This window comes from Lytechinus pictus, chromosome 2, assembly GCF_037042905.1.
Source record: "Lytechinus pictus isolate F3 Inbred chromosome 2, Lp3.0, whole genome shotgun sequence".
NCBI lineage: Eukaryota > Metazoa > Echinodermata > Echinoidea > Temnopleuroida > Toxopneustidae > Lytechinus > Lytechinus pictus.
This window is the reverse complement of record NC_087246.1, coordinates 37,358,726-37,430,814: the sequence shown is the minus strand read 5'-3', so window position 1 is coordinate 37,430,814 and position 72,089 is coordinate 37,358,726. Positions and strand designations below refer to the sequence as shown.

Below are 72,089 nucleotides of genomic sequence, written 5' to 3'. Positions count from 1 at the left end.
TTAATTTGCTTCTACCAAGATCAAAACCAATTATTGCTGGCGTCATTATAGGCCTCCCAAAAGCAGTCAATTTATTGAAAAGATGTCAAGTATTCTCGATACATTAAAGAAAGATGATGACATTATACTTTTAGGTGATATGAATGTTTGTCTTTTTCAGAAATCTCAACTGGCTAAAGCGTATACTGACTTATTGAGTCTTCATGGATTTAGCCAACTCATCAAAGATGCAACCCGTGTCACACACACATGTTCTTCTTTATTGGACCATGTTATTTGTAATAACGAACAAAAAATAAGTCAAAGTGGTGTTATTGATCTTGGTATAAGTGACCATTCTTTTACTTTCTGTACACGAACGAAAATTAGGCTGGCTATAGGTGTTCACAGAACCACTGATATTAGATCGTTGAAAAAATATAGCGAAGAATCTTTCAATCTTAAACTGTCTGCCGTTGATTGGTCACATTTAACCCAATGCACTGACCATGCTGACGTAAATAAGGCTTGGTCAGTTTTTCAAAATACTTTTATTTCAACGTTAAATATGATAGCGCCTCAAAAACGGATTAGAATTAAACAGAGATCAGAAAACTGGATGACTAAAGATATTATTCTCTTATTCGAGAAAGAAATGTGGCGTATAAAAAATGAAGAAAAATCTAAGCGATGAGGATTATGACACGCTTTCCAAAAGATACAAGAAATTAAGAAATATGGTTCAAAGAGAGGTGCAAATTAGAATACCTACAAAATATGTAATAGAAGAAAATAAAAATGATTCTAAAAGACTTTGGCAGAATCTAAAAAGTTTGGGATTAAAAAAGAAAAATGGAAAGGACCAAGAATTAGTCGTTTCAATTGACGGAGAATTATGTCATGATAATATAACTATTTCCAATGAATTCAATTCCTATTTTACAAATGTCGCAGCTACGTTGGTAGATAAACTTCCATCTTGCAAAGACATTTTCAGTGCAGACAGTGAGAACATTAGTGAATTTTATGGAAAAAAAGGTATAAGCCAAGATAAATTTGAATTATTACCTGTTAGTGATCAATTCATTTTTAATGAGTTGCGTAAATTAAATGTATCAAAAAGCACTGGATTAGATTTGATACCTGCTAAATTTCTAAAAGAAGGAGCAAAGAGTTTGTACAAACCATTAAATTTCTTGATAAATCTATCTATCTTTACTAGCACTTTCCCAGAGGATATGAAAATTGCAAAAGTAACTCCTATTCATAAGAAGAAAGATAAAACTGCTGTTGAAAACTATAGACCTATCAGTGTTTTAAGCATAGTATCCAAAATTCTAGAAAAGGTGGTATGTGTTCAGATCGAAAAATATTTTAAAGAAAATGATATGATTTACGAATATCAGTCTGGTTTTTGACATGACTATTCGACTGAGACATGCCTTATTCACTTGACTGATTATCTGAGAACTAATATTTCTAAGGGACAATTCGTTGGGATGGTACTCCTAGATCTTCAAAAAGCATTTGATACAGTTAATTATGGCATCTTATTGAAAAATTACAAATAATGGGTTTTAACCAGGCTACTGTAGCATGGTTCAAATCCTACTTGTCAAATCGACATCAAGTAGTGGCTATTCGCGATATTCGTTCCAAAATTATGCCTATAACGTGTGGAGTTCCACAGGGAAGTATTTTAGGCCCAATTCTATTTTCAACTTATATCAATGACATGTCTATTTGTATAAAAGCTGACTGTAAATTATTATTGTATGCAGATGATAGCGTACTACTTTGTTCCAATTCCAACCCAAAATTTGTTGAGGAAAAACTTAGCGAACAGCTGTCTACATATGTCGATTGGATGACTGATAATAGATTATCGTTACACTTAGGCAAAACCGAGAGCATTCTGTTTTGTTCTAAAAGTAATTATAAAACTTCATTTGAATTTGAAGTATCATACAATAATAATATAATTCAGAGGAAAGAATCTGTAATTATTTAGGCATTGAGTTGACTAGCTCCCTTTCATTTTCATCTTTAGTAGAATCAACCGTAAAAAAAGCCGATTGCCCGTTTGAAATTTCTGTACAGGTATCAAAGTTGTATGGATCAAAGAACAAGGCGTATTCTCTGTTTTGCTCTTATTCAGAGTTTATTTGACTATGCTAACCCTGCTTGGTTTAGTGGCATAAGCGAACTTGATAAAAAGAAGGTGAAAATTATACAGAATAAAATGGTTAGATTCATTAACTGTTCTGGTCCCAGAACCCATGTTGGCTACGCCGAACTCTCTGGAGCAGGTTTTCTTGAAGTCAACAAAAGATCAAAACAGCTTATTTTGCACCACGTGCATAAAATCTATCACAATAGATCGAATCATTACATTGGATCAAACTTTAATCTAGTTACCGAATTACATAACTATAATACAAGAAACAGCCATTTCAACTTTTGCTTACCAGAAAGGGTAGGTAGTATTGGTAACTCCTTTTATTACAATGCTATTAAACATAGGAATTCCCTTCCCAATGATATAAAGGAAATAGGAAACTTTTTGCATTTTAAGAGGAAATTGAAAGAATATCTTTCACTTGAGAGTCAAAGAGAAGATGCAAATGATATGTTGTACGGTTGATTTAGCCTGAATAGTGACCACGTTCTTTTCTCTTCTCTACCAGGTATTATTATGTATTTTACATAGTTTGATTGAAGCTTCGATATGTCCTTTCTTCTATTATTTCTATTTCTTTTATCTCTTCCTTCTATTCTCCTCTTCGTGCTGTTATTGTTGTCGCCGTTTTTGCTGTTGTTCTTGTCATTATTTTTCTTCCTCATCCTTTTCTCCCGTCTCCTTCTCCTCCTCCTCCCCTTTCTTCTTCTATTCTTCCTCCTTCTTTTCTTCTTCTTCTTCGTTATATTCTTGTATATATTATCTATATATCTTATTTATTGGTAATAGTAAATTCTGATCTTTTTTCTTCATTTTTAATATGTAAATAGTATAATTTTACCATGTTATTATCTTAATTCTGTATGTCGAGGACCCCACTGAAAATAAGCTTTCGAGCTTTCGTGGGTCATCCTGTGCAAGCCTGTTGTTTCAATGCTATATACTGTATATATGTTATGGTGACTTGCCAAATAAAATCAATCAATCAATCAATCAATCCGAACCTGTCATAACTTCTTTCTTAATGACGTAGTGGCATCACGTGGGTAGACTATATGACATGCAAGAGTGCCTAGAAATTTTAAAATTATAATCTTACGTAATCAATCATAGAGGTTAAAAGTACATTACAAAACAAGTGGGATAATGCATTCAATGATAATTGTAAAACAAATAAACTATAAAACTGTTGGTAAAACGCCATAAAACCATTAATTTTGAAATAGTAAAATGATTTAATCGATAAAGATTCTACACGTCAGGCCATCCATAACTGAACTCGTATTATTTTGTTGTTTTCAGACCCCTATTAACAGTTGGATAAATTCTATCTCTAATTTATGCATATAATTTGTCTAATATCATATGTTTCGGTATCAAAAAAAAATTGTTAAACTATATTTTGATGACGTTTGGAATCGTAAAAGACCGTAATTATCACCATTTTACAAAAAAAAACCGTTATGGTTTACTTTCGTAAACTATTAAAATTGGATATCCCGTGGGTACCCATCTCAACGTCCACAAGTGATTTTTTAGTCATGAAATTAATTATTCATAATTAAAATTTTCTCCGCAATTGAATGCTTCAGTCTTCATATTCTAAGTATATATGATGCATAATTCACCTGTGCTATTATTTTGAAAATATTTATTTCCCAATTCATCACAATATTTGCAATTTTGTCATAATTGTTCTTTTTGAAAATTATGCTATTTTGTCTCAATCTGCACTACGTCTCAATCTGCACTTTTTACCGATAGTATCGATATCAAGGTATTCTAGTTAGGAAGCCTTTCGAGAAACAGGTTTAGTAAGATTGGAACTAACTCCGTGGTTGATGGATAAAGATATGACTAACTTGTCCATGTGTTGAGAAACGGGCCCCAGGGATGCTGAATAAAGGAGATGTATTGATGGTATATGGTAGGCCGGGGGGGGGGGAGGCCCGGTTGAAATGCTGGGGTCAGTATATACACAAATTCCAGCTCGCGCTTCGCGCTCGCATTGATTGTTTAGTGAAAGAAGTATATGATTTAAAAAAATGCTTATAATGTCCCCATAATATCAAAAAATGTCAGCTCGCGCTCACATTACTTGATCTGTGAGATAGTGTCTCCGTCTATTACTTCAGTATTTCTGGCAATTAATTGAGCGAGCTTTGCTAGCCCACTTAGTGACTCGAATTTGTTGTTGTCCCCCCATGCCTTGACCCACGCCATTGTATGTGTATCAAAATACACTAAATTTGTTTTTACAGATATTGAGGGACATTAACCATAAAGTCAATTTTGGTAACTCGTTATTGAGTGTATTTACTTATGTGAGTAAATAATAGTGTCATCCACTACAAATCAGTCAAATTGGCTAGACCAGTAGTCAGCTGGGTGTAACTGACCCGGGGGGGGGGGGGGGCACTTCCATTGACGAGTGGATACCATGCGCGACCATGGGGTCTCGAAAAGCACCCTAAACAAGTATTTTCCATATTCTGAAAATGCAAGTATTGGCGTGTGAAACCCTACCCTTAACAATTAAGTATTGGAAACAAAACGATACCCTTGGCAAGTATTCCCTGAAATGAACCCCTAAACAAGTAAAGCGATATTTTAATTGAAATATGTCACAGACGTCGGTTTTACCTTTACATCATTGGGTTTAGTACTACCCCAGTCCCACACCTCGCGCATGTCGGACTCGAAGCACGTATAGTGGGCTATAGTGTTGACTGCATGTTGGGGCAAAAAGTTCATCCTTTATTTTTTAGTCTTTTTACCCTCACAAATTTTATCCTAAACACGTAGCTTTCCTAACGAAATAGATACCTTTTTTTCATTATTTTAGTGTTTTTGACACCCTTATTACGTTACGTACGTAACGTGCCCTATCTTGAAAAAGACACCCTTTTTACGTGTTTTTGGGGTCGCGCATGGTATCCACTCGTCGATGTAAGTGCCCCCGGGGTAACTGATAATGTCTAGTCACATTTCTGACATATATTTTAGTCATAAATATCTGTTCTAGTAAAATACGCTAGAAAATAGTTAAGTACGACTAGAATAACAGTTGCACCCATTCAGCTGACCCTATAGTCATTTTATTTATTTATTTATTTATTTTTTTTTTTTATTTTTTTTTAAACAAACAAGTGCACACCTAGTTACCAATAATGCATATAGCATTTCCATTTATTTGAAAGCAGGATAAAAGAGCATTGTAGATTAAATGCCTTGCTCACGGGCATAGGTGCCGCGGCCGGGGATCGAACCCCGGACTTTCCATGTATAGCCAGGCGCCTTAGACCACTCGGCCACGGCACCTCCACTGATATGCCTAACATAATCGATCCTAATTGTGGAACACGTCCCGCATCAGATTGGTAAAAAGTTGAAGAAACGTCATTATACACCACATTTGCTGTCTATTGACTAAATAATTGAAAGAGCAACACCAAGGATTCCATTAAAAATTAAGTGGCGTAACAGGCAGGGGGCAAGCTGCCCCCTGGCGGATTTCACTGGGAAAATAAAAGAAAAACGGGAAAAAGAAAAAAAGGAGGGAGAAAGAAAGGGAAAGGGGAAGGAAAGGGGAAAAGGAAAGGAGGGAAAGGAAAGGGAAAGGGAAAAGAAAACGAAGAAAAAATTTTTTTTTAATGAATAAGGAAAGAAAGAGGGAAAATGTACGAAAGAAGAACATTTGAGAAAGAACAGATCACTCCGAAATAGGCCTATGTAATGCAATAGCACGGTGGAAAATAAATTAAAAGATGACAAAATGGCAAACAATAGCGGAAAACGAAGGTAGAATTTATGTAACTAATCAAAAGCTAAATTGGAAAACAAAGAAAAGGGACAAAAAAAAAAACACGACCGGGCTGCCGATGATTGAAATTAAAGAGCGGGAAGAAAGTTGGACTGCATGCAACATTGTGCTATAAGCTTGCTAAATTTTGTGCAAATAAGCTACCGGGGCTTTGACCCAGACCCTACGCAGTAGGGGCTCTTCATTTATAACCTTCAAATGGCTCTATAACGACCCCCCCCCCCCGTTCAATCACTGGCATACAGGCGCGCGGGGAGGAGGGGGTGGTCTTGGTTCCACACCCAAGAGGAAATAAAAGAAATTATAGGAGACAATGTATAATGAAATGAATGGAAACAATGAAATGTGTTATTTGCTGAATATAAAGAAAAAATCTATCACATAATTATAATTTAATTTCAATAGGCAATTTCTTTTTTCCAGATCGTTTTGCACGCTGGCGACTTTTTACAAATTGTTCCCACATTGCTATGTTTTGCCCCCTCAAAATATTTGGTTCATTAGGCAACTGGGATGAATGAATGTGTTGTGTAAAAGCTATATTCTGTATATGCCCGCGATTTGATTAAAATAGCGGCAATCTGCGAGGTTTAAATGGCTTTGATATCAAGAAGTTCCGGGGGCTCCGCCCCGGACCCCAACCGCACAGCACTGCGTATGGAAGGGTTGGGCCATGGCTCCAAAAAGTTCTACAAACAAGAACAAAATAAGGAGGAAAGAAAAGCAAAGGAAAAGTGTAGAATACGATTTTATTTACTGAATATAATGTCAAAAAATAGCTCAAAGTTAGATTCTCATGAAAAGGTGATTTTTTCTCGCACGCTTCGCTCGCTCGGGACTTATATAAAGCAGCTTTTTAGCACATGTGTTATACTGCGCCCCTCGTTTTTTTCTTTTTATTATACTCTTCACGCTACTGCTGCAAAGAATCCTGTTCACAGTGGCGTACAGACCACAAAAAAGGGAATCTAAAGAGAGAAGAGTGAAATATGTTATTCTCTGCATATCATGTCAAAATCTATCACAAAATTTGATTTTTGTATTAAAAAGGTCAAAATTTTTGCTTGCTCGCTCGCAACTTTTTTTAAAGATAAATTTTGCACGCTTCGTAATAATGGCCTTCTCAAAATAGTCGCCTCATTACACCATTACGCCTGTTCATACCATAATATGACCGGGAAATTTTTGGCTCTTGCCCCCCCCCCCCCCCCGGTCACCGACCCCTGTTACGCCGCTGAAATTTAAAATTTAGTAGTCTGTATCAAACAAGGCTCTTTTTTTTCTTTTATCATTGTTACTAAAGCAATCAAGGTCGGTTGAATGAATTTGTCTAAAACCATTATATTGATTTGAATGTAAGAAATCCAAAGTTTCCAGAAATTTGTACAGTCTCTTGTAAGTAATCTTTTCGAGGATTTTTGGATATACTAGCCGGAGAATTGATATAGGAATACACGTACATGATTATTAATTTCATGAGGATTCTCTTTTTTTGAAAAATAAAAAGGATTTATTTTTGCAACAATTTAGGGATTCTGGATAAATCCCAGTAATAACTGATAGATTGAAAAAGTGAGTCAGAGGGGACACAATAAATCTATAATTTGTGTAAGGAGTAAATTACTAGTCATCTAGACCCTGCAATTTTCTTTGTTATTTCTTTTATTTATAGGACTTGTGAGATTCAAAAGCAGTAAAGAAATTGCAGGTTCCGGGTTCCGGGTGAAACTTAGTAAAGTCATTAAATGATAATGACTTATTTATATGATAAGTCATTGAAGTATTATGTAAATGATGCTTGGTGATGGTTAATACAACTTTTTAAAGTGAAACGAGATGTAATCATGTATAGGCCTTATATATTGGAAAATAATGAGGGTCAATATACATTTTGGAATAGGGCACCGACAGCAATGTTCATTTCAGTTCCCGTTAATTCCAAGATGGTGATCGAAATCAATGAAATATCTTCAGAAAAAAATAATCAATTAATCCGATACTATTTATACTGGGAGTCAGCTATTCAAGACCGTGTAATGCTAACAGAGCAATAATGATTATATGGATTTAGGAAATAAGAAATAAATTGCGTGATCTGGGGAGGGTTTCATCAACATTTTTGTCCGACAAGTTGTCAGATCTGACAACTTTCCTTGATTCTGATTGGCTGAGAGGTACTGTTATTATGGTAATTGTCAGATAAAACAGGACTTGTCGGATAAAATCCTTTCACGAAACACTTTACAGGATTACCCTTCTTTAGCCAAGGGCCTCGACATAATCTGCTTGAAATGTAGAGAATACAAGAATCACGATTGGTGTCATAGATCTATATAAACAAGTCCAACCTTTTTTAAAAGTTGAATCAATATGAATGTCACATACGTAACAATTTGAGGACATTTGTTAATTATTTCACAGAAGACAACACTAATCTTGTTGCATCTATATAAGTTCTAATTATTTTATTGAGTATGAAAATGGCCACAAAAAGTTTAAAATGTAGTGCACAGATGGTAGCCTCGGGGCGTACCGGAGGTCGGTGGCCAGGGGGGGGGGGGGAGCCAACAATTTCCCGGTCAGTGTGTACATAAGTTGCCAGCTAGCGAGCAAACGTTTTGACATTTTCATTACAAAAATCAAATTTTGTGATAAATTCTGACATAATATTCAGAATAAGATATAATATTTCATCCCTCTCTCCATTCTTTTTCTTCTTCTTTTTTTTGGAGATATTTGTTGACATTATATTTAGTAAATAATGCATCTTACACTTTTTCTTTGCTTTTCTTTCCTCCTAAGTTTCTCTTTTGTTCTTGATTGTAGAAATGTTGGGGCCATGCATGGCCCAACATTTCCATCTGTACGCAAGTGCTATGCGGGTGGGGTCCGAGGTGGAGCCCCCGGAAACTTTTGATATCAAAGCCATTTTAAACCTTACAGATTGCCGATATTTTAAATCAAATCGCGGGTATATACAATATAAGCTTTTACACAACACACCAATTCAATGCAGTTGCGTGAACAAAATAATTTGAGGGGGCACAACTTAGCAAAGTGGGAAAATTTGTAAAAAGCCGCCAGCGAGCGAAGCGAGCCCGAAATATTTGGCCTTTTGAAAATGAAATTCTAGTTATGTCTTTCCATTATATTCAGCAAATAACATATTTCATTGTTTTCCATTCATGTCATTACTTTGCTTCCTATATTTTCTTTTATTTCGTCTTGGATGTGGAACCAAGACACCCTAGGGTACTTGATTTGCACACATCTAAGATCGCATGATCATGGTCAAAGGTTATTTTTGGTCAATGGACATTTATTTTATCATCATAAATTATGAATCTTTTCTTTTGTGAATAACTATTCAATAGCTGTTTTCAAAGTCAGCACTGCTGCTATATCGAATCGCGTAACGCAGGCGAGACTGCCAGAGGCGTTCCACTTGTGTACTAATCATGCTATTGTATTATAGGCCTATTTCAGAATGATTTGTTCTTTCTCATATGTTCTTCTTTCGTTCCTTTGCCCGTTTTAATTCCTTCCGTTTTTCCATTTTCTATGGGTTTTTTTTTATAGTTTTCTTTTCACTTTTTCCCTTTCCCTTTCCTTTTTACTCCTTCCTCTCCCCCCCCCCCCCCATTTCCCTTTCCCTTTCTTTTTTTCTCCCTCCCTTTTCTCCTTTTCCTGTTTTTTTTTATTTTCCCGGTGAAATCCGCCAGGGGGGGCAGTCTGCCCCCACCCCCCCGCCTAGTTACGCCACTGCAGTTCCTCCGATGCGATCATGAGTATGTACCATAATTATGGTAAACTTTGGTAAACCCTTTCATTCTCCTGTTCTTCTAAGTTTTCTGGCAAAGGATATTTTTTAATTGTTCAAACAATATGTGATCATGTTTAAAAAACAAATGAAAAACTGAAAGTGGCTCACCTATTTTAAGTTAAAAATACCGGTAGGCGTATATAGGTCTATATATGCATTCTGTAGCTAGCGCGCGATCGAACTTGCTCTGCGCGTACTAAAATAATTACTTTTCATAAGTTATGACCAACGAACGTAGAGGGCAGCAACACACAAGCGTGTTGCTATTATATTAGGAAGGTCCACTCGATACGCGCATACAAATGAAGTGCGCAAACAATTTGGTAGTCATGCCAACGAAACCATGATCCGATACAATACACTCACGGAGTGACAGCAAAATAGAGGTAAACTGATAGATTATGACAAAAGTAGATTAAAATAATAAAAACAAAAAATATACAAAACATTCATTAATAATATACTACATTTAAAAAATAATATATCACTAAATTATTGTCACAATTTTGTGTACATCTTCAGTAAAACAGGATTAAATTCTGTCATAAATAAACCAGTCTGCTAATTTCATCCGGATTTAGTCAAGCTCATTTTGTGACCACCAAAATCCTCTCAGAGCACTTTTTTAGTAAATTGTAGAGTTGATTTATTTTCATTTCCTCTTTATCATTATTTTTGCTTGAAAAGTTTTTACATCACATATCATGCTTAAAAATATGAAATACTTTTTACTGTATTTTTTATAAAATATTACATGGTGGTGACAACGGTTTTAAGACTTTGCATATCAATATGATATCAAGTATACGTGAGGTTGGTACGTCTTCATCTAAATTTCGCTGCACCATATAATGCCCTACACAATCCAGCACCGCCTGAGTATACGAGCGCCATCGCTGGCTTGACTGCGCCGGCGCCCCGGGCCGGTCGGTGCTGAGGTAGGATACGGTTGGCTGCATGCAAATGCTGACACAAATTTTTGTAAAATTATGGTATGAAAATAGTAAATGTGACATAGACCTTCGCCCATTGATAGTTCTCAAGTCAAGACCCGTCGGAATATACATAGCTCGATACTGAACCAGATAATTTCTGTCTAATATTAGGTCTAACGTTAGACTAGGACTTGGCTTTGCTAGTTTAGTGGCCGCGTATTCAGTGGCGTAGCTACGGGGGGGGGGGGCCTGGGGGGGGCACGTGCCCCCCCTGAGATTTAGTGTGCCCCCCCAGGAGCCCCCCCTGAAAAAAATTGGCAGAGCAAAAAAAGAAAAAAGGGAGAAAGAAGAAAAGAAAAGAGGAAAAGAAGAGGAAAGACAGAAGAAAAAAAAGAAGAGGAAAATAAGAGGAAGAAGAGAGAATGAAATAATGTGAAGGGAAGACTTGCAAAAAAAAAATCTTTCATATTACTATATAAAACTTTTGCTTGCGCTTCGCGCCAGAATTGCATGTTCGATGAGATTCATATCTTGCTCAATAGGCTAATATGGAGCAAGTTTTGAAGTCAATATACAAAATATATTTTAGCTCGGACATCGAGCTTTCATCAATTTTTTAAATGTCCCTTTTATAGTCTACATATCAGAATTTTTAAGCTCACGCTGCGTGGTCAAATTGTTTGATTTGCCAAGTTCCTATTGTCTACGTGTATTCCATAATGTTCCATTAAACAAATGTATTCAGACTGCCCAGATTCTAGGTCTAAATCTAAAACATGCGCGATAGCCTGCATGTTCTTTATATCAAATGTACTTAAATTATCCAGTTTCACATCAGAATATCAATATTGTCTGCTCACGCTTCACGATCGCATTATTAATGATACCCAATTAACTATATCCTATTTATGATTGACAAAATATAAATAGAGTGTCCCGCTTTTAGGTCTAAAATCTCAATTTTCTCCCTCTTGCGCTTCGCGCTCGCATCAATTGTTTAGTTACATACCTATCCCATTTATTAATACAAAAAGTGCTTAGAATGACAATTTTTTAGGTCGGAATGTCAAAAACATTTGCTCGCGCTTCGCGCTCGCATTATTGAAATATATACCGTCTTCGTGGGTAACTGTAAGCAGTCCTTAACAGGTCCCTTTTCGATAATGCTAGAACAGTTAATACAAATTTCTGTTCGCGCTTGGCGTTCGCAGTAACCATCTAGTTACATACGAATCTTGTTCAGGATCACACATAACATTGCCCAGAATATTAAATTTTCAGGACAAAATACATGAAAGTAACAACACAAAAAAATCGCTCGCGCTTCGCGCTCGCACTTTTTATAAGGCTTATGAGATTATTTCAAGTTATGTTGTTACGGGGGAAATATAGGTGAAGATAATTTCGGGCCCCGTCCCCTATTGGCGAAAGTCGGATCTGCCCTTGTGACACATACAAACACAATGGAAAAAATGGTGCCCCCCCTGAAAAAGCAAGGACCCCCCAGTGCCCCCCCCGGGAAAAAAATCCTAGCTACGCCACTGCGCGTATTCGATCCTGCCTGATGGATTGCAAAATGAGGGGTTGGATTTGTAGATATAGCATGATTATTTTAGATTTTCAGACTACAATCTACACAGTAAGTGAAAATTAAAATTCTAACCTTGAATATTTATCGTTCCTCATCCTCCATAGTGCCACATCAATGACAGACCAAGTCTATATCCTTCAAGTCCATATCTAGCTAAAGTCGAGTCGCGTCGAGATTATCCTACCAGTGCAGTGCGGCCAGCATATCATTCGCGTAGCACAGTACGCGTACCGAGGTACAGGTGACCGGGGAAGTTTCGGCGCGGCCAGATCAGAACATCACGCTCTTGGCTCTGGCATTAGCTTGTGTAGATTTGGTAGGGGCAGCGAAATTAAGCAGAAGAACGGTAACACAAATGTCATCAGTTTATGTATTTTTATTGCTATGTAAACTACAAGAATCATGCTTACCTTTGCCTTACAATTCATTAAAAATGCCATTATACAAAAATTATATTATTTAACATATTTTTTTGGAGGTTTCATTATCAATAAAAAATAGTAAAATTGAACAAACGAAAAAAAATCAACTCTACAATCTTCCAAAAAAGTGCTCTGGGAGAAAATGGTCACAAAATCTGAGCGAAGTGGACCTTCCTAAAAGCAATACTGCAAAGTGTTGCTGCCCTCTACGTTCGTTGGTTATGACTATAGTCCTTCGTAGTGGATTTTATTTATGTTATATGTTAAAGGACAAGTCCACCCCAACAAAAAATTGATTTGAATAAAAAGAAAAAAATTAAATCCAACAAGCATAACACTGAAAATTTCATCAAAATCGGATGTAAAATAAGAAAGTTATGACATTTAAAAGTTTCGCTTAATTTCACAAAACAGTTATATGCACATCCTGGCTGGTACGCAAATGAGGAGACTATAACGTCATCCACTCACCATTTCTTTTGTATTTATTATATAAATTTTCTAATTTTCTCCTCATTGTCAAGTGATACAACGATTAATTCCTCCCTGAACATGTGGAATTAGCATAATTGTTTAAATTCTATATATGGTTCAGTCAATTTGGTCCTTGTTGTCACATCTATAAAAAATGAAATAGTGTATTATTCAAACAATAAAAAACAAAAGAAATAGTGAGTGATGGACATCATCGACTGACTCACCTAGTTGTGCATATCACTGTTTTGTGAAAAATAAGCGAAACTTAAAAATGTCATAACTTTCTTATTTTACATCCGATTTTGATGAAATTTTCAGCACTATGCTAGTTTGATTTTTCTCTATTTATTCAGGTCAGCATTTTTCTGGGGTGGACTTGACCTTTAAATTCCCGAGAAAATGTTTTTTTTTCTAAAACATGCTCTTCCGACGCCCTTGCCTGAAAGCTGATCCCTAACCTCTATGTCGTCGCTGTTATTGCGCAATACCATCCGCCGGAAAGTCTAACTTCAGCTGTGGGAATCCCACAGATAATGTCATGCTATCACGTGACTGTAAATTTGGCAACATCGAAACAAATTGCGAGAAATTGGAATTCATAAGAGCATAAAATGGAAAAGGGCAATATCAATATGAATTGCAAATTCATTTCTGTTTATTAATGTGATGCTAGATTATTTTGAAGCTGATGTTGATTAAAAGAAAAAAACAAATAGACCTGAAGCTGATCCCTTGCTCTCCAGAATTTACATTTCCACGTACCCGTCCAAAAATGGTTTAATCCTATTTCGGGTCCTTTAGATTTGCAACATGAATCAATATTTAAGTGTGGTCATAGAGATACTAATAACGCAAACTAGTAACATATCTTTATGGGTGTGGTTGATTTATCGCCATTTTCTTCTGCATTTCTCATCGACTGAGGATCGTCATCAGTATTCTGTCTAGAGTCTAACGAAGATAGGCATAGCCTGCTACATTGAGTAAGTTCCAATAAATTGTGTTAACATGTTTTACGTTATCTTGCTATTCTATGCATGGAAAGGCCGAATACTAACTAAGTTTTTCTGAAGGAAAAATCCAAATTATACTAGGCATGATGTTAAGGGGGTTAGTGTCATGTTGGGAATAAACCGGGATCTCTCTTAACTTAAGAATTTTTATACGGCAATTTGAAGTTCGCTGTGAAGCCGAAGGCCATGCTCGGATACCCTAAAAAAATGAAGGAAAACTTCTGTAGAAAACGGACAACAAAATATTCAAATTTTAGGCCTAAATGTATGCAGTTCATAGGAACTTATTGATAGAAGAACGTACTTATCGTAGATCTAACTTATTATAATTCATATAGTTAAGAATTTATCATACTAGGATCAGCATTTTGGGGGGTTTGTTCATATCTACAATCCTTGAGTTAAGGGGGAATAAAACGGACAATTCATCAATTTTCCTAAGTATAACCTCATGATACGTGAGAGTTATTTTCAGCACTCATCCAATTGTTCCTGCTCATTGATATAGGCCTACAAGGTAGTAGATCATCTTGAAAAACTTTAAAACTTGAGGTGACGGTTTAAATCTTGAAAAACATTTTTTGCCACAGAACTCTTACAGTTGCCCCCCACCCCGTGCTCACGCTTAACCAATCACGCTCTGCTATCATTTGTGAGTATAAAAAAACTTTGACACCTCATAGATCCATGGACCTGGGAAGCGGGGGTGCAGAAGCACCCCCAGAAATTTTCCTGGGGGTGCTGCGTGTATTATTTTCCATAGGCAGCACCCCACGAAATTACGTACGTTCCCCCCGTATGTTTTAAAATATGTTATACTGTACTTAAGTATCACATCCGACAATCACAAATCATTCACTACTGTCTTTCACATATTCCAATAACATATATCCCTCCTAACGCGACTCAATCAAGCTCCGGCACTCCACAGACGTGGTCGCGCGCGATACGTGGTGATAACCATACACACTACTCGATAGCAGGGAGGGACATGGGTGTGGTTTAGGTATCACAGGCCCAAATCATTCCCCATAGACTCGTGTGTTAAATTGGCACTTTAAAAAATTCATAAAAAATAAGGGTGAAATTCGGGGGTCGAATGTTTACTACCAGTGGATAGGATATATATCTGGCAATCCATATCTGACCAGAAAAGGGTCCCTCGACCGGCTCATTTTAAAAATAAATTGGCGTGTTTGAAGACACCGTCGGGGGGAGCAGATTCATCACCTCAAACAGCAAAATAGCCCTAATCCTTCCGCCAGTCAAAATATAGTCCAAAATTGGTGATATTTCTTCCCAATTTAGGAAAAGGAAGTTCAATAATTACCAAAAATAGAATCAGTGTTAGATGGACAATCATATGCATACACTTTGTTAATCAGCCATATCAAAATAAAAAAAATAGCAATGGGTTGGCTCTAATGAATATCTATGGCCTGCCTCTAGTGATTAGGCCCGTGAAGCCTGTATTGTATGGCACATGAAGGTTTCTTTTTAATTTACCTTCTTGGCTTTTCTTTAACATCTGTACACTCACTTTATCACAAAGAAATGCATGAAATATACAGATGTGTTATGTAATGACCAATTTTAATGTTACTCCTAATGTCTAGTGCCCTATGGATTTACACACATCCTACCTGCCTATATTATGTAGCTCAACAATGGATGCAATGTAGGGCCCAAATCCTATAATGCAAATTGTAGATATGAATAGTGTGCATATCTGGATTCAAGATCTGCCCACAATATAAATACCAGATTCACATGAGTTAAATTAGATAACAATAAAAAGAAATGAGAATCCACATACAAGCATACTATACATTCACATCTTCCTATGACAAGGGCCCAAGCCAAGGGATGTAAGAGAGAGAGAGACAGGGATAGAGGGGGGTTAGATGGCTTGTATTCTAAATGGATGGGGGCTATAGTCTGGCTAGAAGTCAGTAAAAGTTGAACAAGATAGCAGTAGCACTCATTCTCAGCCCCCCCCCCAACATACTAACTATGCTTTTCTCTACCCCCCCTCCCTATTGAATCCACCCACCACTCTTCAGCCAAATTATAAAGTTTTCTCTTCTCCTTCCCTTCCCCATGAACCAATTTCACAAGTGCAATTGATGCAAGGCCTATCTAATGTGTACTATATCTTGTGATGGGTGCTATACACGATTTACATCAGCGCTCGTCGGTATACGAAAACACACGACAACACGAATCACAGAGACAAACACACAGCCTACACGGCCTAGCCTAGGTACACAAACACAGAGTTACTAATCACAATTTGTTACCTGTTATACCCCCTATGTAGCCTTGTATATAGCCATGAAGTTCATTTTTTGGACCTCTTGATGATTGAAACATGTATACTAGTGAAAGCAATCTGCTACTGAAGAGTTTGGGCAGGTATTTCATCCACTAGGGAATTCCCCTTGTAATAGGCTATGGTCAAGGTGTAGAGGTATCACAGGCCTAAATCATTCCCCATAGACTCGTGTGTTAAATTGGCACTTTAAAAAATTCATAAAAAATAAGGGTGAAATTCGGGGGTCGAATGTTTACTACCAGTGGATAGGATATATATCTGGCAATCCATATCTGACCAGAAAAGGGTCCCTCGACCGGCTCATTTTAAAAATAAATTAGCGTGTTTGAAGACACCGTCGGGGGGAGCAGATTCATCACCTCAAACAGCAAAATAGCCCTAATCCTTCCGCCAGTCAAAATATAGTCCAAAATTGGTGATATTTCTTCCCAATTTGGGAAAAGGAAGTTCAATAATTACCAAAAATAGAATCAGTGTTAGATGGACAATCATATGCATACACTTTGTTAATCAGCCATATCAAAATAAAAAAAATAGCAATGGGTTGGCTCTAATGAATATCTATGGCCTGCCTTTAGTGATTAGGCCCGTGAAGCCTGTATTTCAGTTCAGTGGGCCCGACTGCCCGTGTTTTGTAAAAGTCAGACAATAGAAATTTAAATTTCACAGTCTTTTTCACCCTGCCCCATGGCCCTGGAAAGCGGGGGTGCTGGTAGGTTTGATAAATGACAGAAATGTAATGAAAATGAATGATGTTTTGTAGACCCCTCCCCCATTTCAGAATTTTCCGACACAGTACATGAAATAGTGTTTAAATTCACCCTTTAATTTTCAGATCGGAATATCAAATATTTTAGCGCTCGCATTATTGATTGTTATAATAAAAATAGAATGCCCAGATACTAGGTCTAACTCTAAACACGCGCACGCATGTTTATCCAGATACGCAGCTTGTTTTGGGGGTACTCCTGGCTGAAAATATTTATATCAAATACATTTTATCAAAATAAATAAAATTTCATCAAAATCTGATAACAAATAGTTAAGTTAGTTAATTTTAAAGTTTAGCCATATTTTGTGAAAACGGTGATATGCATGTCGTCATGAATATTTAATAGGTGGTTTGATGTCATATCCCCACTATCCTTTTTCTTATTTTATTACATGGAATCAAAATTGTTTCATTTTTTCATACCAGTATGAATGATATGTCTCCCTTATAATGAAATAAGTTGCAGCAAAGAATATCTAATGGACTAAATCAGTTGTCAATTCAATTGTTTTGGTTCTTGAAGGGAAAATATTGAATAAACCTAATTTTATATAATAAAATACAAAAGAACAAGTGGGGATATATGACATCTGATTGATTGATTGATTGAATTTATTCTTCTTCATTTCACACAAATTTACAAAGTTAGTAAGAACAAATCAGAATATGAATAAAAAATTAAAAAACAGAAACATCATCAGTTTGATCATTGAATATTAATGAAGACATGCCTAAAACTGTTTCATCAGAATAATATTCCTTGTCTGATTTTGATCAAATCTTTATTCTTTTGTTCGTCTGATTTTTTTTTATCTGTTCAAACCATATTACATTCAGTCTAGAGTACCCCTTTAAATTATAAATTTTCAGATCAGAATATCAAAAATTTTCTGCTCGCGCTTCGCGTTCACATTATTAATGTAGGAAGATACATGTATCCAATTACCCATCATTTTCTTGATTTACAAAACACGAATAGAATGTCCCCTTTTTAGGTCTAAAATATCAATATTGTTTCCGCTCGCGCTTTGCGCTTGCATCAATTGTATAGTTATATACCTATCCTCTTCATGATTAGAAAAGTACGTAGAATGTCTCGTTTTTTGTCTGAAATCTCATTTTTTATTTCCGCTTCGCGCTCGCATCAATTGTATAGTTATATACCTATCCTGTTCATGATTACAAAAAGTGTTTAGAATGTCCAGTATTTAAGTCGGAATGTCAATTTTTCAGCTCGCGCTTCGCGCTCGCATTTTTTGATTGTTGATATATGTATCGTCTTCATGGGTAACTGTAAACAGTCCTTATAACAGGTCCCTTTCGATCAGGCCAGAGCGTATATTAAAAAATATCTGATCGCGCTTATAGCGCTCGCAATTATTTGTTATATACGCATCTTGTTCAGGACCACAAACATTGCTCAAAATGTTCAATTTTCAGGACAAAATACATAAAATTTCCACAAAAAATTAGCTCGTGCTTCGCGCTCGAATTATCGAATTTATCTAAATAGTATGTTCTTTTGTAATAAGAGAAGCGACTGTCATATATATATGTATATATATTTATATATATATACATAAATATATATATTGAATATATATGTATATTGAATGCATTGAATAAACATACAGTAGTATCATAAGTAATAATCAGTATTACAGAGCACAAATATAAATGATACAATGCAATAGTCACATCATTTATCACCTGATATTTCGTTAATTATAATTGTGAAGTTAGGTTAATTGTCTATGCACTTGATTGAATGGTAAATAACTACTAATCCGTAAATCATCAAATTTAGAATACACGTAGTAGTAAAAAGATGATAGGAGAAATAAGATATTTTAGATAAAGTGGCGATAAGAGTCAAATATGATTAATCATCACTCAAATACTCTGTTCTACCAACATGTAAGCTAAGCCTATTATCTGTCATCCATGATCCATTTAACACTATGTTTCCCCAATCAGCTTAGGACTTGCATCTGAATATTCATGTATTAATACACTATCATCTGCATATAAAAGTAATTTGCTATCATTAACACAATTGATAAAGCATATAAAAAAGAATAGGGCGTAATATGCTCCACTGTGGAACCCCACAATTTATAGGCATAGAATCTGAAAGCACGCTTGATGACGAAGAGTTGAACCATTTCATGCATGTTGAATTCAAACCCATCACTTCTATTTTTAATGGTATATCATGATTTACCATGAAGAACCATCGCAACAAAACGACCTCCAGAAAATGCTTTCACGATATAATCTAAAGAAGTGAATTAACATGTATCAGAAGAATGACCATTCCTAAAATTAAATTGGTATTCATAAATGTAATATGTTTTCTATTTTACGCTATTCTATGTATAGGCCCAGCCGTTGTGGAAAAACTCTCGACAGAATTTTTCATTTCTTTTAGGTGATCCTCAGTCATTGGCTGGTGTTCAATTTCATATTTCTCTTGTAATGTTTCTATTGTATCTGTCATGTTTGTTGTTATCTTGCCTGGAAATAAATAAACAAGTAAAAGGTAAATAAATAACTCTTTAATACTGTAAGTATTGCTCTATTTCAGAATACACGCATTTCTCCAAAACTAAAGTTTTGTCTTTCTTTTTGTAAAGTGGTGTGACTTTAGCAATTTTCATTTCATCAGGTAATGTAGAAGTTGAAATAGATTGCTTAATAATGTGGGTTAACCCTTATAAGACTGGGGGTCTAATCCCCCTCGATATTTTTCGTGATAAATCTGCCGCGCAACATTTTTTGACCGCGTTGCTTTTTACTCGCGCAAAAGATACGCTGTTCCGAAATTACGCAACATTTCGTAAGTGCATGCAGACCCCAAATTGCTCGAAAACATGAATTCGTGTACAAATCCAAAGCAAATAGTGTTTTAGCTACAATTCATAAATGCATCATCATTTTTTTTTTTTTTACTGATTAAAATCAATTAATTTTATCTTGTATATGGTCAAAATAAAGTCCCTGACAATTTGCATTGAAAAAAAAACAATAAAAACAAAAAGTCGAAAAACAAAGAAATACATAAGAAATTTAGAAAACCATTAAATACATTTATAAAAAAATAAATGTGATGTTTATTTTATTAACGTTGATTTTGATCAGATTCCTATAAAGAGTCTGTGAATCAAAAATGAGCATTTTAGGGGTTTTATTTATTTAATTAGAGCAAATTTACGATTTTTGCGCATAAATTAATAAATTAGCATAATTAATTAGAAATGAGATTTTTCACAGAATTTGATCTTAAACTTTGTAAATTATGCCATGGGTAACGCGCGTGCCAATTTTCGTCGCAATCGCGCTATCGACGGTCGAGAGCATGGGGGGGGGGGCTCAGTCCATTTGCACCATCTTTGAAAACCCTGACAGGAACCATGCCAAGTCCGATACTTTTTTATATTTTTTCAACTTTTAAACTTCTTCTAAAACAATTTTTTTCTTTGACAGGAAAGAAATGAAATGATCTCTTGATATATATGTCATATAGTCTTGATATACTGTCATAAAACGGCGCACAGTGGGCCAGGAGAGAGCAAAAGTGCGCCAAAACTAATTTTTGGTCATGGAACAAATTTTGTTTTTTTCATGTTCTAAGCAAAGATAAGAACCTGTAGAATGCCTCCATACAATATTTCTCCATTAAATTGATTTTTAGTTGCCCATTTTTATTCAATATTACCGGGAAATGACTCTTTACGGCTACCGCATGTGTAAATGACACGTTTTAGATATTTCACTGTTTTAACAAAACGGATTGCTTAATTTATTTCTAATTCACGGTGCTCTTTGATGAATGATTGTTTTAAGTGATCAAAGATTTTCAAGATAAAATGATAATCCCTTCAGAGGCAATTTTGGACGAAACCATTTCACAATGGGGGGTTTTAGCAACTTTTTTTTTCAGGAGCATTTCTTTTACAAATTGCTGCCGATTGCTGCGCTGTAAATACCATGACGGTCTCTGTTATAGTTTATGCTTTACACTGATACCAAATTTAGCTGCATATACGTGCATTTTCTGGAGATATAACCAATTTTTCAACCACATGTTCGCCGTATTTATCACAAAAATCGTTCCAAGTTAGTGTCCCATTATGCGCGTGCCGAACGTTGCGGGTGACTAAACAAACTCCCCGTCGCGTGCTGGGAGAGAGAGATAGGGGGGGGGGTGTCTGGCTCAAGTGTCTGGCTCTTGTGACTGGTGTCTGCCTTTGAAATATTTTCGTTAAACATCCGTAAAGGCAAGCTTTCATTTCCAATTCAACTAACTGTATGATAATACATGTAACACAACTTCATTTTTATGCCAAACTGTTCCATCCCGTGTTCCATATCTGATATGCTGTCATCCTGAGAAGATTAATTCTTAAGGTAAGATTCCCGGGTATATTATATATATTTGTTTTGTTGTTCATAAACCAAGTAGGGGCTACTCTATATCGCTATAACACACATGACTAGGGATGTGATAGGTCTCACGCAGTTTTCTGACAAAATATGAAATGTGTATAGGACAGAGATGGGATATACGTGGGCTCTATTACATGTATAAGTTGCATTATCATTATTAGTATTTATCCCCCCAAAAGGGTTTGTAACTTCACATACACGTATGAATTCGTTTATCGCTTGGCTCATTCTAAATTTGCTATAATCGTTAGTATCGATCAGGAAGGAAGTGTATATTATCATTTCAAGGATTGTTTGGTTTATGACTCTCATTGACTTTATATGTTTTCCACAGACTAATGGTAACAGGTGACATTGTGATTAGTAGCAAGTTTTTAAGAGTACAACAATCACAGCCTCTTCCCCCTGATGTTCAAAGTATGCTAAAAGATCCTCTCACCAAATACATAATAGTTGGTGATATAGAGAGAGAGATTCTGATTCGGAATAACTTTGTATACGCCGTTCTTGGTGAAATAGGTAGGCCTTGTAGGGCCTTGTACTAATTAACCTGCAGAGGACCCGGCCTCTATTATTTATCACTGAAATCATTATTTTAAAGATTTCACTGTCCACTTCTGGTATCAATCCATTTTAATTTATGTAGGTGTGGTTAATCACTGTACCCAGGGAATGAAAATACTCCTTTTCATTTTTTTTACAATTTCACTTTGAATTTTACAATTCCGGATTCATGGTAGGGCGCCCTCTTTAAGCGATACTCAAGTCACCAATTGAATTATTAATTTTGTACCCCGAGCACAGACTTTTCTTGTTTGTTTGCCTGTTTGTGTGTTTGCTGTTTGCTAATATTTTTAATTATTGCTGAAATTTTTCTAAAACTAGTTTCTGAAAATTTGAAACCTATTGTAGAATTAGAAACATGTAATTTCTTCTCAAATGTTAACAGCCAATCAGAAAACAGTATTTTAACGACGTCATCAATATTTGAAAGTACTTTTATTGAATTCTACGGGTGAAATTACCCCTACGTACCAAATTTAATCGTACAAATTTGTGAATAATGGGTTTTGGCGCACTTTGGGTTCATTCTGGCCCACTGTGCGGCGGTTCCAAACTCACTTGTGTCCATAACGGGGAGCTCACCTGTTGCCACTGTTGCGAAATAATCGTTAAATTTGTTTGCTATCCTCAGATTATCATGACATAATTCCCCTTGGATGTTAACAACACTTTAATGATGATGATGATAATAATAATGAGAGAGGAGAAACGAACAGTTGGTGATTTCAGTGAGATCTGAGCGAGCTTACGTTAGCGGTTTAGTAATTTCCAACCCCATTATAAATATCGTAACAGTATACATTCCAAATCGTTAGATATACATGCGGAGCGCTATTCTACTTGAAGCCATTGTATCTATATCATTTTTAGTTCAATAATATCAACTGATAATATATAAACCTATAATGATAAAACAGAAAGCACAAATAGCATTGCACTGGCCCCGTGGAAGAACAGCAGCAACAATAGTTGCAGCTGAATATGGGCTAACAGCCGTAATTTTTATCCTGCTTGTATATACTGTACATTTTTTTATTTGTAAAACTTTATATTTTCAAAACAACAACAACAACAACAAATATGCGCATATTGCGCCGACAAGAGTCCGTACGAGACTCCGTAGAAGTAAGATCGTATTTTCATTTGAATGTGTACGATAGGCCTATTGATGAAATAAGTTTGAGCAATGAAATCTAATGCATTAAATCAGTTGTCAATCCATTTAAAAAAAATCTTGGAGGAATAGAAATCAAACACAGTTCCGAATAAAAAAAATACAAAAGAACAAGTGGGGATATGACATTTTCATTTTTGTCTCGCCTGCGTAGCGGAGCGAGACATAGGTATCACTATTTCCGGCGTCGGTGTCGGCGGCGTCGGCGTCGTCGTCGTCACCAATTGTGTTGTACACCCAATAACTTTCTATAGCTTCGAGGTGGGATCACCAAATTCATACCAGAGGTCCATCTCCTGAAGGCACAGGTCAAGTTCGAATATGAGTGGAATTTGAATAAGGTCAAAGGTCAAAGGTCAATGAACTTTCCATGACTGGCACTGTGCTGTGTTGTACACACAATAACTTCCTATAGCTTCGAGATGAGATCGCCAAATTCATAACAGAGGTCCATCTCTTGAAGGTGCAGGTCAAGTTCAAATGTGAGCCGAATTTGAATAAGGTCAAAGGTCAATGAACTTGCCATGACTGGCACTGTGCTGTGCTGTACACACAATAACTTTCTATATCTTCGAGGTGGGATCACCAAATTCATACCAGAGGTCAGTGGCGTAACTACGGGGGGGGGGGGGGGGCACGTGCCCCCCCCCCCATCGGCTTGCCAAAAAAAAAAAACAGGGAAAAGGAGAAAAAGAGGGAGAAAGGAAAAGAAACGTAGTTGGAAAGAAGAAATTATCGTTCATTATAATGTTTTTATTATGTTATAATTGTGTTATGTTATATATTACATAAGAAACATTTTTTCATAACTTTATGAAACATAATTTGCTCAGGGCCTATGTCTTTATTGTTCCTGGTGCTAGCATTGTTTGTTTAACGAGATATATAATCCTGTTGTACTAAAACCTCCCGTTTTCAAGTCGATATACACCAAATAAATTTCCTCGCACTTTATGCTATTATTGTTTTATGTAGTGACATATGGTTATTTTTCATGACTAATTAACTAGTTGCCCCATTTTCAGGTCTTAATATGAAATATTGCCTGTCCGTGCTTACGTTCGCATTAGTGGATTACTGAGATATGTCTGCTCCTCATGAATTCATAAGATCAGTCCTTAAAATGTCCCTTTTATGATCTAAACATTAAATTATTTCAGCTCGCGCTTCGCGCTCGCATCATTGGTTAGTGAATGTCTTAGTGAATTCCTACAAACAAGCCTTAGAATGCCCCTCTACAGGTCTGAATTTCTTAAATTTTCAGCTCGCGCTTCGCGCTCGCATTATTTTATTATAGTGAGATGCCTATGTTCATCATGATTACAAAGACTACAAGTGCTTCTTATGTTTTTAGCTGTAATTCTAACAAAATCAACAAGCGCTTGGCACTCGCATTAGATTAATGTATTCCTAAAATACAGTCCTTAAATTATTCCAGTTTGGGGTCAATATATACCAAAAAATTCTGCTCGCGCTCTGCGCGAGCATTGTTTGTTTAGCGCTAAAGCCAAAGGTACGTATCATTATTACAAAATATGCTCATAAAGTTCCTTTTTAGGTCTGAATACATAAATGTTTCAGCTCGCGCTTCGCGCTCGCATTATTTGATTAGTGAGATACATATCCGTTTAATGGCACTGTCCTTAAAATGCCTCTATTAGGTCAGTATACTTGGCAACTGAGCGCGAAGCGCGCTCAATAAGCAAGAAGTGACTCAATTTTTTTGCTTGTGCCCCCACAATGCCGTGACCCACGGTACGCCACTGCCAGAGGTCCATCTCCTGAAGGCACAGGTCAAGTTCGAATATGAGTCGAATTTGAATAAGTTCAAAGGTCAATGAACTTTCCATGACTGGCACTGTGCTGTGTTGTACACACAATAACTTTCTATAGCTTGTAGTACTTCACTCTTGCATCATTTACTTATCATATGCACACAGATCAATTTAGAAAACCCTACTGCTAAAGTGAAGGCAAGATGGCTAAAAATCACACACAATAAGTTTTTATATCTATCTTTCATGCACAACCTTTCCTCCATTTTTCAAACAATAAGTATGCCATAACACCTTAATAATTAATTTAATTTTACAATTTTACTGACATTATTATCAATTACATTCTTTTTCACTAACATTTATTTCCTTACTTGCATGGAAATAATTATAGCTTCATAGTATTAACAGCATTCTTAGTGTTATCTGATTTTCTAGGGATAAAGTAGGCCTATATCATTAATGCATATGTAAACTGTCAGAACCACAATTCACCCCCCTAAACTGCTGACAGCCTCAGAAGTCATATATCATAGTTTTGACATGCAGTCTCTTCATGACTGCGATATGCAGGCGAGACAACGCTTCGCATTTGCCTTGTTCTAATTGAATGTTCATTAATACATAAATAGAACTGTTTCCCCGAAATAATTTGTTATTCCTTGTTCGATTTCGACAGATTCTCGGTGTTTTGTCTGATTCTTCTGTATCTGTTCAAATCATCTTATTTTCAGCCTGGAGTAGGTCTACCCTTTAAACATACAATGTGGGAGGTTGGGGGTGCATGGGTCGAGAAAAATCAACCCTATCTATACTCTTCCAGACACGTGTAAAATGGTTACTGGAGGACGGTTGCTAGGTGGATGTAAAAAAGTGGTAAAAGAAAAATGATTAATTGAAAGGATTGTCTATAATTCATAATCACTTCATCAAACCTCGTTGATATGTCGATTCTCTGATTTGTAGAACCTACAATGTTGGACGTGCCTTTGGTTGGTGTTGAGAGGCAGGATCTTCTGAATTCTCAGGTATCGTGTCAGCGGAAGCTAACAAATGAGCATCTCACGGCCCTGTTCTTTTACATCCTGGCTTGTGGAGATGTGGAATCGAATCCTGGACCGAACACGGACGTAAGTGCCTTTTTTGAGGGGGGGGGGGGTATATACATAATTCCATTCCCCATTGTGCCAGTCAGATTTCCTGCACTTCCCCGGTTTATACACTCTAAAAAACAAATCAGTCAAAAATAAATAGTTAATGGGGTCAGCTGGGTGCAACTGATGTTCCAGTCATACTGCTTCATTCACTACAAAGAAGAGCTTTTTGACCAAAATTAAATATAAATATAAGTAGTTAATGGATAGACCTCATACCAATTTTGGTGACCTTTGACCTTTGACCCCAACTTCCGGTCACTGTTGACCCCGTGACCCCACCTTCCGGTCAATCATGACCTTTGACCTTTGGGTACGCGGTAAACAGGAAATTGGATAATGGAGCGCGGGACGCGATTTTAATTGGATAATGGAGCGCGGGACGCGATTTTAATTGGATAATGAAGCGCGGGACGCGATTTTAATTGGATAATGACTCCGCGTGGGGACGCCATCTTAATTGGATAATGACTCCGCGTGGGGACGCCATCTTAATTGGATAATGAAGCGCGGGACGCGATTTTAATTGGATAATGACTCCGCGTGGGGACGCCATCTTAATTGGATAATGAAGCGCGGGACGCGATTTTAATTGGATAATGACTCCGCGTGGGGACGCCATCTTAATTGGATAATGAAGCGCGGGACGCGATTTTAATTGGATAATGACTCCGCGTGGGGACGCGATTTTAATTGGATAATGACTCCGCGTACGTGGGGACGCCATCTTAATTGGATAGCCTTTGACCACACGACCCAATGGGTTGACCCAGACTTCCGGCCAGCCACAACGTCACCATGAATCGGTATTACGACACAGTTATGCAACCACCGTGATGTCATAGAATTACCCTTAATGCACCGTCGGTATTGCACCACCGTGGCGCAATCGTCACGTATAGGATACGATGCACAAAACAGACGTATGATTTCTGCACAGTTTCCTATTGAAAAAGTGATCTTTCTCCGCCTATATATACCAGCGGATATGTCAAGTGCCGCGCATGACGTCACCATGAAATGGTGTTAGCGACGCAACCACCGTGATGTCATCCCAGGGAATTCCCCTTATCCCATCGTATCGGTATTGCACCACCGTGGCCAATCGTCACGTATAGGATACGATGCACGAAACAGACGTATGATTTCTACACAGTTTCCTATTGAAAAAATTATCTTTCTTTGCCTACCAGCAGATATGTCGAACCCGATATGTCAAGTGCCTCGCGGTTCACGAATCGATCACCCCACTCACGACCAACGCCCGTCATTGAACTTGGGATATCCTATTCAAGGTGAAAGCCGGCTCTCTCTGTCTCTTATTACAACAATTATTGGTAATCCAACATGTGATTATAATCCTGATAACAGTGGCATCTCAAGCTCTACTCATTCCAGACTTTCCCCCATCAAAACTCTCTGACTTTTCCATACTGTTTTGTACATACCTCCATACTTTTCATTTTAACTCACATGACCTGCACGGCTCTCTGACCCGCAAAAGTATACTATATTGAAACCCGTAGACGACTCCTTTCAATCAACTTCATTCATCCGCAGTACAGATGGTGATAACATGAAACACTATACAGTCAAGGATGATTCTTTATTATTACTATCATTTATTCTATTCCATTTCAATGTAGATAGGTTCAATTAGTGTATAAACAGCAGATTTTGATACAAAGGTAAAAATAATGTAAGATATGTTCTCAAATTACGTTGTCACAACAAAATAATTAACTGTTCATTGTTAATACTAAAGTGAAGTTCTCGTTTTTTTCTTTTCCTTCGCTTAACTTATTGGATTGTAACACATGTCTATGGATGGCATTCAGAAAATATGAACACAATGAAGTTCAAACTGTCATTTATGCCCGCATTTATGTTGACGGCGTTTTCTTGGATTATTCGACAAGCTGATGTTTGTGCCTTTAGTTGTAGGTTCCATCTTCACCCTCCGTTTCTTCTCCACCATCATCATTATCGTCATCGTCACCTTGATACTGGAATAAACCATCGAATCGTGAACCATGCCTGGATAACACTCTCTGTACGGCTTTCCGGAATTCCATGCCATTCTCTAATCTTTCCGTGAGATCGGACACGATTTCACGATTGATGTCAGCGTCTTCGAGGTACACGTTCTGCTGCAAGAACTGAGAGTACAGATCGAAAAAGATGCGTTTGACTGCCCACATTAGTTTCACGTGAGCCTTTGCTTTAGCGTCTTCTTCTTCCATTCCTTCTGAGATGTATTTCTGATATTTTTCGTCTCTCAAGTCCTTGGTGGCCGTCATGGCTTGCTCTAACCATCCTCGATAAGCGAGGTTGTCTTCAGTTTCTTCCATGTTTGCTGTCATTGACGATTCGTGTCCATCGCTTTCTGATACGCTCGTTTCGGAATCACCGTTGGATTCTTCAACTCTTTGCATTTGAGAGGATGGGTCGGATTCTTCATCTTCACTCGTTTCTTCTCCAGTATCATGCTCAATTTGTTCATGCCTCTGCATGTTATATTTCCTACTAAAAGTTTTATCGCATCGTGAACAAGCGTAACGGTTGGACATATCCAATATATTCATGCTGACTCGATGATTATTTGTTGGGAAATGAAGAAAATTAACGTTCAAACTTGTAATTATACGTAATCATGAAACGCGCGCGAAGGTACTTTGATTCTTACGGATTTTTACGCATTCTTACGGATTCTTACTCATTCTTACGGATTCTTACGGATGTTTACTCATTCTTACTCATTCTTACTCATTCTTACGGATTTTTTACGGATTCTTACGGATGTTTACGGATTCTTACGGATGTTTACGGATTCTTACGGATATTTTACGGATTCTTACGGATTCTTACGGATGTTTACGGATTAATCAATGCTTTCATATAATCTCAAGGAAAATATGTTCATCCACGCTAGAATGACCCATGCAGCATGGGAATCCGTAAAAATCCGTAAAAATCCGTAAGAATCCGTAAAATATCCGTAAGAATCCGTAAACATCCGTAAGAATCCGTAAACATCCGTAAGAATCCGTAAAAAATCCGTAAGAATGAGTAAACATCCGTAAGAATCCGTAAGAATGAGTAAGAATCCGTAAGAATGCGTAAAAATCCGTAAGAATCAAAGTACCTTCGCGCGCGTTTCATGATTACGTATAATTACAAGTTTGAACGTTAATTTTCTTCATTTCCCAACAAATAATCATCGAGTCAGCATGAATATATTGGATATGTCCAACCGTTACGCTTGTTCACGATGCGATAAAACTTTTAGTAGGAAATATAACATGCAGAGGCATGAACAAATTGAGCATGATACTGGAGAAGAAACGAGTGAAGATGAAGAATCCGACCCATCCTCTCAAATGCAAAGAGTTGAAGAATCCAACGGTGATTCCGAAACGAGCGTATCAGAAAGCGATGGACACGAATCGTCAATGACAGCAAACATGGAAGAAACTGAAGACAACCTCGCTTATCGAGGATGGTTAGAGCAAGCCATGACGGCCACCAAGGACTTGAGAGACGAAAAATATCAGAAATACATCTCAGAAGGAATGGAAGAAGAAGACGCTAAAGCAAAGGCTCACGTGAAACTAATGTGGGCAGTCAAACGCATCTTTTTCGATCTGTACTCTCAGTTCTTGCAGCAGAACGTGTACCTCGAAGACGCTGACATCAATCGTGAAATCGTGTCCGATCTCACGGAAAGATTAGAGAATGGCATGGAATTCCGGAAAGCCGTACAGAGAGTGTTATCCAGGCATGGTTCACGATTCGATGGTTTATTCCAGTATCAAGGTGACGATGACGATAATGATGATGGTGGAGAAGAAACGGAGGGTGAAGATGGAACCTACAACTAAAGGCACAAACATCAGCTTGTCGAATAATCCAAGAAAACGCCGTCAACATAAATGCGGGCATAAATGACAGTTTGAACTTCATTGTGTTCATATTTTCTGAATGCCATCCATAGACATGTGTTACAATCCAATAAGTTAAGCGAAGGAAAAGAAAAAAACGAGAACTTCACTTTAGTATTAACAATGAACAGTTAATTATTTTGTTGTGACAACGTAATTTGAGAACATATCTTACATTATTTTTACCTTTGTATCAAAATCTGCTGTTTATACACTAATTGAACCTATCTACATTGAAATGGAATAGAATAAATGATAGTAATAATAAAGAATCATCCTTGACTGTATAGTGTTTCATGTTATCACCATCTGTACTGCGGATGAATGAAGTTGATTGAAAGGAGTCGTCTACGGGTTTCAATATAGTATACTTTTGCGGGTCAGAGAGCCGTGCAGGTCATGTGAGTTAAAATGAAAAGTATGGAGGTATGTACAAAACAGTATGGAAAAGTCAGAGAGTTTTGATGGGGGAAAGTCTGGAATGAGTAGAGCTTGAGATGCCACTGTTATCAGGATTATAATCACATGTTGGATTACCAATAATTGTTGTAATAAGAGACAGAGAGAGCCGGCTTTCACCTTGAATAGGATATCCCAAGTTCAATGACGGGCGTTGGTCGTGAGTGGGGTGATCGATTCGTGAACCGCGAGGCACTTGACATATCGGGTTCGACATATCTGCTGGTAGGCAAAGAAAGATAATTTTTTCAATAGGAAACTGTGTAGAAATCATACGTCTGTTTCGTGCATCGTATCCTATACGTGACGATTGGCCACGGTGGTGCAATACCGATACGATGGGATAAGGGGAATTCCCTGGGATGACATCACGGTGGTTGCGTCGCTAACACCATTTCATGGTGACGTCATGCGCGGCACTTGACATATCCGCTGGTATATATAGGCGGAGAAAGATCACTTTTTCAATAGGAAACTGTGCAGAAATCATACGTCTGTTTTGTGCATCGTATCCTATACGTGACGATTGCGCCACGGTGGTGCAATACCGACGGTGCATTAAGGGTAATTCTATGACATCACGGTGGTTGCATAACTGTGTCGTAATACCGATTCATGGTGACGTTGTGGCTGGCCGGAAGTCTGGGTCAACCCATTGGGTCGTGTGGTCAAAGGCTATCCAATTAAGATGGCGTCCCCACGTACGCGGAGTCATTATCCAATTAAAATCGCGTCCCCACGCGGAGTCATTATCCAATTAAAATCGCGTCCCGCGCTTCATTATCCAATTAAGATGGCGTCCCCACGCGGAGTCATTATCCAATTAAAATCGCGTCCCGCGCTTCATTATCCAATTAAGATGGCGTCCCCACGCGGAGTCATTATCCAATTAAAATCGCGTCCCGCGCTTCATTATCCAATTAAGATGGCGTCCCCACGCGGAGTCATTATCCAATTAAGATGGCGTCCCCACGCGGAGTCATTATCCAATTAAAATCGCGTCCCGCGCTTCATTATCCAATTAAAATCGCGTCCCGCGCTCCATTATCCAATTAAAATCGCGTCCCGCGCTCCATTATCCAATTTCCTGTTTACCGCGTACCCAAAGGTCAAAGGTCATGATTGACCGGAAGGTGGGGTCACGGGGTCAACAGTGACCGGAAGTTGGGGTCAAAGGTCAAAGGTCACCAAAATTGGTATGAGGTCTATCCATTAACTACTAATATATGTATCTTAGACGTGGAAATCAAATGCACCCACGGGCATAAATCCCGGGGGATGGGGGGATACATCCCCCTCCTCTTTTCGGAGAAGGGGGATGGCATGTATAATCACCCCCCCCCCCACTTTTCAAGATAAAAAAATGTTTTATTTAATCATCAAATGGTTCATACTACCCTTAATGTGTGGATTCATCTTTAAATGCAGTCTAAGTGCTTGAACTGGCCTAATTTTGCATTCTAAAAATGCAAAAATTTCTAGAGGGGTCGATCAGCTCCCGCGCTCAACCTATTGCAAGAATTTGGCCATGACAAATACGTCTAGCTTATTGCAAAGGTCATATCCACTGCATCATGGGAGTTTAGTTGTAATAATAAGTCCATTTAAAGTAATTCCAATGACTTTCAAATATGATTATAACTTTTATCCTAAACGAATTAAAACATCCTTTAAATACATTTTCGTGAATATGGGAGGGGGTCATCTGGTATCTTTGTGGAAGCGGGGATTTTGTACAAAAAATATTTGACCTATTCTTCAAAATTATATGATGAGTTACTAATGAGATTGATCAAATCAATGACGTCAATGAAACGTTCCTCTTTACCATTTTATCTATTTATAGGGGACTTTAAATCACATTAATCAACACAAGAATATTAAGAATATTTCACAAATGAATTTTGGTCAAAATTTGGAACGTTGCATCTTCTCCCAATATAATCTTACAGATTATTCGAAATCTTTTATTTTCATATTCATCCTTGTGATATTTTCACGTTTTTGGAAGTTTATATTGTGGCCTTTGATGGCCGATGATCATTTCGTATGGCACCCTTATTCCTGATAATCATGATCCTATATTTGCTTCCATTCTCATCTCACCTTTGACCATTGAGCAAATGGGTTTTTATTGAACAAAACTCGACTATTTAAATCTGATACCTATTTGCTCTTTTTATATTTTTCTTGTTCATATCCTTGTAAAGTTTACGTTATTGATAATATACCCCTTTCATCCTTTGTATTTAATGCATATTATTTCAAACGACTGAACCAACTTTTAAGGCTCGCTAATCATGCTCACCGCCGCAATTTCTCCCATAATTACCGTATCAGGACAACTACCCCCTGGACAATTACCCCCCGAGGACAACTACCCCCGGACAATTACCCCCTGAGGAAATTACCTCCCGAGGACAATTACCCCCGGACAATTACCCCCGGACATCTACCCCCGAGGACAATAACCCCCTAGACAAAGGGAGTGCACAGAGTCATACGACGGCCGTACGTTTGACGTAAGAAGTACTCAAGGCATTCTCGAGTATCTTGGAATCAAACGAACGCAGTAAGAAAGCCGTAAAAAGTGAGCTCCATCTGCAAATCTTTACGAACCCAGAATTCTATCATATTTTTTATGTCACGGTAGCACAAGATCATTCGTTTTGGCAATCTTCGCAGTGGCGTAGCTACGCGGGGGACCAGGGGGTACTTCTCCCCCCCCCCTGAAAAAAATTGGCGGAGCAAAAAAAGGGGGAGAAAGAAAGAAAAAAGAAGGGGAAAGATAGAAGAAAAAAGAGGAGGAAAATAAGAGGAGTGAATAAAATAAGGTGAGGGGAAGACTTTGTTTTTATGTCACTACAGTGAGTATATGAAATTTTCGGCCACGCTTCGCGCTCGCATTGCCTGTTCGATGAGATTTATATCTTGCTCAATATAGGCTGATATTGAGCTTAAAATATCAAGTTTTGAAGTCAATATACAAAATATAATTCAGATCGGATATCGAGCTTTCATTATTTTTTCATTTACAAATTGATTTTTCAAGAGCTCTGTACAATGTCCGTTTTATGGTCTAAATATTAATATTTTCAGCTCACACTGCGCGGTCGCATTAATTGATTTGCGAAGTTCCTATTGTTTAGTTTAATTATGTATATGCCTACTTCTTTATAAATTCTCATAAACCGTCTTGAAAATGCCCCTTAAACGAATTGTATTATGCTAAACACTATCATGATTGCCAATTTGTATGGAAAAACACTGTATTTGATTATGTCTTACTTTTTACAATTTAGTTATTTTGGTACTTAATTTCCTTCTTTAACATTTAATTGCTTTCAGTCTAAAATAATACACACATGAACACCTTGTAATTTTACAATTTAGGGCCTAAATGGTAAAATTACAGGGTGTTCTTGTATGTTTCATCTTTGCATAAAGTTTTTTTAGCTTACTGTATTAAGTTATAAACTAAAGCCACATCTTAATCTGGAATGTGCACAAATTGTTTCATAATTCTTAGCTTCTTGTTAATTGAATTGTTTTAAAATACAATTTTACAATTTAGGGCCTAAATGGTAAAATTACAAGGTGTTCTTGTATGTATCATCTTTGCATAAAGTTTTTTTAGCTTACTGTATTAAGTTATAAACTAAAGCCACATCTTAATCTGGAATGTGCACCAATTGTTTCATAATTCTTAGCTTCTTGTTAGTTGAATTGTTTAAAAATAACAGGTTTATAGGTCCTACTTGTCAGTATTAGTGTTGATGGTTGCGTTATCGACTTTCAATATTTCTACCTCTGAAGGTGTCTTTTTAACGTTTTATCTATTTGCCTGATTTTTTCCTGAAATTAAACCCAAAATGAAAAGAGAAAAAACCAGACCAGTTGGAATCAGAGATATTAGGCATTTGTGATTATTATGTCGAATCGTGTCCTTTCATAAATGTTCAATTGTTCTATGAAAACTTAGTATGAGGGCCAGTTTACATATTTTCTGATTTATATATGCGTAGCTAAAACGGGAGGTTTGGGGCGCAAGCCCCCACCCCCATTTTATATGATGCAGAAGGCATTGCTGAACAAAAAAAAAAAGGAAGAAAAAGGCGGAAAAGGAAGAAAAAAGGAAAAAGCAAGGAAAAAAGAAGAGAGTGAGAGAGAGAGAGAGAGAGAGAGAGAGAGAGAGAGAGAGAGAAAAGGAGAAAGAGCAATATAAGAGAGAAAGTTATTAATATAAGATAAAGTAGAAAATATTTCGAAAACCTGTGCCACCGACCAAGACTTACAATGGATCCCGCTTGATTGTAACATCGATGCCGGAGAGAAGGGGGGATATTCCGGGGGTAATTGTACTGGGGTATATGTCCTCAGAGGTAATTGTTTGGGGGGTAAATGTCCGGGAGGTAATTGTCCTCGGGGGGTAATTGTCCGGGGGGTAATTGTCCTCGGGGTAATTGTCCGGGGGTAATTGTCCTCGATGCCGGAGAGAAGGGGGGATATTCCGGGGGTAATTGTCCAGGGGGTAATTGTCCTCGGGGGGTAATTGTTAGGGGGGTAGTTGTCCGGGGGTGATTGTCCGGGGGGGTAATTGTCCTAGAACCCATAATTACACTCCCTTGAACTGTTGAAAGACGATTTGATAATCATTCTGTTTCTGTTTCTTACCACTGTGGAAAATTTGATCGCTCGCTTCGCTCGCTCGCATTTGAATACTAACTGTAATCCAGTAGTTTACGTCACAACAAACCCATTACATGGTGATAGTCCTTCAAGTGAAAGATGGAAGTATTATGCTTGCAGTTATATACACCTGTCACATAATAGCCCGTGGTGTGATAATTCCAGAGGTTTTGGGGTAACATTCTTTCTTCCACCTACTGAAAATTTGCTCGCTCGCTCGCTATGCTCATTCGCCACATTATCCAACAACCACACCTCATGAAAGACGATTTTGGTCATCATGTCTTAAATAAAAAAAATGAATAATATAGGATTTGTATAGCGCACGTATCCACCTTGCTATGTGCTCAAGGCGCCCCTATATTACCCCGGCTAAGCTAGTCTACCGATTCTGGTGCGCACAGCTTTTTGAAGAATTACTTCCTGCCGGAACCCATTTACCTCACCTGGGTTGAGTGTAGCACAGTGCGGATAAATTTCTTGAAGGAAAACACGCCATGGCTAGGATTCGAACCCACGACCCTCTGTTTGAAAGGCGAGAGCCAGAACCACTAGACCACGACGCACCCACTACTACATCCAACTACTGAAAATTTGCTCGCTCGCTTCGCTCACTAGCATTTTGATATTAACTGTAGTTCAGTAGTTTATAACACAACAAATTCATTATTACAACCATTGAAAAAAATCCTTGGAGGCCTTTAACTGAAAGATAAAAGGATTATATACACGGTTTTATATACCCCGTATACAAATAGGTGTGGGGGTGTCCCCCAAATTGTTAATTTTCAGGTCAATATATTGTTTTCACCCCCCACCCCCAACAGCTCGGACCGGAATTTACGCCAGTGAATGCACCACGTCGTATTTGAAAATACTTTTGGAAAGGTTGGCAAAAATTGATTGCAAATTAGATTTTTATTCCAAATGGAGCTAAATCCAAAACAGTTATATTAAAAAAGGAGCTAAATCCACTACATGGTAATTCAAAATTGGTTAGTCTTACTACCTCACGTATAGTTATGCATTCAAGTTTTGAAGTACAGGTTGTGGATACATGTTTACACCATCAGAGTAAATTTTAATGAAATTAACAGAATTTTACTTTTTCCGTTAATATTTAACGGATTTAGCTCCTTTTGGAATAGAACGTCGACAAGCCACCGTCCTATAAGAAAAGATTTTAAAAAGATGTAAAATATGCTAGCAATATTTGTGTTCCGTGTTAAATTACCATTATTAAATATGTTACAATTTGCAAAGATGGATATTTGACTAAGGTTTTATTTCAAAAGGAACTAAATCCATCAATAATGATAGCAATGATAATAACAATAACAATAATGGTAATAATAATAACAACAACAACAATAATAATAATAATAATAATCATACAAATAATATCATAATAGGCATTTATATTGCATCATCTATCTAAGAAATAATCTATTCCGAGGCGCATTGTTATCATCTGCCCAGCTTTAGCTCAAGCAGCCTTCCAGCGCTCAGTGCATTTCAAGAGATTAACCTTATCTGGGTCGCGTGCAGCACAATGTTGGTAAATATCTTGCTGAAGGAAAACACGCCCTGGCTGCATGGGATTCGAACACACGCTCCTCTGATTGAAAGACGAGAGTCCTAACCAATAGATCACGACTCCCCCACATTTATAATAACATTTAGAAAAATTCTTAAAAATTGATATTGAATTCTAGATTAAAAAAAAAAATGATTTAATTAATCTATAGCACTATCATGTAGCATAGGCGGATCCAGCTTTTGGCGAAAGGGGGGGGGGCGCACTGCCGAGCGGCGCACATATTTTTGCACTTCACCGGCGCCATAAAAGAAAATGTTGAAAAAGGGGTAAAGTCTGACCCTGTCAAATGCTCTTTTCAAAATGTAGGATTTCCAGTCATGCCATTTTGCATGACCACACGCAGATAATATTTCCGGGGGGGGGGGGGCAAGACTCGAAAATTTGGTGCACATCTCACATTTGCACATTTTTCATAGTTTTCATGAAATGTTAAGGGAAAAAATTATTTTTCACAACAGCAGATCGCGAATGTGCCCCCCCCCCTTCCCCCTTGCTGCGTACGACCATTCCCTGAAGTCCACTTAAACATATCTCATTATAACAGAAAATATACATCAATTTAAACATATAATCTTTCTAAAACATATATAGAGAGAGATTGAAAAACTTATTAAAGAAAGAAACAAGCAAAAATTAACACAAATTATGCATGTTATGTGCGATTTCAAAATCTCGTATATTAACCCTTTTATTGCGATGAGGCCAATACTTTTGTATATTAATAGAGATACAAGTTTTTTTTTTACTATATGTATATATATATATATACACAGGGGCGTCGATCCTTTTTTTAAGATTTTGGGTGCAAAATCATGAATCAACTTTCCAAAGGCGCTCGATATCACACAAAACAAACAAACTCACACAAACACACACACACATATGCATATATATATATTTATATGACTCATGAGATAGGAACACATATCTCACCAACAAATTAATGCGAGCGCGAAGCGCGAGCCGAATTTTTTTAGTATACTGACCTGAAAACAGGAAAGAGGTGCCTGTTTAGGACTGTTTGTAGTAACTCATGAGGAGGATACATATCTCACTACACAGATAATGCGAGTGCCGAGGGCGAGCTGAAATTTCTTTATATTTTGACCAGAAAGCTTGATATTCTATGCATTTTTGGTACCAATTATTAAGATGGGTATCTAAAAAAACAATAGATGCGAGCGCGAAGCGCGAGCTTAAAATTTTGATATTTCGATCTGAAAAAAAATGACGGTTTAATGGACGTTTGTAATAAAGAACAAGATTATATCCAGCAAAAGATTATTGCAAATCGAAGCGGGAGTTCTTTTGACGTTTAGTCCTGAAAAGGGGACATTCTATTCACCTATTTAATCATGAAAAGTATGGGGTTTTGCTACAGAAATGATGCGAGCGCGAAGCGCGAGCTAAAAAATTTTATATTCCAATCTGAGAAGCGGATAATTTAAGCACGATTTTAAATAAAGAACGAGTTGTGTACTCAATCTCAATATACGATTGGTTGCGTAATTATACACACCCGGTACTAGCAACGGGTTTTAGCAAAGTTTTGGGCTAAAATATCGAATCATCTTCATAAATCACTATAGTAGCTGTCTTAAACTAAAGGCCATAGAGGTGGCACAATGTGGAATGTGTAAAGAAGAAAAGTGACTGACCTTCTTTTTATTAAAGCATTGGAAAATAAGATCAAAATTAAAGGATTTGCTCTACGCTTTTGTATGATTCTGAGATTTTTTAAATAAATTAAAGATTTCATGACATCTGTCATTCTGTGGGCAACTGCCCCGCCCCAGTCCACTCTGTATAAGGGCATGCGATAAGCTTTATTATGACCATTCAACAATAAAATGTATAACCAGCTAGGTGCCGCTGATCATTCTTGACCGGCGCCGATCTAGATTTGGTTGGCAATAGGCCCTTCTTCATTATTTTACCGGCGCCTATTTATTGGAACCAGGGGACGCTGATTATTCTTGACCGGCGCCGATTTAGAACAAGTAGTGCTGATTATTTTTACCGACGTCACGTAAGATTCAGGCAGCGGCAATTCATAATTGACTGGCGCCGATTTTTAACCAGGTGGTGCTGATTATTCTTGTCCGGCGCCGATTTAGATTTAGGTGGAGCTGATTATTCTTGATCGGCGCCGGTTAAGACTCAGTCAGCGCCGATTTATAACCAGATGGCGCTGATTATTCTTGACCAGCCCCAATTTAGATATAGGTGGCGCTGATTATCCTTGATCGGCGCCGGTTACGAACTCAGGCAGCGCCGATTTTTCTTTACCGGCGCCGATTTATAACCAGATGGCGCCGTTTATTCTTGCCCGGCGCCGATTTAGATTTAGGTGGAGCTGATTATTCTTGATCGGCTCCGGTTAAGACTCTGGCAGCGCCGATTTATAACCTGATGGCGCTGATTATTCTTGTCCGGCCCCGATTTAGATTTAGGTGGCGCTGATTATCCTTGATCGGCGCCAGTTAAGAACTCAGGCAGCGTCGATTTTTCTGTACCGGCGCCGATTTATAACCAGATGGCGCCGATTATTTTTATCTGGTGCCGATTTAGATTTAGGTGGCGCAGATTTTCCTTGATCAGCGCCGGTTAAGACTAGTGGCAGTGCCGATTTTTCTCGACTGGCGCCGATTTATAACCAAATGGCGCTGATTATTCTTGTCCGGCGCCGATTTAGATTAAGGTGGCGCTGATTATTCTTGATTGGCGCCAGTTATATGCAGGCAGCGCACTGCTGATTATTTTTAACCGGCGAAGTTGTTGGGAAAAGGGTAGTTAAAAGAAAAGATAAGGAAGATGATATGATTGTGCTTTGCTGGGGGATAGTCTTTCCTTACTGTTGCTAATATTATATCAGTGTATAATTTTTCTAAGCGGCGCCTTTTCTTTTCTTTCCTTTATTTTTATTTTTTCAAGCAGCGCCTTTTCTTTCTTTTACTTTTCTTTTATTTTTTTTGAGCGGCGCCTTCGGCGCCGCTCAAATATTAGGGGGGGGGGGCGCGCGCCCCCTGCGCCACCCCCCTGGATCCGCCACTGTGTAGGGCCTATTCAAGGCAAGATTCATAATCTACAAAGCTTATATTAGGCCCTTAATGGAATATGCATGTCCGATTTGGGCTGGAGCTAGAGCTGGTACTAGTGTACTCACACTTCTTGATATGTTACAGCTGAAAGCACTCCGCCTCCTGAAAATTGAAGACCCTACCAAGGTTGGCGAGCACCGAAGAAATGTTGCATCTCTCTGCACCTTCTACCGCCACTTCTTCCTGAAACCATCTCTTGAGTTGTCTCGAATTTTATTTCAACAAACTCATCAGGGAGAACTTCCCCTTAAGATTGAAGATGGTGTTAGTTCAAAGAGAGTGCCCTGTTCATTGTAATCATGTTTTCATTGTCTCCGTTTACTGTTTTAAAACTCATGAGAGGCCCAGTCCTCTTCTTTCTAAAGTAGTTCATATTATAAATCATCATCTTCGCTTCTTTCTTCTCCTCCTCTTCCTTCTTCCTCTTCTACTTTTTTTCTTTTTTTTTAATATGTAGCAGTTTGCCATATCACATTTTTTTTCAAAAGAGTGCCATCTATATTCCAATTAGCACATACCTTTAATGAAGTAAACTCTATCCACCTCTATGAGAAAACTATTATTTGATACATGACCGTGTATGGATGTGAGATAAGATTTGATTCCCATGACCTTGGTATGTTATAATTTTCACAATTCGAAGTAATTTGAATTTCAAACTAACTATACTTAACTATAATCATAATTAATCTAAAAATTTAAGAATTAGAGCAATTTAACCCTAAAAGGACATGGCTATTTGAGATGTACTGAGGACTGGGGGGGGGGGGGGGCATGATGGCCCCCTTCTGAAATTTGGCACGCACATTCTTTACCACATAAACTACAAGCTATTATATAGAAAATTATGAAAATAATTATTTTTTATTTATTATTAATAAAATATGCAAATTTATTCATGAAAAACATTATTTGCATATTTAACACCCAATTTCACTTCAAATTCTCTTCTTTTTTTGGCAGATGTCATCTTTGTAATCTAATTTAAAGGCTTCCACAAAGAAAAATTGCGAAAGCCAATTTTTTCCTTGTGTATTTCTTTGTTTTTTTTATTTCTTATGTACATCTGTGTTTTTTCATTTTTTTGTTTTTCATTGTTTTTTTCAATGGAAATTAGTACAGACCATTTAAAAACTAAATTAAACCCAAATTTGTAAAGCAGACCAATTAGAACAAAAAATAATCACCCTTTTATAAATTTCATCTCCCACAGTCTTTGTACACAAAGTATAAAAATTTGCCTTTTTCGGCATGACATTGCCTCGTAAAAAGTCACGTGACGTCGCGATGCTATACCCGTATGTCGCGAATTAGGTCTCAAAGGTTTTGAGAGTCTTCAAAGAGAAAAGTCATAAAATTTTGCGGCGCTATCTTTTTGCGTTTCGGAAATATCGCGCGAAGCGTCGAGGGGGGGGCATCATGGCCCCCAATCCTTTTAGGCTTAAGGTACTAAAACTTGGATATTAGGAATTTGACAAATTCTTGCAAGAATTTTGATCGCGCAGTTAGTATTACCTACATCATGAAATGGTACCCTCTTTAGTAAAACGACTTTTTCCTCTTTTCTTTGAAGGCACAAAGTGGCGACAGGATGTTGGAGCTGCCGGCCCTCGGGAGACCGATGCAACTTGGAATGCTCTACGACTGTCGAAATGACACCCTTATTCCTGGCTTTACACTGTGGGACCCGGAAGTATTAAAGAATGACCGTGACGTCCGCAACCAACAGGGGACTCACTTCAACGTCATTACGTCAGATAGCATTAATGACAAATCGTCGGCCCTGAGCATTGAGGCTTCTCTGAAAGCTAGTTTTATGGGCGGTCTGGTTGAGGTGAGTGGTGCTGCCGACTACATCAATGACAAGAAGACGACTAGTCGACAATCCCGCATAACACTTCAATACAAGACCACGACTAGGTTCGAACAGCTGACAATGAAACATCTCGGAAGACACAATGTGCAACACCCATATGTCTTTGATCAAGGTATAGGTACACATGTTGTAACAGGTTTATTGTACGGGGCTCAAGCTTTCTTTGTTTTTGACAGGTATTTGAAGAATGACGAAAGCAACCAGCATGTGGATGGGCACGTGCATGCCATCATCAAGAAAATCCCAAGCATCAGTATTAAAAGTGAAGGTGATATGACGCTCACTGAAATCGAGAAAGAAGAAGTTGACAAACTTCAGTGCAAGTTCTATGGTGATTTTGCGCCTAAGAGCAACCCTGCGAGCTACGAAGAGGCTGTATTTATGTACACCCAGCTGCCATCAATGTTGGGAGATAACGGAGAGCTCGCTGTACCTCTTATGGTATGGCTTCATCCATTGTCGAAGTTGGACAGCAAGGCAGCAAAACTGTTCCGAGAAATAAGTGTGAACATAATTGGACAAGTCCATGACATACTCGAGGGTTTCGATCAATGGAAGACAAGATGTGATGATATGGTAAAAAACAACCTCTGCACGGACTTCCCGAAATTCACGGAGAAGCTGAACATCTTTAAGAAATTGCTAATTGAATTTAAGCAGGGTTTCCAGCAGAAGATCGCTCGAGCACTCCCACAAGTTCGTGGAGGTGATGCAGTAGAACAGGTGCTGATAGACATCGTTTCTGACTGCCTGAAATCTCCTTTCAATTCGCGACTGGTGGAACACTGGCTGAAATGCAGAGAAAAGGAGATGAACATCGTAAAAACCTTCATGAAAGGTTTGGCCTCTATCAGAGTCATTAAATCTCGGGAAGACCTGGATGAACTGCTATTAGATTTATCCGTCGAACATGTAGTTGCGTTTTCTTTCTCTTCATTGGGGAAAGAAGATGAGTATCTAAAGGCACTGACACGTTTCATTTGGACTCAAACAGCAGAGTCATATTCACCGCAGAAAGAATGGTTTGACAACGTGGCAATGTCAAAGAATATGAGAATGAAAGCCAAACAGTTCAATGAGTTTGCAAATGTGAATAGTGCGTCGGAGAATACAGTCTTTGTCATAATGGGCTTCAATGATGGCGAAGAATCAACCGCCGAAGGTGGCTCACTCTTTCACTACGAACATGGGGTCCTTACCACAAAGGACTTTGAACCCCCTGGTGTGCCTGGAAAACCAGAAATTCCGAAGATATGCCATGATTCTGCAATGATCAAATGGGCAGCACCACAGTCAGGGCTTTCATGCATCCAATGTTACCATGTGAAGTACAGAGAAACGTCACCAACACAGGATCCTATATGGCGTGAGTTCAGGACAGATGCTACAGCTACTCTTGCAACCGTCCCAAATTTAAAGGCAAACACCACGTACGAATTCTCGGTAGCAGCGATTTGTGAGGTTGGGCATTCTCAGCTTGGTGCAGTTAGTGAGGTTGCTACAACCCTTCCTACGAGCCCTCCATATAATGTGCGAAAGAACCAAATGTCCGAGGTTAGCATAACTGTGGTGTGGAATAAGCCTGATGTGATAGGTAAAGGCGTGAATGTGATAAGATACAGGGTGAGTTATGTCCCGTCAGCTGACACCGATCCAGATCACATCTTGCTAAATGAAACTGACGGAGATGTTTGTTTGTGCACATTAGAAGACCTGGATCCAGGAACTACTTACAAAGTATCAGTCTCTGCTCTCTGTGGAACAGCCAATGACAGCGCCTTTTCTAAACCCGTAGAAATAACTTCAGTATCTGCAGTAAACCAACGCATGAGAAATTTCAGGGAGCTGATAGAGAAGTGCCATACACTGAAGATAGGGGATCATTCGAAAGGGGAACCATCTTTGTACAAGTTACCTCTGACCAAAGGAAGACATGGTGCACGCAGTAAATACCAGACATACTACATCGGTCGAATGAAAAATGAAGCAAAACGACATTTTGTTGCCATGGTTTTAGGAGCGACAGGAGCAGGAAAGAGCACTCTAATCAATGGGATGATCAACTATATCTTTGGCGTTGAATGGAATGACGACTTTCGTTTCAAGATTATTGCAGAAGAAGGGGAGAACAAGGCTGGTGGCCAGGCACAGAGCCAAACACAGATGATCACATCGTACACGATCAACCCAACCAAGTGGTCACATCTGGACTTCAGACTGACGATAATTGACACACCAGGATTCGGTGATACGAGGGGTATCGCAAGAGACAAAGCCATCGTTGATCAAATTCGTGACTTCTTCTCAGATTCATCCCTTCACCACGTGGACCATATTGATGCCATTGGCTTTGTCACTCAAGCATCCCAGGCAAGGTTAACACATACTCAGAGGTATGTGTTTGATTCCGTCTTGGCAATATTTGGCAAGGACATTGAACAAAATATTATGCTGCTAGTGACATTTGCTGATGGACAGAAACCTCCTGTGATAGACGCTATCAAAGCAGCCAAGATTCCATGCTCGAACAATATGTTCAAATTCAACAATTCTGCTTTGTTTGCTAATAAATCTGATGTTGATCAGTGTTCAGCTGGCAAGAGTAGCTACGATGTCGGGAGTAATGTTGATAACATGGAAGAAGGAATGGACGATTGCTTCGACAAAATGTTCTGGAAGATGGGCGTCCAAAGCATGCGGCGTTTCTTCTTCGCTTTGAGCCAGATCGAACCAAAAAGCCTTTCACTCACACAAGAAGTCCTTACGGAACGCCAGCGTTTGGAAGTAGCCGTGGAGGGTCTACAGCCACAGATCCAGATGGGATGTGGCAAGCTTGATGAGCTGCAAGAGGAGCAGCGGATTCTGGAGCAGCATGAGGCGGAAATTGAGGCAAATAAGGAGTTTGTGTACGACGTGGAAGTTCAGAAAAGTGAGAAGATTGATATTACTGGAGAATATATCACCAACTGTTCTCGCTGTCATTTCACCTGTCACTACCCATGTTACATTGGTGATGACTCTAAAAAGTTCAACTGCGCAGCCATGGCGGAGAACGGAACATGTATATCATGTCCTGGCAAATGCGTTTGGAAAGTACACTTTAATCAGGCATACAGATTTGAATATTACACTGAGAAGGAAACTCGGACATATGCAGACCTTGAAAGTCGTTACAACGACGCAACTGGAAAGAAACTAACTGTGGAACAAGTTGTCAAAAAACATCAGGAAGAATTCGTTAGCGTACAGGAATGTGTGTATCGTCTAATCACTGACTCACACAGGAGCCTCAAACGTCTAGAAGAAATCGCATTGAGGCCGAATCCTCTCAGTACATTAGACTATGTGGATATCTTGATTGAGGCGGAACAACTAGAAGCTAAACCAGGATGGAAAAACCGTGTTAAGTCTTTGCAGGACGTGCGCAAGGGAGCAGAAATCATGTCCAAAATCAAGCAAGCGAATTACAATCCCTTTCAGCATTACCAGCAGCACTTCGGCGTAAAAGGAAAGAAGAAGAAAGGAGTATTTGCAACCTTTTGTGAGTTTGTTTCAGGACCATTTCGAAGTGGTAGTGGTGGTCACACTGGTGTTTGATTTGAGTATATTCAGTCGTTTCTAAACATATGCACATAATGATTGCAAACGTACTAACATGAATGAAACGTTCACGGTAAAACTTAAATGGTGCTCATCCGCTTATTTTTTCTGTTGACCTTGGTGACCATAATTATATGGCGTACGTGTAGATACTATTTGTCTCTAATCTCTCTCTCGATCAGTAGTAAAAGAGAGCCTTTTCAAATGACAATCTACTTGAATTCACTGCTGCAAATTAAACAAGGGATTGTTTTAAAAAAATGTACGACGTGTGTATGAAAATTCTGATTAAGTTATTTTCTAAAAGTAGTTCAAATAACTGTAATTTATAATTGATGAAAGCAGTGGAACATTATATTTCTCACAGAATAATAATTCTCCATGTGTTATTCAAACTACTGTAGTCGATAATTTCCTTGATTTTGACAGAGTGTGATAATTCTTTTTTATATATGTACTTCATTACAACCCAGATTTGTCTTTGGCACTGGCACAGGTTTGCAAATAGGCATATGGCTGATTTTAAAAAAAGCCATCATTTTAGATATCTCTAGGAAAGTAAATTACTGAACTTTTGAGAATTTATGTCGTTCAATACCCTAAAACTGCCTTACCCAACATTCATGAACTTGGAGCCCCATTACTCGGGAACACAAGTTGAGAAATGAAAACCAATGTCAAGCAGTTTTACAAGGTTGATATTACCAAAAAAAATGTGTTGCATTGAGTCTTAGCGTCCCTCTGCGAAATGAGTTAGGGCCTTTTCGCACGTGAATATTGAATCATCATTGTAATGATGATCGCAAATCGTCTTTAGAATCATCGGACCTTTCACACCGTATTTCGTAACGTAATATTAGTGAAACTTAAAGGTCAAGTCCACCCCAGGAAAATGCTGACTTGGAATAAATAGAAACAAATCAAACTAGCATAATGCTGAAAATTTCATCAAAATCGGATGTAAAATATGAAAGTTATGACATTTTAAAGTTTCGCTTATTTTTCACAAGACAGTGATATGCACAACTAGGTGAGTCAGTCGATGATGTCCTCCACCGACTATTTCTTTTGTTTTTTATTGTTTGAATTATACAATATTTCATTTTTTATAGATTTGACAATGAGGACCAACCTGACTGAACCATATAGTATTAAACAATGCTAATTCCACATGTTCAGGGGGGAACTAATCTTTGTTTCACTTGACAATGAGGAGAAAATTAGAAAATATCATATTTCATATAATACAATACAAAAGAAATAGTGAGTGGATGACGTCATAGTCTCCTCATTTGCATACCAGCCAGGATTGCATCGTTAGGGTGTTTGTATATATAGTGATAAATGAAGGTTAGATGTTTAGCCCATGTTCAACTATACCTAATGTGATTATAATCTACTGTCATTGTGCCTGTAGTAATCGTGGCTAATATAAGTGTTGAGATAATTCATAACAATATTTGCGACTAAACTTTCCCGACACAAATTGTACATTCCTGCTGTGTATATAGATTCAACGTTTTAGTATCACCTGTTTATGATTCTATTAAAATATATCGATAATGACAATTTGTATAGATTAAAACAAACTATCAAACTTTATCTTAGGTTTAGCATACTGATGGACGATGTTGGAATAAACTCACGTGGATCAAAAGGTGATATGTAAAGATAGTACGATAGCAACCATAGCCTATATTATGAAGTTATGTGTAGATTGTAGATCACTTAAGATTTATTTTCCTTGGTTAATCGAAAATCAATTTTCAGCTATAATAATGATGATTATCCATCAAATCAAATTCAAAACACTTGCCCACATAGATTCAAAATTATCTATTTACATAATAATTTTTATTCATTTGTTCTCTTGTTTTCAAATGAACACTTAATTGCATACAGAATTATAAAAACAGTATTGTCAGTCTTCCATGTCTGAGATATTTACGATTAAATCGGTTGAAAAATTAATTAATTAGAGCACTTGTGCTACATTGATCATGACTTCGAAAATAACGTACCTTGATTTGTAATGAGATAGGAATATTTCAATGTACGATGGTGATCATTTACATTTTAAAAAAATCTTGTTTATCGTACATGTATTCAAACCATTCAAATGTATTTCCGCAAAAAGTAACTTGTTCAGCATGTTCAGGTATGAAATAAATTTTAGATTTTGTTTTCATTCTATGTTCTGGAGTTACCAATCAATAATTGTCATGATTAAATGACATGAATGACGTGATTTCATTCTCTCAATATATCGCTTTGGTAATGTGAACACAAGATTACTTTCCAAGAAGATCATTTCAGTATTGTTCATGTAAATTCAAGGAGTTTATGTAAGAATTTTGATACTTGTCAAGAATTGCTCTCTTCTGTTGAATATGAATATAGTCTTTTATGTGTAACTGAATCATGGCTGAATGACAAATCTCCAGATTTATTTAATATCAGTGGTTATTTACTTCTTCATGTTGATAGAAATGATATGAAAGGTGGTGGTGTTGCTATATATAAAAGAATCTTATCATTTTTTTATTAGGAAAGACTTACAATTTGTGAGTAATAGCGCCGAATCATTATTTGTTGAAGTTGAAAACTGTGATTCCAAAAATTCTGTTATAGGTGTTGTTTATCGACCGCCCCACTTAAATATTGAATCCTTCTTCGTTGATATAGATATTATTCTTCATAAATTTACGACCGAAAATAAAAATATATATTTATCTGGTGATTACAATATTGATATTCTGAATATTAACAAACAAAGCCAAACGTTCGTCATTGTATTGAATTCGTATGCATCATATCCTTTTATATATAGATAAACCGACACGTGTATCTGCTGTAAGTTCTTCTTTAATCGATGATATTTTTTCCAACAGTGACAAGCAACATATTTCATCTGGTATATTATATTCTGATGTTTCTGACCATCTCCCTATATTTATAATCACTACACTTGGACAAAGTCCAAAGCCTGTTACAAATAATAATTATATTCGAAAGATGTCTCCTGAGAATATGCAAAGTTTTATAACCGAACTTGAAGCCGAATCTTGGGTTGATGTTTTATCCTGTAATGATGTTGATACAGCATATAACTTATTTATTGATAAATTGCATTGTTATTTAAACCATACAATTCCAAAAGTTAGGCAAAAAGGTCATCAAAAACTCCCAGAAAACCATGGATTACTTTTGGGATTGTAAAGTCAATTCGAAAAAGAAACAAACTTTATAGTTTGAAGAATCCTTCATCTGAAAATATTAGTAAATATAAAAGATATAAAAATGTTTTAACATGTATTATTAGAAATGCAAAGAAAACATATTATTCACAAAAATTTGAAAATGCTAAAGAAGATATGTCAGCCACTTGGAAAAATATAAACGAATTATTAGGGAAAGCAAAGGATGTAAATTTAAATCATAAATATTCACATGGTGATTTTGTATATGAATCATTAGATGATACTGTTAACGGTTTTAATGATTATTTTGTTAATGATGGGCAGGAATAAGCATTAAAAAAACCACAACTAATTTTGCAGATTATCTACACAATTCATGCCAATATACATTGTTTTTTAATCCAACAAAGTCTGAGGAAATATTCAAAATCGTAAACAATCTTAAAAACAATCGTTCTTTTGGACATGACGAGATCAGTAACTACCTCCGTAAAAAATTATATTAACCATCATAACACCTTTCGTTCATATATGTAATATTTCAATGTCAACTGGAATTTTTCCACTTCATATGAAAGTTGCAAAAATCACTCAAATTTATAAAAAGGACGATCGGACACTTATTGAGAATTATCACCCTATCTCTGTTCGTCATTTTCTAAAATACTTGAACGTCTTGTTTACAATATACTAGTTTCATTTTTGTCATTACATAATTTATTAAATCCATCCCAATATGGTTTTCGCAAATTTCATTCTGCTGATTTAGCTCTTGTTGATCTTTATGATAAAATTTCTTATCTTTTAGCAAAAAAAAAGAACATGTAATTTGTGTTTTCATGGACTTAAGTAAAGCGTTCGACACCCTGGATCATTATATACACAACAACAAAAGTAAGTCCCCCCTAAATCAAATTGCTGTAACTTTTGAACGGAATAATTTTGAAATATGATATTTCGTAGGTGGTTTTCCTTCACTTATTAAGCAACTCCTGGGGAAATATGAGATTGAACGGCTGTGTCATGCATGAGTAATCAAAGATTGAATTAAAAATGACAATTTTTAAAAGTCACAAGAGTCGTTTTTCAGATTGTGTAAATACAAACTTGGGCAAATGTTGTTTCTAAGTAAATTTGTTGTTAATGCTGTTTTACTATCCATCATTTAGCCACTTCACCCAAAATTTTGAGATCGTATGTTTATGGTTGAGTGAGCACAATGTTTTGTGACGTATCATCATAGGGGTTTATGGCAGTATCCCCTACAACTTGTTAAAACATGGAAAATTGGAAAATGTTGGTGGCCTTCCCAAAATTGTTTATATTGTCATTTGTTCTAGAATTAACAATTATTATTATTGTTGTACTTTAATGTCATATTGTCACTAATAACTTGTTTTTGATGGCTGCAATATGAATTCCTATCTAATTCGTTTATTGGAACAAAGAGTCAACATTATTTTCATATCTATGGACGACACAAAATTGTTGTCAACCCCAATTATAGAAATAAGCATAAGATTTACCTGTAATGATATTATTATTGATGTCGCGGGAAAGAATGGATTTAAGGTAGTGTAATCCTTTATTTGTTTTCATTATAAGTCAAGTCACTGAAACTCTATATCCAAATTGTATTCTTTATAGTAAATGTAAAATTGCTAAACTATTCAGTTTATGGAGAGGCACGAATGAAAATAAAATGTGACAGAATCACTTCAGATGGATAATTTTTTGAACAAACTTTAAATATTAAATATCAATATAAGCTTTATATGCACTGGTGTGTATATGCATATCTCGGTATGTATTTTTTATGTTTTTGCTCTTCTATGTTTGTGCTCTCTAAGTTATTTAGATTGAAATACATTGCGACCAGGGACCATCTCAAAGTTTTCAATCTAATAGATTTAGAATTCAATCTTATTCGATCGAAACTTTGGATCCAATTTTGAATTGGTCACTGACCACAATCTATTAGATTTGACTTTCAATCTACTGAATTTAGAGAGTATGTGAGACTGGATTTGCGTTCAGTGCTTTGAGCATGAAGCTAGTTCGGATATGTGAGCATGTGTGTTTGTGTCCTGCTTATTTTGAATGACCATTCGTAGGTAAGTTGCGTGGGTCTCAGTTCTGTGACAACCTGTGTTGTTTACGAGGGTGTGAGGGTGTGTGTGTGTGTGAGGGAGGGTGTGTGTGTGTGTGAGGGTGAGGGTGTGTGCGCGTAAGGAAGTTTGCGTTTTAGGCGAAGGCGATTGTGTGCGTGTCTTCAATATTTTGATGGCTGATAAATTTCTTTGACCGTTCACGTAAATGCAATTTTCTTCCATGGACCTGGCCACGGAGGATTATTTATTCTTCCTGGGGGTGCTGTGCTGTGACAATGCTCAGCACCCCCAGTAACAATAAACTAATCCTCGTAATAGGTCCCCGTTTTCTTCGATGCTTTTTAAATAAGTTTTATACAAATGGGTTCAAGTTTGCACCCTAAAATGCACTCCTGCACTCTAAAAAAGGTTTACTCAATATTGGATAAAATGGGAACATGCATGTTGGTTGGGAAAAAAGATACTGACCAAATATTTTGTAAATTTTACGCAATGTTGCGTTTAAATTAACCCTTAAATCATGCGTTTAGCCCAATATGGGGTAAAAAAAATACCCAACAAACATGCATGTTCCCTTATATAATAACAATGATAATAATAATAACAATAACGGTATATTTACCCAGGGTAGCCACTTCAGTTCCGAAAACAGTTCTCCCCAGCGGGCCCTGCTATTATTATTACCCCGGCTATGCTATTCAGGTGCACACGTGTTTTTGAGGAATTCCTGCCGGTACCCTTTTACCTCACCTGGGTCCTTTCTACCCAATATTGAGTAAAATTTTACTCGGTGTTTGTAGAGCGTGACAAAGATTTTTGGTTGCAATCTGGTACTTTAACCCTAAAAGGACTGGGCCATGATGCCCCCCTCGACGCTTCGCGCGATATTTCCGAAACGCAAAAAGTTAGCGCCGCAAAATTTTATGATTTTTTTCTTTGAAGTCTCGTGCAACTTTTGAAATCAAATTCGCGACGTCACATGACTTTTTACGACACAATGTCATGCCGAAAATAGCTAATTTTTACACTTTGTGTACAAAGTCTAAGGGAGATGAAATCCATAAAACGGTGATTATTTTTTGTTCTAATTGGTCTGCTTAATTAATTTAGGGTTTAGTTTAGTTGTTAAATGGTCTGTAATAATTTCCATTGAAAAAAACAATGAAAAACAAAAGATGAAAAAACAGAGATATACATAAGAAATTCTAAAAACAAAGAAATACATAAGGAAAAAATTGACTTTCGCAATTTTTCTTTGTAGAAACCTTTAAATTAGATTACAAAGATGAGATCTCAAAAAAAAAGAAATTTTGAAGTGAAATTGGGTGTTAAATATGCAAATAATGTTTTTCATAAATAAATTTGCATATTTTATTCATAATAAATAAAAAGTAATTATTTTCAGAATTTTTATTATACTATCTTGTAGTTTATGTGGTAAGGAATGTGCGTACCAAATTTCGGCGCGACCTCGCGAACGGCGGCCGAGATCAGAAGGGGGGCCATCATGCCCCCCCCCCCATCCTCAATAGATCTCAAATAGCCCAGTCCTTTTAGGATAACACGAAGATGCTTTATACTCCTTTATCACCAGGAAATGCCCGTTGCACTTTTTTAAATTTAAGGGTGCATTAAGTTTTCGTTCAATTATGTGCCAATTTGCACCTCCAATATAAAGGTTCAACTCTAGCTACACCCTAAAAGGATACATAAGCTTCTTCGGGAGCAAGATGCAATAAAAAGAATCAAAGGGTAGAAAATTGTTCTTTTTTCTTAGTATGTACATGTATCTGGTTTATTACGTACTTTGGCCCATATTATCCATATGTGAAAGGACATGGTTACGCTTCTGGCTCTTATAATTTTTAAAGCCTACTTTTTACTATTTCAACTCCAATTGGTGACCAGACTCTTCACTTTTCAATTAGAAAATGCAAATATCAATACTAAATGCAACTATCAATAGGTTTTCACTTATTATTTAAGGTCGATTCGTCTCTTTCTCTCTCTTTCTTTTTAAAAATCCTACAGGGGGCTAGCGAACCTTCAGCCCGCCCCCCCCCCCCCCGGATCCGCGCCTGGCACCCCCCTTCCAAAAGGAGAAAAATCCTGTGTCGGAGTAGACTTTCCATTAAATATTTTAAGAGCTGAATAACTTCATGAATATTTTTGTATACAGATTTGGAAGTGATGCCTGCTGGCTCAAACTGTCATGCACTGCAAAAATTCCGGTGTTGGTTTATATAAATGAGAACATAAATAATCCATATGAAGCTTTTTCCCGAATATTAAGCAATCAGCTGGACATTGTTATGCCGAAACAAAAAATCAAAACCAATCATAAAAAAACACCAAAACTTCCTTGTATTTCAAAATCTATTCTACGCTCAATTAATCGAAAAAATAATCTTTTTTATAAATACAAATTAAAAGGTACTGAGAAAGCCAAAAATAAAGTATACGTCCTATAAAAACACATTAATCAATATCATTCGTTTAATTGAAAAAAGAAAATATTTTGTAAGTCGTTTGGAAATGTTCAAACGCTATACCCAAAGCACATGGAAAATCATCAAACCGGCGATAAACTTAATTAACAAAAGGGGTTTCTGAAATAAGTAGAATCAGGAATAATAATGAAATTGTTGAAGATCCAAAATATATAGCGAATATTTTTTTTAATTACTTTAATTTCCTCAATTGGTAACGATCTGGCTAAAAAATATTTCCCCTTCTGACGGATGTTTTACTGACTTTTTAGGTCCTGTTTATCCAAGTTCTATTTTCTTTTTTCCTACAAATAGACAAAAAGTCACAAACATTGTTTCCAACTTACAAAATAAAAAAGTTCCGGCTATGATGGAATCAGTAACGTTGTTTTAAAGGCCATTATTCTTTACATTGTAGATCCATTGGTCCATATCTTTAATTTATCACTGCTGCATGGTGAATTTCCTAATTCCATGAAACTTGCTAAAATCATACCATTATTTAAGAAGGCTGACACACTTGAAGTGGGTAACTATCGGCCAATCTCGTTATTGTCTTCTTTTTCTAAAATTTTTAGAAAAAATAGTGTTCACTCGAAAGATAACTTTCTTGAAGAATAATATCTTTTCAAACTTCCAATTTGGTTTTAGGGAGAAACATAGTACTGTTCACGCTTTTAATGTATTTTGTAGAAAAGGTTGCCCATTCAATTCACTCTTCTTCTCACACAGTTGGTATATTCCTGGACTTCTCCAAGGCCTTCGATACGATAAATCATGACATTTTTTAAATAAACTTAATCATATCGGTGTCCGTGGAAAGACCTTGGAGTGGTTCAGGAGTTACCTCTCTAACAGAAAACAATTTGTTTATTTAAATGAGCAAGAATCTGATTTTAGAAATATTACTTGTGGTGCTCCGCAAGGGAGTCTTTTATGCCCTTTGTTGTTTATTCTTTATATAAATGATTTTCATAAATCGTCCAATTCCATGTCATTCATTTTATTTGCAGATGATACTAACTTTTTTTTTCACACAGATCCAAATGTTCTTGTTGATGTCATCAATGCAGAGTTGCGAAATGTTTTAGAATGGACAAGAACCAATAAACTGTCATTAAATCTTTTGAAGACGAATTACATATTACTTAGTAACTCCTTAGCTTCATTACCGACTCAAATTATGTTTGACAATACCCCCACTTAAGCAGTATTCTCATACATTTTTTTAGGTGTTTTGGTTGATAGCAAGCTCTCCTGGAAATTATATATCGAAAATATTTGCAAAACAATCTCTCGAAATATTGGTATCATTAACAGACTAAAATAACATCTTCCACAACTATCTTTGCTTATTCTTTATTATTCTCTTGTTTTACCCTACCTAAATTATGGACTTTTTCTTTGCGGAAACACTCATCAAACTCTGTTAGAAAAAAATTATACTGTTCCAAAAAAAGTAATTCGTATAATCTGCAATGCTCCGTTTCGTGCCCACTCGGATCCACTTTTCCATGAACATAATATTCTCAAACCAAACGATCTCTACTTGTTTCATCTTGGAGAATTTCTTCTGGTGCCCTTCCCTTAGTTTTTCATGACATGTTTATAAATAACCATACTATTCATAAATATCCCACTCGACAGTCTGAATAATTTCATTTACCTTTACTAAAAACACTTTCAGCACAAAATACATTCATTTTTGAAGGTCCTAACTTTTTGAAAACTTTGCGCATAGATTTGAAATACTACCCTTAACTCGCAGTCTTCAAAAGAAAACTTAAGACACTTTTATTTGCTACGTATAAAACCTAGCTCTCCTTGTTCACTCTTAAAAATGTTGGGCAACATACGGTCCACACAACAATTGGTTAAAACTTTATCCAATTCTGGGTAGTTTTACACCAATAATGTGTGCTTTGGGTGAAAACTACACATTATTGGTGTAAAACTACCCAGAGTTGGATAAAGTTTTAACCAATTGTTGTGTGGACCGTATGTTGCCCAACATTTTTAAGAGTGTTGTACTTAGATTGTTCCTTCTTTTATTGTCAATATTATCACTATTATCATGATTATTTTTGTTATTAGTATCATGATTACTATTCTTATTGTGATTATCAATATCATTAACATTATTATTATCTCTATTATTACTGATTGTTATTATTGTTGGTATCCGAAGAACTCGTCACCACTTCTCAACCAGGCATAATCTTTGATCCGTTTCCTTTGCGCGTTAACTTCATACTCGTTAAACATCACCTGTGCAACATTTTCTTATTTTATTCCATATGCAGATATGTTCTCATCATCGTCTCTCCTCGTTATTCTTCGTAAATTACTCATTTCATGCGTTATGTTGTTGTTTATTCCCACTTATTATTTAGACATTAAAGCGTGTAGTGTTTTGTTTGTTTTGTTTTTCTTTCTTTTTATCTCGATGTATATTAGTGATGAAATTTCCAATGATGCGATATGTCTTCTGCTTGTTTTTTTTTATTCCAAAATTAAATTTATTAGTACTGTGTGATACATTGCCTTATGTTTTAACGATCTTTCATTTTTATTTTTCATTCTATACATGTATATATATATAATCACAGGGCCCTGAGGTAGACCAGCTTTTAATGTTAATATCTTGCGTATTTATAATCTTGCCATCTGTAACTCGTAATATATTTTCGTATTTTACTTTGTATTTGTTCCTTTTTTATGTATCTCATAATGACCTGTTACTATGTTTTTCGTATGTTTTTTAATGCTGATCAGGCCACTCTGTATAAATATTCGAGAATAAATAAATAAATAAATAAATAAATTCCCCATTTTTCTTCCCCTCTTTTGGCCACTATCATTATTCTAATTATGTAATTGAATATTAATGAATAATTTGATTTAAGGGGTCCACGATTTACAAGCACAGCTTCACAGTGGACCTCTCCATTTCCAGCATGTTATTTTCAGCCACAAATATGTAATGATACATTTCAAATGTATAATTAAGATGAATATATATATATATATATATTGCGTTCCATGTTTCTTTATTACATTTCAACTACTATAACTGTTTTTTATGATGGATTTTGTCTACTGTTTTGTTGGAAATTAGAAAAAATAAAACTGAAACTGAAACCACCAGCCCGGAATCTAGTATGTACACACCAGAGAAATATTGAAACAACAGTTTGAAATCAAACCGATGCTGTTTTAATACTAATTGGCGTTGTATAAACACTTATCTGGTGTTAGACCAAAACCAAACTGGTGTTCTTTAACAGTTATCTGGTGTTGACATATATAAACTCCTCATAAAATGTTTGGAAATCTGACTTTGATCGATAATCCCTCCTCAGTTTTAGTACATATCAATGTGTAATTAATATCAATGAATAGATCATTTCATTTTCTTTAAAATGATACCCTACATTATATGATTATGGTTCACATGGAGGTGCAGTGTCTTGAAATGTGGGGCAAGGTCAAAATTCAAAAGTTGCAAAATGACACAATATTGAAAGTCACTGTTCTTTTTTCCGTGGTGATGAGTGAGTTTCTCAGCGGTTTCTTTTTAATTTGATCGATAATCCCTCCTCAATTTTAGTAAATATCAATGTGTAATTAATATCAATGAATAGATCATTTCATTTTGTTTAAAATGATACCCTACATGATATGATTATGGTTCACATGGAGGTGCAGTGTCTCGAAATGTGGGGCAAGCTCAAAATTCAAAAGTTGCAATATGACACAATATTGAAAGTCACTGTTCTTTTTTTTTGTGTGGTGATGAGTGAGTTTCTCAGCGGTTCTTTTAATTGTTTTCATGCACCTTAACATCAACATTAACATGCAATCAAACACACCTCAGCACAAGCAAACACATAAGGAACAAACAAACATGCATGTGTATTTCAAACCACGACTCAAACCATGTTATCTCACAGAACCATCACTACATAAACCACTGTCATCAAACCATGAAAAAATGAAGAAGCAGGGGCTTTTCAATTCAGACCTCATCCAACACTTTTGAATCCTGCTCTTTTCAAGATGGCATGATCATAACAAGCATGGTATCATTTTAAAGAGAATTAAATGATCTTTTGAATGATATAAAAGATGCATTGTGTTAAATTGGGAGTTGGGAGAAATTAATGGCCAAACTCAGATTTCCAAACTATTTTTTGAGGGGTTTAGATACCGGACTGGTGTTAAATCCCCATCAACACCGGTGTTTTTGCAGTGTGTCTATAAGATCCGCTTTTACCTTCTTCTATGGACAAAGCCACGGTAACGGAGAAAATATTGTACAATCCTTCAGATCCGGTTTACATGCACGTAATCGATTTGACTCCTTAGCTTTCACGTACATGTACCCAGTGGCGTAACAGGCGGGGGGGGGGGGGGGCAAGCTGCCCCCCCCCCCCGTGGCGGATTTCACTGGGGAAAAAAAACCGGGAAAAGGGGGAAAGAGAGAAAGGGAAAGGGAAGGAAAGAAAGAAAAAGAGGAAAGGGAAAAAGGGAAAGGGAAAAATGAAAAGGGAAAGAAAGAACATAAATAGGGAAAATGGAAGGAAAGCGGGAAAAGGAAAGAAGAACACGTGGGGAAGTACAAATATCCTGAAATACTAATATATTAGCATGATTATATATCAAGAGAGGGATATAAAATCAAAAGATATGACTCAATGGCACGAGCAAGAATGGCGGGAAAATGGGAGAAAGAGGCAGAAAGAAACGGGAAATGATGTTAGAACCAAAAGCTTAATTGGAAAATCAGAATATAGAGAAAAGGGACGAGAAAAAAAGAGAATAACTTAATAACAAGACAGGGTTGCCGAGGATTGAAAATATAAACGGGGAAAAGGTAAATTGCTAAATTGCTAAATTGTATGCAATAATTGTCACAATCAGGACAAACAATCCCGAGAAAAATGCTTAGCCGAAGTAGGGTTAGCGAAGGGCTAGTTATATCCCCCGATATTATGTCCTAACCTATAATAAGTAAAGCTTTGCGCTGGCTAGATTTACCGTAAAAAGCCTGTCTACTTTGGCTAAATTTCCAAAGCTACTATCAAATATGTAGAATTTAATCATTTTTAAAGGCCAATTCTTTCTGGCTCACTTCGCTCGCTGGCGACTTTTACAAAATTTTCCACATTTGCTATGTTGTGCTGCCTCAAAATATTTAGTTTATTATCCGCAACTGAAGTTAATATGTGTTGTGTATGTGCCCGCGATTTGATAAAACAGTAGCCATCTGCAATGTTTAAAAATATCACGGGGTTCCAGGGGCTCCGCCTCAGACCAGTAGCGGCACCAAGGGGGAGGCACGGGAGGCATTTGCCCCCAGTGAGTTGAACCCATCCCCTAAATAAAAGATTTTTGTCTGCCAAAAAGAATGTATGTCAGGATAATTTAGAAACAGTTAGTGAATGCAACAAATTGTGGTCTGAATTCAAAACTTTAAGGAATAAAGTAACCAGTGCTCTCAATCAAAGTAAAAGTGAGTACTTAAAATCTGAAATCAGCAAATGCAAAGGCGATCCAAAACGTATGTGGAAATGTCTGCGCTCATTTATACCCAAGACAAAAAAAGGAATTACCACAAACTTTTCATTTGAATGATAAAACGTATGATAGTGATACTACTATTGCTGATGCATTTAATAAATATTTAATTGAAATCAATTATAACGACCTTGTATACTGCGACAACTTAAACGATAGTTTTAATCCATCAAATTTTCATTTTGACAAAAATAATTCTACCTCTGATAATACTTTTGAATTTGATGTTGTTGAATCTGAATCCGTTAAGAAAATTATAACCAATTTGGATTTAGCTAAGTCAACCGGTATTGATGAAATAAGTGTTAAACTTATGAAATCTGCTGGTGATGTCATAGTCCCCAGCATCACTCAGTTAATAAACTTGTCTTTATCGTCTGGCACTTACCCGGATGATTGGAAACATGCCAAAGTTCTTCCTTTGTATAAAAAAGGCGACATCAGTGCAATACCCAATTATCGCCCTATTTCCATACTCCCAATTCTTAGTAAGGTCTTAGAGAAAATCGTACATCGGCAGCTTTATGATTATCTCGTTTCTAATAATGTGATATCGAAATCTCAATTTGGATTTAGACCGGGTCACAGTACTTCCACAGCACTTGCTGCATTAACCGATACCTGGATACGTGCTATTGACGATGGTAAAATCATTGGTGCCATTTTTATTGATCTAAAACGAGCATTTGATAAAGTTGACTCATCAATTATCATGTTAGCAAAGCTGAAGAAAATAGGTTTGTCTGATGGCTCATTATCTTGGTTTAAATCCTATCTTACGAATAGAAAACAACAAGTTTCAATAAGACAAACTATATCAAATGAATGTTCCCTTTCCATTGGAATTCCCCAAGGCTCGATCCTAGGACCTCTTCTTTTTTTTGATATTCATTGACGATGTGGTCCGTGTCCTAAAGGATGGAAATGTAATCATGTACGCAGATGATACCACTCTGTATGTCACCGGTAGTTCTATTCAAGAAGTAGAGTATAAATTACAACTTGAATTTGATTCTATATACAAATGGATTTCAGATAACAGATTATATCTGAATACAGAGAAAACAAAAGTCATGGTCTTAGGGAGTAAACAAAAACTTCATATATATAGAAATTATTGTACTCACATAAACCATAATGGTAGCGAGATAAGTCAATGCTCTAGTATCAAATGTCTAGGTGTTATAATTGATAGACATCTTTTGTGGCATGATCAGGTAGATTCTGTTTGTAAAAAAATATTTGATGGACTTGCTATGTTAAAAAGAATTCGTCCTTTTGTAGAAAATGATACTCTGAAATCATTATATATGTGCCTTATTGAATCTCAAATGAATTATTGTTGTGAGATATGGGGAAATCGTTTTCAGATTCATGTGGATCGAATTACCAAACTCCAAAAAAGAGTGGCCCGTTTAATCCTTAGATGTCACATATATACCCCATCTAAAGAAATGTTTTCAAATCTAGATTGGACAACCTTCAAGTACAGAATCATTTATTTTCGATATGTATTTGTTTATAAATGTGTTCATGGACTCGCACCAGAATACTACTCAAATTATTTTCAGGATCTAAACAAAACCCATTCGAAAAATACGAGGCAGTCCGTCAGACACGATCTTGTTATTCCAAGGTGTCGTTCTGATTATTGCAAGCATTCCTTATTTTACGCCTGTCCAAAACTGTGGAATAGCTTGCCGGTCATCATACGGGAATCGTCATCTTTAAATTCATTTAAACATAATCTTAAAAAACATCTCAGGTCGATTGACAATTAAGGTTTACGCTGGCACTTACTACTTTGTAAAATTTATGTATTTGAATATTTGAATACCATTGAAATAATCTCTCTAATTTTGCAATGTTTATTATTGATGTCTTCGAAATTCAGCTTGTATTACATTTTTTGCATATGTTAAGCTATTTTGAATGTTTTTATCTGTAAATATTTTCTGCTATTATATTCTTGTGTATAGGGGCCCCATGGGAGATCAACTGATGTTGAATGGGCTACCCCTTATCGAATAAACAATAAACAATAAACCAAAAAAATTGAAAAATAAAAAAAATGTATAGTAAATGTTGTCATAAGCATCCTACTAAAGCTGCAAAGTGCTCCAAAACAGCTTTTGAAAATGTTCTCATCCATTCACTGTGAGCTCCCAATAATTTTTGCCATTAACATAAATCTTTCAGGTCATTATATAAAAATTCAAAGTGTCGCCCGCGCTATACACTCGCAGTAGCTGTTGACTGAGATAAGCAAATTATCTGTTCAAATGGGGCTTAAAAATCTAATGTTCTAAAGTCAATATGCTTCTCGCGATTAGAGTTTTCATTATTCGTTTTAGCGCGATACCTATCCGTCGTACTCATAATTTTAATGAATAAAAAAATCGCATTAAAAGTTTGATTAGACAGCCATCCAGTTCATGATTACAAAAAAGTGCTTATAGAACGTCCAGTTATCATCTAAACATGTCAAAAATTTTCAGCTCGCGCTTCGCGCTCGCATTAATTATTTGGTGAGATATCATCTTCATGACCCAATGCAAACAGCTCGCCCTTAACAGGTCCCTTTTCAAGTCAGTAGGGTCTACATTAAAATAAAAGCTCCCGCTTCTTGCTCGATTTTGAGAAATAGGCAAAATATTTATGTGTTGACCCGCCCCCAAATGTTCTTTTGCCTCCCCTGAGGTTAAAAATCCTGGGGCCGCCAATGCCCCGGACCCGATCCGCATAGCACTGGCCCCCAAAAGTTCTACAACTGAGAAAATAAAAGAAAAGATGACAGAAAGGGAAATGATGATGTAAGATATGTCAAAATCAATCTCAAAGTTAAATTCTCATGAAAAGCTGATTTTTTTTCTCGCTCACTTCGCTCGCTCGGGACTTATATTAAACAACATTTTGCTGCGCGCGCTAGGCTGTGCCCCCTCTTTTTTTTTAGGGGGTACTTATAACGCATTTAGCTTCGCCCTAGTGCTCAGGGCACAATCATAATAAATCATGTTCATGCCATGATATGACCGGGAAATTTTTGGCTCTTGCCTTCCCCCCCCCCCCCCCCCCCCCCTGGCCACCGACCCATGTTACGCCCCTGCATCTATATACCGTCAACATCAATTCTGCCTACATCATTGATAATCTTGATTACGGGAAATAGATATAGAAAAAACTCACATATGCATCACATAAGACAAAAGATACAAAATACAGAAATGAAATGAAAAGTGAGAAGCGAGAGAAGGAGATGAAGAGCGAGAAGAAGAACGGAAAAAGAAAAGAGAAGAGAAAGGGCGAGGAAGAAGGGATAAAAGAAGGAGGGGATTAAGAATAGAAAAGGCAGAAGAAAAAATGGAAATAAATGGCAGAGAGAGAAAGCAACATAAAGATGGATGAGGTGATTCGATATATTGTTTCTAATCATGAATTGCATATTCATTTACCAAAATTGCTCTCGATTTCCGTAAATACGTAAATATTGATTTTCCAAGATGATAAATGATTATTTTCTTAATTTTTTCTGTAGGTCTATAGAGATCCCTGGTGATGGGGTTAATAAACCTTGCCCCTATCAATCTGCTTTCTTCGCGACCATAGAATTTAGGTTCTAAATATATTTAGTTCCTAAATATTGACCAATCAGCATCTCAAATGCCATGACCACGAAGACCAGCCATCGATGACGCACATCGTCTCATCTTTGACCGTTTTCGAAAAGGATAAGGCGATGGAGATTTTCAAGCTTCATCGACTTTCCATATACGTTGTACACTCACTGGGTATCATGAATACATCAATTAGTTCACAGCATCTGAACATAAATGCTTACACACCCATGACACCTGAAGTGGTTTATTTCACAAAATCCGGTCTTTATATACCTCTGTATGATAATGGTGACATTAACAGAATACTGAAAGCCAGTAGTGTTAGTTGTATACAAACGAGGCAGGAATCCATTCAAAATTAGATAATCAAATAATCAGTTCCCTCCAGATATTTTTTGTACAAATACATACAGTAACTTGTAAACAAAAAAGAAGAAAAGGAAAACGTGGAAAAAATAAAATATAAAATTATGAAGAAATTCTGAGTAGGAATGGAAACTAATCTTGATGGGTAATCTGAGCTTAATTATTCCACTTTTTCATGATTTATTTTTCTTATTAAAGAAATATAGGTTAACAATTTATACTCAATAACGAGGTCTAAGACTGTTAGTGAAAATGTACAATTATGCAGAAAATGACCGTTAGTATTCAATCATCTGATTTTAGAGGATAAAGTTTTACATTTACCATTATTTATCAAACATTAATTCTAACAGTTGGTTATTGTTACAAACTCACTTTCAAAAGCAATATGCTATCAAATATTTCCTGTTAATGTGATTATTTCGATATAGCAATAGCATTACGAAGATCTAATAATTTCTGGTTCAATTTAATCATCTATGCCTCTGTAATTTAGTTTCAGCTCCGTATTTTTTTAAGGACAACAAGCAAGACCGAGTCATAAATCAGGATAGCAGATTTAAAATTAGCTCCTTTACTATTAAGCAGTACGCACTCACATCCTTGCAACAAACACCGGGCAACTCCAAATTTAATATTCATATAAATTGGCGCGCTTTGGTTCGTACTCTCGCATACTCCTCGTCTGATAGCATAAAATGACATCTCTCTTTGAGCTGATCAGTGCATCACACATCTCACGTGACCTTTAGTGATTGTTTCCATGTTGAAATCCTCATCAAAAATCTATTATCCACAGTAATGTGTTCGGCATTGGCATTCTAACAACTACCAATTTCGCTGATTCGATTTTAATTCTCCAAGGCGGCACCATGGAATTTCACTGATTTCCCAATGCTCCTTTCAACCGTTTTTGTGATTTTTGCAAGACAGTTTTTGGATGGCTTTGCCCTATTTTGCAGCTCCATTCATCTGGAAATAAACGAGGTAGGTGGATAAGCTCGTTATTTTTCTATACCTTTAGGTTCATGCGCAATTATGTACTAAAATGTTTATTGTTAAACCAAAAGATAAAATAACCATCATTCAGAAGGCCTATAGATTATGTCTGACGGAGCTTTTGGAGCAGCTTTAATGTTTAACATGATATTACTAAGCATTATTAATATTACCAAACTGTGCTTTATATTTATTTATTTATTTAACTATTTATCTATTTATTCGTTTCTGCATGTATATAAACTTTTGGAAACTCAGAAAATCAATTACTTACACATCGGTTGCTTTTACTGATCTCGATCTAGATATCTGTAATATCGCCAACAGGAGACATCATTAAAAGAAAATATTAAATAACCATAATATACGAAAATTACGCAAAAAAATCAGGAATGAGAAACTAAAGAAAGAAAGCGGATGAATGAGAGAGAGAGAGAGAGGAAAGGGGGGGGGGGGTGAGGAATGAATGTGAGAACTGCATATAAACTACAGAGAGAGGAGTGTAGACAAACAGAAGCAAAGTAGCGCATGAGTGAAAAGGAACGGTGAATAAAGATATAAATCTGTGATGATGTATTTTTTAGACGTGATTATAGGATTTCAGTAAGAAAGATTTTAACTTTTTTTTTAAAGTGTACAGAGAGGGGGAATTTTTAAGTCTTTATGAAGGGAATTCCAAAATTTTGGGCCTTCATCTCGCTGAAATATTAATATAATTGTTTTATATACAAACTAATGTGTTAGTCAATGAGAGAAGGCTATCTATTCTTTGAATGATTACAGCTATTTGCAATAATTCATCATGACAGTTTATGAAAGAAACCTCACAATTGGATAGATTTGAATTCATAAGCTAATAAAATCATTTCTGTACATTTTTTAATTCATGTACAAGAATACTTTATATTTATCTAGTCAGATAAGATCCTCGAGATAACCAAAACATCGGTCATGAGTTGTTGTGCAAAAACTTTTTCGAAGAAAAGAGTGTGGTTTAATATGTCAAAGTAATATGACCAAAATATTGGCTTAAAATATAAACGGTGGCTTGATTTTGACAGTCTGGGAGACTGATACAGTCATATTCTCCATTTCGTTGGCTATTCCCTACTGGAAAGAACAAAGTGTGTGCCACAGTGTGTTCACAGTGTGGAACACAATGTGAAATCACCTTCACACTGTTCAACTTGAACATTTTAACAGTGTGAATCACAGTCATATTCACATAATCGACTATGTGAACATTCTTTAAACAGTCACACTGCATGTCGAGGTGTCCACAGTGTGAAAATATCTTCACAGTGTTGAATTTGAGCATTCTAACAGTGTGAATAATATTTTCGCATAATCCACTATGTGAAAGCACTGTGATCACACTGTGTGACACCGTATTCTTTTTAGAAGGGTTTACCAATCCTAATTTTACAATGAGTGAGTAAAAAAATTAAGTTTATTATTTCCAAAGAAATTAATGAAATCTGATATAGACTACATAATAGAAAAGTCTATGCACGATACATTATGAAATGTCGAGTTAGATATTGTATTATGAATTTCAGAAAAATACCTACCATGATAGAAAATGTTTCGATAAATCAATCAGACATGACTATATTATTATGCAATAGAACCAACTGCTACTAATAAAGACAGCTGTAGTAACAAAACCACATCGATACTACGCTTATTCGCATGTAATTGCATTCAATAGATTTTTTTTCTTTCTTTCCATTTTCAAAACCATCTGGGGAGCATTTCATCAACATTTTCATCCGATAGGTTGTCAGGTCTGACAACTTTCCTTGAGAATGATTGGCTGAGAGTCACTGTTACCATGGTAACTCTCGGATAAAACGTCTAACCGGTCCTTTCATGAAATGCTCCCCTGGTCTTTATAACTTCTCATACCTTTAGAATTGCGTCAGTTTCTGCAATCAAAACCAATGATGGCGCTTCAATTCATTTATTTTTTCAATTGCGTATGTGACCTCAGCTTTATGATTTGTTTTGGTTGCATTTGCACCATTCTCTGTAAAATGTACTTTTTTAATTCAGCAAGATGGATGACTCCCCCCCCCCCCCCCCCCTCTCCTCTCTACACAGTCATCGTCTACAGTCATGACAATGAATGCAAAATAATGATCTAAATCATATATCATTCAATATGACAACCATGCTCAGTATTTTCGTATGATACTAAGAATCAATCAATTTCTTTTGCTTATGTCCTACTTTCCTTTCCATGGTCATAATGGTATCAAAACAGTGGCGTACCTAGGATTTTCCACAGGGGGGGGGGGGGCAAAACCGTCCGCCAAAAAAATTGACAAGCAAAAAAAAAAAAAAAAAGGTCTTCAATCACAAATAAAGGATTCCGTACCAGGAAATAAAGTCTTCAAGCTCGTCAGGCCAGGGGGGGGGGGCAATAAAGGTCTTCAAGCTCGTAAGGGGGGGGGGGGGCAAAAAGGTCTTTCAAGCTCGTCAGGGGGGCAGGGATACGTCCTTTGCATGGGTTCTGGTTCCCCCCCTGCCCCCACGTAGGTACGCTATAGTGTATCAAAATCAAATACTCTTGTAATTCCTCTTTATTGGAATGAGCCGTAGCGTTTTGGTTTTGTTTTATCTTATTGTAAATTTTAAAAAAAAATAGAAAAATAGAGGCCTAAACAGTAAACACCGACATTGGCAATGTTATGCCAGCGTATGTATGCAGGATATCAATTTTCCTAAATTGTAGTAGCTCAGTGCGTTGGCTTCCGAAATTAAAGGACAATTCCACCCCAACAAAAAGTTGATTTAAATAAAAAGAAAAAAATCCAACAAGCATAACACTGAAAATTTCATCTAAATCGGATGTAAAATAAGAAAGCTAAGACACTTTAAAGTTTCGCTTAATTTCACAAAACAGTTATTTGCACATCCTGGTCGGTATGCAAATGAGGAGACTAGTGACGTCATCCACTCACTATTTCTTTTGTATTTTATTATATGAAATATGAAATATTCTAATTTCATCCTCATTGTTAAGTGATACAACAATTAATTCCTCCCTGAACATGTGAAATTAGCATTGTTTAATACTACAGTATATGGTTCAGTCAAGTTGGTCCTTATTGTCAAATCTATAAAAAAATGAAATATTGTGTAATTCAAACAATAAAAACAAAAGAAATAGTGAGTGATGGACATCACCGACTGACTCACCTAGTTGTGCATATCACTGTTTTGTGAAAAATAAGCGAAATTTAAAAATGTCATAACTTTCTTATTTTACATCCGATTTTGATGAAATTTTCAGCACTATGTTGGTATGATTTTTCTGTATTTATTCAAGTCAGCATTTTCCTGGGGTGGACTTGACCTTTAAGGGACGCAATTTTAACATTTTTCATCCATATCTACTGGGCCCTAGGAACGATTTTTTTTTGCTGGGGGTAGTGAAGTAAATTTGACTTGGAAAAGGGGGGGGGGGTTCACTACAAATTGAAGGCAGTTTTGGTGCCAAGAAATTTGAGAAGCAAAATAGAGAGATAAAATATGGTTCATTTTTCTTGATTTTCCCCCATTTGCCACACCTACCAGAATTTTTGGGGGTGCTGCCGATGGAGAATAATACACGCAACACCCCCTGTAAAAATCTTAGGGGTGCTTCAACACCCCCGCCTCCCAGGGCCATACACATCTACCACATTCAAGTTATGAATGCCTACCTTTATAAGTCCTCATTCAGCCTATCCGCACATGTCTGCAATCATACGTTTGCTAGTCCTCATGGGGAAAAAACACACAATCCATTATCATCGTAAATAGCGTCTTTTAATGAGCTTTGAATAATGGAATTTGACGAGGATCCGTTTGCAATTATAATGATAACGCACGAAACTAGACAGACATTGCTCCGTTATGCATTGAAGTGAAGATGAATTCATTAAATGTTTACTGCAGGACTCAATATGAAAGAACATGACTCTACAGGATTGCCTTAATTGTGAAAGATGTCATGTCTCATCCACATGTGGAGCAGTAAAATAATAAAATAATATATACATGCGTATAGCCTAAAGCTATACGTCAAATATTGCTTTTATGCTTTTGGGATCTAAACATCCCATAAAAATTTATATTTCAAAATGGCGTTCTATTGAATACCCGACTAATACAACAAATAAAAATGAGTGCAATCACATTTAGGGTTAGTGTAAAAAATACAAGATATCCTAAGTAAAACCATAACGATTGATTGTTTATATGAATGGTAATGTTTTAGAACAAATTGAATCAACAAAATTTCTTGGTATCTTTATTGATTGTAATTATCAGGGAAAGTTCACATCGATCACCTTTGTAATTTGCTCTCAAGAAATCTTGGAGTCATTAATAAACTTAAACCTCATTTCCGCATCACATTTTGAAATTATTGTATTCTACTCTATTGTTACCATATCTGAATAATGGAATTTTAGCCTGGGGAAATGCCCCCTAAGACAAAACTTGAATCCATACTTAGAATTAAAAAAAGAGCCGTGAGGATAATTTCTTCTTCTGACTTTCTGGCTCATACCAATCCGCTATTTTATTCAAACAAGTTATTGAAAGTAACCGATTTATATTATCATTTTGTTGGTATATTTATGTATCAACTAAATAAACAGGAATTACCGAGTGTATTCTCTGATTTGCTTGTTCAAAATCAAGAAATCCATTCCTACCCAACTCGACAAGTACACAATTTCGACATACAGGGCCTTCCTTTTGGAATAATTAAGACACCCATATAATTCAGGTGCCCTCTTTATATTCTTTTAAATGTAGGCTGAAATATTTCTTTTACAATCGTACGCCAGTGGGTAAGCGCCTTGCTCGAGTGACTATCATGTAGAACTCTTTATAATGTATTGATTATTTTTCTTCATTGATTTATCTCGCTTCATCCTTGAATATTTTCTTCTGGGAACCTATATGTCTACAAGCTTTGCTTTTTGATAGGTTCCTCATATTTCACGATATTGTATTTCTTTGTAAAGCACTACCATTATGTAGTTTTTGTCATCATCTTCTCATAATTATGTTCAAGATGTATGTTTTTGTGGAATGTGAAACAATAAATCAAAATCAAATAAATTATTGATAAATTAATTATTTTTTCTTGGAGGAGATGATTGGTCTCCTATACCTCTGTATCTTGAAGACAAATGAATGTTGTGAGCGAAGAAAGTATTGACACAATAAGCCTATCCCTAAATTCGAGATAGATGCACTCGGAAACTGACTCAAAAGAGATCAATCTTTACCCAATATCGCGATTTACATGATTTAGGTTATTAAAAAAATCACATCCTGTCTATGTACAGTATTTGAAAAAGACATGTCAATTACACATTGATTTTCTTCCACCTCACAAATTTATACATTTTTTGTCAACATAAATTAATAAAAAAATCAGGTTGTCATGAAGAATATAAATATGTCATATGAATAATAATTTAAAAAAATATAAAAATGTATATGTTATGTTTATAGAAGAAGATGTAATACCATCAAAGCAAATGCTTGTGGTGGGAAAAGCCTGTACATAATGATCTGGATGATCTACAGATTGATTTGAGATCGGTTAAATCAAACTTTAAAAAAAAAATCAAAGAGTAATCCTTTGCATGTTTATCTCGTTACGAACCTGAATTCAGGAAATAAGTCCACTTTTAAAATGTTGGACAACATACTGTCCACACAACAATTGGTTAAAATTTTATCAAATTCTTGGTAGTTTTCACCCAAAGCACCGTCCATTAATTGTTGGTTTAAAACTACCCAGAATTGGATAAAGTTTTAACCAATTGTTGTGTGGACAGTATGTTGCCCAACATTTTTAAGAGTGTACTGAGCCATCAGAAGTGCAGTGCTGCAGAGTGGTATAGGCCTACCTCTAATTGATGGGGAAAGAAGAAGACAAAGATGAGTAGGAAAAGGGGAAAGAAAAATAAAGCCATTTATTGCGTAAGAGATGGCTTTTGTCGTGTAACGAGGCCTACACAACACACACGTCATATCTTCCTGGCTAAAATCATTTTATCTAAAAAGAGCAAGATTCATCCAGCAAAATGTTGCAAATTTCTTTTAATTTTGATGACAAATTACAAAAATGTTGAATACGAATTAAGTTTTGCAATAATTTCTTAAACAGTTGTGAGCAGGCCGTCATGAGTGTGCATTAGATGGGCTTGTAACATCATGACCCCACTTTCTAATTTCAATTTTTACATGAAATTATAATTATTTCATATTTATACATGCATGTATGAAATGTCTTGGAGGAAAAAAATTGAATAAATATATTTTTTATTATCAAATACATAAGAATAAGTGGGGAAATGACATCATCAGTTTGCGCATTGCATATTCATGAAGAGATGCATAGAACTGTTTCACCGAAATAATGTAAAATTCAAAATGTCATAACTTTATCATTCCTTGTCCAAGTCTGATGTCATTTCAGTATTTTATTTGTCTGATTTACCTTACCTGTTAAAATAATTCACTGTCAGCATGGAGTACCTTTTTGAGAATAATTATCTCGAAGTGAACTCTTTCCCCTCTCTCAAGAAAATACCCTGATATTTACCGATCTCCATAATAATGTACTGGTCAGGCACTAGCGTACCTACGGGGGGCAGACTGCCCCCCCCCCTGACGAGCCACAACCCATGCAAGGGACATATCCCTGCCCCCCCCCCCCCCCTGACGAGTCTTGAAGACCTTTTTTTTTTTTTTTTTTTTTTGTAAAATTTTTTTTGGGCGGACGAGATCCTTTATTTGTGGTTGAAGACCTTTTTTTTTTTTTGCTTGTCAAATTTTTTGGCGGACGAATTTTCCCCCCCTGTGGAAAATCCTAGGTACGCCACTGTGGTCAGGTATAACTTCGTGAAATTAATATACTGTATCATCGGGAGAAGAGGAGTTTATAAGTAACTGCAAAATTATGCAGTCTTGTGGCAGAATAATGGGAGGGGTCGAGTACTAGTAGCATGTTGTTGGCAATTTAAGTTATTATATAGCATGTGCAATTGTGTGAGATTATTAGTAAAACTACTACAGGCTCGCTTTGATGATGCAGAATATTCAAACGATATCAATTGCGTATCATCTGAAGTATATGCTTCCCCTTGTTAATCTAAACTGGCCTTGAATTCTTGCAATTTCACTCATTAAATATTTAGGAGAAAATGCACATTCATGTCAACATCATTGTGGTGGATAATGGATACCCTTTGCATCTTCTATTATGAAAAAAAAATCAAAATTACGGTGGGTCTAAAATGTTGATGTTATCCATGTCTCTGATAGTGGAAGAGAGTACTGAAACTAATAACACTATCTCCATGTTCTTTTAATTTACTGTTTCATATTAAATTCACATTAGACGCATATGTTCATTAGGTTAATTGGGAATTGCTTTGAGTACTATTTTTCTTACATTTTGTAGCCAAGTCATCCGCAACAATGATTTACTTGATGGATAGGTAAATAGAAACGAAACAGGGCACATCATGTTACTGAAAGGCTCATTGGAACATGTCATATGATAAGAAAGTCAAGGAACTCTATGTTCATATATCGCTCTCAAAATAATCATATCACTCAATTTCTGCTCTCTGTGTATTTCATGATTTACAAATGAGTAACCCCCTTCCCGCTAAGTGAATAATTTTTTAGTGGAGCGGTTATGTGACAAAAATGGCCAAGATGCTCGGATCTGGCAGAAAGTGGGAAATTTGGCATACAGGGGTATTTTTGGGCGCTGATTTCAAAAATTGCCGGCCCCAAGCGATTTGACCATCGGGTCGGCCGCCTTTTTGAAATCCAAGATGGCCGCCATGAGAAATCATTAATGTCATTTTCTTGAGTTTTACATGATATGTGACACTGAAATTTGGCATATAGGCTTAATTAGGGGTGCTGATTTCAAATATCGCCGGCCCCAAGTGATTTGACCATCGGG

General features: G+C 36.6%; 1 protein-coding gene across 1 annotated transcript; it reads left to right on the top strand.

The window, feature by feature from the left end:
- The first annotated feature begins 41,780 nt into the window (after nt 1-41,780).
- On the top strand, nt 41,781-50,705 carry LOC129254279 (uncharacterized). The gene is made up of 2 exons (XM_064115697.1): nt 41,781-42,175; nt 42,308-50,705. Exons 1-2 carry the CDS (start codon nt 41,847-41,849, stop codon nt 45,726-45,728), a joined length of 3,750 nt encoding a protein of 1,249 aa, XP_063971767.1. The 5' UTR covers nt 41,781-41,846; the 3' UTR covers nt 45,729-50,705.
- Nucleotides 50,706-72,089: the final 21,384 nt, after the last annotated feature.

Coding starts and splice junctions, on each gene's coding strand:
- LOC129254279 (XM_064115697.1), top strand. CDS start 41,847: ATGTTGGAGCTGCCGGCCCTCGGGAGACCGATGCAACTTGGAATGCTC. Junction 42,176..42,307: donor CAATACAAGACCACGACTAG/GTTCGAACAGCT, acceptor TGTTTTTGACAG/GTATTTGAAGAATGACGAAA.